At 36.2% G+C, this 70429-nt stretch overlaps 8 protein-coding genes and 1 long non-coding RNA gene across 9 annotated transcripts in view; 5 read left to right on the top strand and 4 right to left on the bottom strand.

The window, feature by feature from the left end:
• Positions 1-7732: 7732 nt before the first annotated feature.
• LOC113709312 (uncharacterized) lies at positions 7733-8505 on the bottom strand. The gene has a single exon (XM_027232053.2). The coding sequence runs from the start codon at positions 8281-8283 to the stop codon at positions 7963-7965; it is 321 nt and encodes a 106-aa protein (XP_027087854.1). The 5' UTR covers positions 8284-8505; the 3' UTR covers positions 7733-7962.
• Positions 8506-12232: 3727 nt separating this feature from the next.
• On the bottom strand, positions 12233-17028 carry LOC113709481 (polyadenylate-binding protein RBP45). The gene is made up of 7 exons (XM_027232254.2): positions 16479-17028; positions 15151-15619; positions 13469-13524; positions 13262-13392; positions 13085-13181; positions 12811-12987; positions 12233-12546 (listed from the first exon to the last, which is right to left on the bottom strand). The coding sequence occupies exons 1-7, from the start codon at positions 16812-16814 to the stop codon at positions 12544-12546; spliced, it is 1269 nt and encodes a 422-aa protein (XP_027088055.1). The 5' UTR covers positions 16815-17028; the 3' UTR covers positions 12233-12543.
• Positions 17029-18172: 1144 nt separating this feature from the next.
• Positions 18173-20991, top strand: LOC113710544 (uncharacterized). Its single transcript, XM_027233607.2, has one exon. The coding sequence runs from the start codon at positions 18823-18825 to the stop codon at positions 20713-20715; it is 1893 nt and encodes a 630-aa protein (XP_027089408.1). The 5' UTR covers positions 18173-18822; the 3' UTR covers positions 20716-20991.
• A 417-nt stretch (positions 20992-21408) lies between these two features.
• LOC113710545 (15.4 kDa class V heat shock protein) lies at positions 21409-22699 on the top strand. The gene is made up of 2 exons (XM_027233608.2): positions 21409-21998; positions 22166-22699. Exons 1-2 carry the CDS (start codon positions 21857-21859, stop codon positions 22435-22437), a joined length of 414 nt encoding a protein of 137 aa, XP_027089409.1. The 5' UTR covers positions 21409-21856; the 3' UTR covers positions 22438-22699.
• Positions 22700-23259: 560 nt separating this feature from the next.
• Positions 23260-40116, bottom strand: LOC113710669 (uncharacterized). Its single transcript, XM_027233791.2, has 20 exons — positions 39186-40116; positions 38203-38671; positions 37987-38072; positions 37731-37844; positions 37421-37609; positions 37059-37124; positions 36785-36835; positions 36106-36228; positions 35872-35988; positions 29763-29870; positions 29525-29660; positions 28460-28597; positions 27586-27762; positions 26891-27489; positions 26009-26186; positions 25708-25922; positions 24609-24798; positions 24078-24303; positions 23829-23984; positions 23260-23755 (listed from the first exon to the last, which is right to left on the bottom strand). The coding sequence occupies exons 1-20, from the start codon at positions 39924-39926 to the stop codon at positions 23653-23655; spliced, it is 4182 nt and encodes a 1393-aa protein (XP_027089592.1). The 5' UTR covers positions 39927-40116; the 3' UTR covers positions 23260-23652.
• A 10965-nt stretch (positions 40117-51081) lies between these two features.
• On the top strand, positions 51082-57942 carry LOC113710642 (tobamovirus multiplication protein 1). The gene is made up of 11 exons (XM_072066554.1): positions 51082-51534; positions 52246-52336; positions 52408-52460; positions 52930-53022; positions 53211-53282; positions 53821-53893; positions 54059-54104; positions 54251-54314; positions 56063-56116; positions 57188-57265; positions 57491-57942. Exons 1-11 carry the CDS (start codon positions 51385-51387, stop codon positions 57581-57583), a joined length of 867 nt encoding a protein of 288 aa, XP_071922655.1. The 5' UTR covers positions 51082-51384; the 3' UTR covers positions 57584-57942.
• Positions 57943-58450: 508 nt separating this feature from the next.
• On the bottom strand, positions 58451-62339 carry LOC113709410 (derlin-2.2). Its single transcript, XM_027232165.2, has 6 exons — positions 61822-62339; positions 61301-61400; positions 60441-60655; positions 60275-60358; positions 59574-59627; positions 58451-58945 (listed from the first exon to the last, which is right to left on the bottom strand). The coding sequence occupies exons 1-6, from the start codon at positions 61918-61920 to the stop codon at positions 58763-58765; spliced, it is 735 nt and encodes a 244-aa protein (XP_027087966.1). The 5' UTR covers positions 61921-62339; the 3' UTR covers positions 58451-58762.
• A 594-nt stretch (positions 62340-62933) lies between these two features.
• On the top strand, positions 62934-64157 carry LOC140014805 (uncharacterized). The gene is made up of 2 exons (XR_011821502.1): positions 62934-63143; positions 63931-64157. It is a non-coding gene; the product is annotated as an uncharacterized lncRNA (long non-coding RNA).
• A 5056-nt stretch (positions 64158-69213) lies between these two features.
• Positions 69214-70429, top strand: part of LOC113709515 (pentatricopeptide repeat-containing protein At1g11630, mitochondrial-like) — a 1526-nt gene continuing 310 nt past the window's right edge. Inside the window, exon 1 of the mRNA XM_027232295.2 lies at positions 69214-70429. This exon is cut by the window's right edge and continues 310 nt beyond it. Within this exon, the coding sequence (XP_027088096.1) occupies positions 69353-70429 (1077 nt within the window). The 5' untranslated portion in view covers positions 69214-69352.

Raw genomic sequence — 70429 nt, 5'->3', positions numbered from 1 at the left:
TGTGTGAAAATTCTTGCATACGTTTGGATTGTCATTTTTTCCGAACAAATTTTTACATTTTTTGCGAATATATTTTTCAAGCATATTTTTATCTCATATGCATCAAATTACTATAGTACATTTAAAAAAAAAAAACTTTAGAAAATAGCAATTAAAGCGGACAGTATGTCAAAAAATTTTCTTTTTCTTCCTTTTGGTCGACAAGGGATGTTGACATAATATGGCTTAAACGAGTAAACCGAGTCACTCCAATTGACACCTAAAAATATCATCTAGCATGAGCTAAACTCATCCAACATGGGGTTAACAACAAGAAGCAAACAATTTTTTGCTTTGTATTACAAGGAATTTCGTGCATTGAGAAGAAGAAATGCATGCATGTGAAAGAATAACATGCTCTCCTTAATTACTCAAAGGTTGCAGGAAATGCTGAATCCAGTTATTGGTTATAGACTGTTCTCAATCATTCCGAACCATCAAAGTGGTGCCTAGGATGCCAATTTCATCTAATCAGTGGAATGCAATGTTCTACGGGGCTATCCTATCTAGGACTTCGATCACAAATCTTAACCATGCCAGTGATTTATCTAAATTAAACCCATAATCAGCCCATGTGATACGTGATTTATAATGTACTGGCCCCTTTCTTCTTGATCTTTCCTTCTCAATCATGTCGGGCTCAGACCCATGGAAAAGATTTGTTAATTTAGGATAAATGTGAACGAGTTGAATGCACAATAAATAATTTGAGTGCAGAAGAGTGCAGACTAATTATTGACCTGTACGGCTGCAGTGCCCACCAGCCACCAGGACAACAGGCGTTGGAAAAGTCCCCCTGTCGGGGAAGGGCGGGCCTGCTTCTTCTTCTAAATTTCTAAAGCAAATGGATCCATCTTGATTTTTGATCCCACCACTTTTCATGTTTCATTCACTTAGCAAGTTAGCATGGGCAAATGATCAAGACCAAGGTTTCTTCCGAGACAGGAAGGCAACCAGATAAAAACCTACGTAATTGGTCTCCCTGCCTTCTCTAATATTGCCTCAGTGGAACGGAAAAATACCTATATCAGAGTAGCATCATCATGTGTGGATGAACAAAACTATTCAAACCAACAACGGGAACCGTTAAAATGGGTGAATTGAGTGGATTTGTGATTCATAACTCATCTATAGTCATTCAATTAAAGCGTCAAAATGGACATATCAAATAATTAAATGAGCCTAATTGGATCGCTCGTTTGGAGGTTAGGTCTGGTTAAAAATGACGTAGATATTGAAAATTATTTATTAGTGAATGAGTTTAGTTTAGAGGTGCAAACGAATAGAATCGGATCAAGTTTTGACCTAATTGAATTGAATCTCAACTTAATTTTATGAAATCGAATTTAAACTTGAACCCGACGAACTCAAAATGTAAAGGTCGAGCTTGAACTCGAGATTAAAAAAATAATTATTTTATTTTTAAAAATGAATAAAATACTAATTTTTTTTAACAAATAATAAAATATTAGAAATATAGATATAATTTTATTATTAAAATAAAAAATAATATATGTATTTATATATATAATCGAACCGACTCGAGAGCTAACAAGTTGAATATCTTTAAACTCAAGTTCGACTTGATCAACTCGAACCCGGCTCGAACTGCTCGCAAGTGACTCGATTTATTTGCAATCCTAGTTTATTCGAGTCATCTGAATTGATATTGACACCTGTAGCAACAACCAGCATATGCTTGTTCACATAAAATTAATTTATGGCAAGAGTTTTATTGTTGACTTCAAGACAAGCAAATATGTGGGCAGACGGTCAAAAAGAACGGCATGCGTGAATTTTTAGTTCTAAGCTGACTGCCATGGAGACTGGACTAACAGCAGCATTGTGGAGGGCCACCATGGAGAATCCTTGAAAAATTTTCAATGCGTGCGTAGAATTTTGTTCGCATTGTCTTTTAAAATTTTGACCAATATATAGTGTATTACTTGTTTGTTTATAGAGCCGGAGCTTTTTTTTCCTTTTATTTTTCGATTTTTGGTTTGTCTTTGGAATTTTTCCGATCATAGAAGCATGAAAATTGTCTCAATCTAGGTATATGTTAACTGTTGCAAGGTTGCCAACAAGTAATTGATTTGAGCTCGAGGATAATTATTGAAATCACCTTTGAGCTTGAGTTAGTATTTACTCCAATTTTTCTCGTTTTGATTATGCAATATTTAATCAAAAGGATGAAAGAAGAAAGGGGTAATTGAGCACCTAACTTGTATTTCAATCGAAAATTTTTATAAATCGACTCGCCTTAAGCGAACTGATAACTAGAAAAATTTGCTCAGACAAGGAGCAAAAACAACAAATTAAATGTGGATAAAGAACAAGAAAAAGAAAAAGGATTCATTCAAATTTCAACGAGTTAAAATAGTCACAGGAAGTGGAAACGCCCCTACGTCGATAGTAGCGTAAATATCATATACAATTTCTGTTGTATGTGATATTAAAGATCCAACACAATCTGTAGTAAGTATCTAGACTGAATGTATCAAAGTATTTTCTTACGGACATTTATTCATTTATCATTAATTGCCAAGTAATTAATGAACCATCAAATCAGAATCGAGGCACAAAGAATTTGCTGAAACGAATTCTGGGACCAACAGCAAAAACAACAAAAACTGGTTAAAGCAACTTTGAAAGGCAAAAAAAGATTCAGTACTCAAATTTCAATGAGTTACAATTGTCACTCGAAAGTAAAACATGCACCCTCTATATGCAAGTTTTCATAGGCCAAAAGTTCCAGCATCTTTTCACGAACAGTGATGCTGAAGATTACAGGAAAATAGATTGAAATTTTTATTTGAACATTGGCTGGAGGCCTACAATGGAGGCCCCTTGACCACGAAACAAGCCTTTGAAAGCTTTTAATTGAGAAATGATTTGCTTGTGCAAACCAACTTCAGCAGCATATACGGTAGAGAAAACGCTCTTTCTTAGCCGTTTGAACCTCCTCCCAATTCTAATCTTCAACTTATTGGTTTTAACCTTCAACCAAGATGGCCTTTTTCTTGGAGAATCTGCTTGTTGGAGGGCCTTGTAAATCAAGAATTGTGCTCTTCTATGCCTTACTTCATCAGGGTCTTCCGTATCCATCTTGGAGTAGGCAAATGGTCTATTCAAGAGACTCATTTTGCTCTGAGGAAAAACCCAAAAATTGGTAGTAGAAGAAACAGAGGAAGAAGATCTAATTAGGTGGAAGTAACTTATGCTACTGCACTATTTATAGTGAAAAGAAAAGGGTTGCAATAGATATAAATTATGCTTAGCGGGGTCCTCAGAGAGGTCATGTGGTCATGAAACAATTCATGTGCACAACTGTGTTTGTTAGAAAATAATTGAATTTTAAAATACACTCAGCAGCTGGCCAAGAATGCACCAACGGTGAAATAAATATTTGCAATTCTTCAAACAAGAACGCTGAATCTGTTTAATTTAGGTGATGTGGATGGAGAAGGTAGTGGTGGACCTTTAGGCAGTGAATATGTATTGAATAATATAAATTAGATAAGCTTTTTTTTTTTATACATTATTGTCAGTATATAATTTTTTTTTATACTAGCAGGTTTAGATTACGCTACATAATATAAATTTAAAATTCAAATTCAAATCATACACATTTGATATACATCTAAAGTTGTTAGCGTAGAAAAATCACAATACTGTCGGCGCTTAAAAAGTTAATCCACATAAATTATGTGGTGTATAAATTTCATAGTCTATTATTACCCCAACTTGACGTTTACATGCATGTATAAGTGAATGATTGTACAAGAAAACGTTAAAAGATAAAAACGTAAGTAAGGCATCCAATGCATACAAGCTGATGATTCTAACTGCTTACTTCCTTTTTTTATTTTGGTTTTGAAAATGATGAAAGTACCAAATATAATTCATGTATAGTAGGTATATAGTAATGTTATATATTAGAGTGCTAATGACCCATTTTCTATTTGCAACTTGAGTTAAGGACCATCTTCCCACAAAACCTAGAAGTTTGACAAAATTTTGCCGTTAATAATGCTAAGCTTGATTTTTGCTAGACTACTAATGGAGTTACTATCAAAAGTACCGTTCATTATATATAAGCTAGTATAAATAAAGATTGACAATAACGTATCACCACACACTCTTACATCTTGATGACTACCAATATTTGGTCTATCACATTGACTGTAATTGATAAACTATTGGGATGGGGACAGTGGAAAGTTTTTAAGGTCTTTTTTTAATGTCAGATTCACAATTATGAATTTTGTGTCTAACAGTCAGGGATGAGAAGGGTGTGAAGCGAGGTAAGAGGGTAAAAAAAATTAGGGAGTTTGTAAGTGATAATTCTTCTAAAGAATGTATCGTAATTAGCACCATAAAATGGACCTAACTAAAACCTTAGAGGTCTCTTCTCAGCATAATATGTTTCATGCTTATTAACTTGTGGTTGACCCCATGCCCGAAACCTTCATATATGTATTTGATAGTTTATGACCAAACAGACGAAATGAAAGACCAGTCAGGAGAATGAGTCTTGCCGTCTCGCCCGCCTGCAATTTAGATTTTAGAAAGGCTATAAATTGTAGGTCAATTATCATGGCCAGTAAGTGATGGTTTACTTTAAAAAGGAAAAAACAGGAAAGTTATAAGTTTTCTTTTCTATAACTGAATTCGGAATTCTCATCCTTAAACTTCTTAGAATACTTTAGTCCCTATATTGTAACATTTATTGTACTTATATCCCTAAAATATAGAACTTGTACATTTTTATTTCTAAAGTATAAAAATTGTTCCAATTTAGTCCCTAAAGTATATATCCACTTAGGCATAAAATCTATCTCACTTCTTGAATGATGTTACTTAAATGGGGCAAATTTATAGTTTAGGGACCTAAGTATCTCATTTTTAAGTTTAAGGACTAAAATGAAAATTTCGATATAGTTAAAAGGTGTAAGTGAAATTAACCCTAATTTGTAGGTCAATTATCAAGGCCACTAGGTCAAAAGTGATTGGTTTACTTTAAAAAGGAAAAAAAAAAAAAGGAAAGGTATGGTTTTCTTTTTTTATATTTAACAGGTAATTATAATGGGAGATGTTAGGGTATCGAAATTTCTAATTTTCTATAGTTCTTTATGAACCAATCTCTCATTTTATATCAATGCTAGAGTATCGAAATTTCCATAGTTCTTTGGGAACCATCAACCATCCCATCATTTTATATCCAATGATGAGTTTCCACATCATTCAACAATAATAGGGGTGTACATTGTAAATAATCTTTCTTGATACAGTCTATGGGTCAAGAAAAAAAAATTCAGTTGAATTTTAACATTAAAACAAAGGGAAAAAAAAGGAAGAAAACTAAAAAAAGCAGTTGAATAGTATTGCAATGCAATGGAATGGGGTAGTTAAGAAATACAATAAAGCCGTCACTGCATGGGGTAATTAAGAAATGTAAAACTGCCACAGGATAGTTCTTGAAAGGGAAATTTGCCAAATTGGTCCCTAACATTTTCACAAAACACTTTTTTAGTCCCTAACATTTAAAATCAGCCAGAATAGTTCCTAACATATAAATTATGAGCCAGTTTGGTCCTAATGCTCGTATTTACTCTTTTTTCCGGCTAAAAATAGTACACCGGCGTAATTTCAAGGGCAAAATCGGAAAAATTCGTTAATCCATAATTGTGCATCCCTCAAACTCTTCCACCACTTCTTCAATTGATTCTCACCCTTTTGTTGAAGCTCTCCAAAGGCTTTGTGGGTTTAAGAAGGTGCAGAGAATTATTTGCCAAATAAGAAGATAAAAATGAGTTCTTTGTTGAAATTGATATCGAATTCAGAGATTTCCAAACTGAAAAGGGTCTTCTTCTCAATAACCATAGCTGCCTGAGAGAACCCATGTTGCTGATTCCTTGGTTAAGAGGAGCAAGGACGGATGATTTTACGAAGTCAGAAGCAGAAGAAGAGATTGGGTCAATGGCTGAATAGAGACGGAGGAATATGGGCTCCGTTCAAGCAAAGATAGCCTGTGGACTTGCCAAAATGCTTCAACAGCTTTCTTACCAAATTTGAGCAATCAATATGAGGGAACTGCAGATATTGGTACAGAGTATTGTGGAAGAAGATGATTATGCATTGGAAGCCGCTGATTGTGACAGATGCAGGCTCTGTCTTGTTTGAAAGAATTGAAGCTGAAGCTTTCTAACCCACAAAGCCTTTTGCTTTAATTTTCCACCTTCTGGACAACTCATGATTGACCCTGTTGTCATAGCCTCTAGCCAGGCTAGTAGATTTCCCATTAATCTTCTGTTCGTGATTGAAACTTTTTCTTGGTGGCTTTGATATTTCTTGAAACTTCTTTTTGGTGTCTTTGATATTTCTGTCTTTTCATTCAATTTTTCTTGTTAATTCTCCATCCTAGTAGCAGTAGGTTGAGAATCAATTGAAGAAGCGGTGGAAGAGTTTGAGGACTGCAAAATTATGGATTAACGAATTTTTCCGATTTTGCCCTTGAAATTACGCCGGTGTTCTATTTTTAGCCGGAAAAAAGAGCAAATACGAGCATTAGGACCAAACTGGCTCATAATTTATATGTTAGGAACTATTCTGGCTGATTTTTAATGTTAGGGACTAAAAAAGTATTTTGTGAAAATGTTAGGGACTAATTTGGCAAATTTCCCTTCTTGAAAAGCATCAATAAGTTGAAGCATTATTGTGTCAACACTGAAATAAACTATAGTATTAGTGTGCCAACAATAATCACTTTCCCCTTTCTAACAATTAATTCAATCAATTAAAGATCATTACCTCCAAGGCTCCATCCTTCATTTGGAATAAAAAAAAATGAGAGCAATTAATTAATATTTGATCCAATCTATTCTCTAAAAGTCGAAGTCCCTTAATTATGAGATTAAATTTTAGATCTCTTATAAGTTAAAATCCCAAAACGCGTATTGACACGTACAAGAAAAATGTGTAATTTGTTTGTGAAAATTTTGGACATATGAATTCTTCAGCCAACCAACTTAATGCGCAAACAATATCTTTATAGTGGAAGACGTTGATTTTGAGATAATTTATAATCATTCATCTCTACTTTTTTTTTTTCTTTTAGTATAACTGGGAAGACTCGAGTTTGAGATTTCTCACATACGCTCCTTCATCCGAATCACCCAACTCATCCCACCTCCCATCTCTAGTTAAATCTTCATGCAGCTGCAGTAAACAATTGGGCTGACTAACTATACAGTTGTAGCCATATACAACCCTCACTATGTACAACTAATTAAAACGGAAGGAGCACTAGATAATCTATCCAATGAACAAGCTTAAAGTGGAAACCTCGAAATGTTTCGAACGTTCTCAATGACGGAACCAGAACATTCACTTTGAGGGGGTGAATGTCATATACATATATAACTTAAGAGTTGGTTCAAAAGATTTTAAAATTGTTTTAAGGGACCAAAACCTTTACTTATAAGGATATAATAACTGAAAACTTTCGAACTACTATTAAGGGAAAAAAACATAAATTTATAGGACTTGGGACGGGAACGTGCCTGATCCAGTTTGCATGCTCCTCCGGGCATACCCTCCGACATGTTGCTCATTAGTATTAGCAATAAGAGTTACATTTTGCGTGTGTGTGGCAAAGGAATTCAAGCTTGTAGCAATTTCAGCTCTACAAGAATAAAGGAAATTTGCTATATATTCAAGTAGTTTGATGTAACTTGTAAGATGTGCATATTCACAAGAGATTGACTAGAGTCGGGGAACAACATTTTTTGGAAGGTTAATCATAAATGCGCTTAACCAAAAAAAAAAGAATCAAGCTGCAGAATTTTATCAGCAACTAACTGCATTTGAACTGTAGAAATTAGAAAGGTGTCCCGTTTAGCACTCTCCAATCGCCGTCCTACATCAATTACAGGGAAGGATGGAAGCCTCTTCACTACGAAGCAAACACTTGAAAGCTTTTAAATGAGAGATAAGTTGCTTATGCAAACCAGCTTCAGCATTAGATATGGTGGACAAAATGCTCTTTCTCAGTCGCTTTAATCTCTTCCCAATTCTAATCTTCAACTTGCTGGTTTTAACCTTCAACCATGATGGCCTTCTTCTTGGCGAATCTGCTCGTTGAAGAGTCTTGTAAATCAAGAATTGAGCTCTTCTACGCCTTACTTCTTCAGGATCTTCCATCTCCAACTTAGAGTAAGAAAACCTTCTGCTCAGAAGACTCATTCCTAGGTTTTGGGGGACGAAAAGCCCAAAAAAAAAAAAACCCAAAAATTAAACTTGAGAGTGGAACAAATATTAGAGGAAGAAGATCTAATTAAGTTGGCAGTGAACTAATGCTGATGCTACATTTATAGTAAGGTCTTTGGAGAGGTCATGTGGTGGTGAAACAATTCATGTGCACCACTGTGTGTATAATTATTACATGATTGGGTTTTAAAATGACAATTATCAACTGGCTAGGAAAACCTGGTGAAAAAATTTAATAAGGTTGTTTAACCTTATCTGTTATATATAGTTGACCTTTAGGTTGTGGTTGATGGACAAAGCGGATAATCTTCTAAAAACAATACTGTAAATTACACGTAACTCATGAAGTTTGTAGCATGTGTGAGACTAAATATGAGAAGAGAAGGTTAACAGACGAAATATAAGATGGGGTTTCCGCTAGTTAATGGTAAAAACTAAAAACACAGGATTATAGCTAGCGTACTCCATCAATGTCCTAAACCACACGGACCAACTAAGCATAGGTATACAAGAACTCTTTGTTGAGCCTTTACTCCAAAGATGTTTAATCCTTTGATCGCAAGAAAGCTCCCCACCACCCGACTTACAACTGATAGTTACTGATATCTTTCTGCAGATGAAGTGTATCATCTATCTTAGTTAGTTACCATTCATAATCTGTTAAGCAACCGACCTCTTTAGGATTGCTGTTAATTTATTAAAAACCTTGTTCATTATGAACAAAACAATGTTAATTGACGATGGAGAAAAGAGGCCATTTCCACATAATAAGGAAATGATGGTTTATATGATGATAAAACTAAGTCCTCCAGCAATCCAAAATCAATCATCAAGCAAATGTGTCCTGATTGCGGCTGCTCCTCAAACTAGTATGAATTCGGGTTTCTACCTTTTTCAATCATATCTGTTCAAATTCAAATTCATGAATTGCATGGTGCACTTCATCTAGCAATCGTAGGAAACCTCAATCCAAATGGTGTTGCTTGACTGCTTCCTTGGCAGGTACCGCTTCTAAAATTCATGCTAAGAATTTGAGGGTTCGGCATAATCTTTACTTTCCCGTTAAGAGATTATCGCGAATAATTAATGCCAAACATAATTTTTTTTTTGAACAAAAGGTTCATAATATGTTTCTTGAGACGTCTAACATGACCTACAAACGAATAATGCCAAACATATAAACCTCACGCCAATCTTACTTCTGGACAGCGACTTACTATTATGGGATTTTCTGTAAGAAAAATGAGAAGGATGAGCTTGTGATGACTTGCGTGTATAGGCCCAAAAGTCAAAGGGATGCTCGGCCAGACAACATTCATATTCATATATATATATATATATTATGGTTAAAAACTCCACCGGCATGAAGGATGATGGTCAGCGGTGCAAAAATAAATAAAATTTGAAAATTGAAACGATTGAGGAAAAATGGAATAAAACAAGGACAAGCCTGCAAATGTCATCCTCCAGCTCCAGGCACTCTCAAGTCTCAAGGCAATTGGCTAATTTATTGCATTTTTTGGCCTCCTCAACTGTCAACTACCAGAGCTGTCGGCTACTATCTCTGGCTATTCCCCCTCTTCACTAGGTTGCTGGCTACTGTTTAGCTCGGTCCTGTGTTCTTTGCATACGTGACAGTCTCCTTGTGAATAGAATTTAGGTTGGCAGGTACAATGATTAACCATCTTCCTTTCAAGTTACACAAACTATCTAACCATTTGACTTTGATCGTAGCCTGTAATCCTCATGTAATTTTGTATCATCAAAAATTAAGCGACTGAAGAAAACGTTTCCTTATGGAAACCGTTTGTATCTCTTAGTCCAATGTTAAACAAATCAAATCACAAAGACTACAAGACTAACTCCCGCCCGTGCATGGGCACATCACAAGAAAGTCTTACACAATACATCAATTAAGGACGAAATTTCAAGAGACTCCAAGTCATCCCCAGTTGAAATAGGACTCATGATTGATTACTCTAATCTGCTATAATGTTACTAGTTAAATAGCTAGTAGTGATTCGGTACATCTAACACGGGCAAGAATATGCATAGGAACCTTCCCAAGTCGTTAGGTCCTAAGATAGAGCAATAATTGAATTCTGGTGTCAACTCTCCTGCCCATTTTTAAGCAAGTACCGAGGAGGAAGTTTTAGCTAGAGAAACAATGCATATTTTTTTATCTACAAAGCTACGAGCTTAATTAAGAACCTGCTTTAAAATTCTTCTACGATTTCAAATGTGCCTGATTAATAAGTTTGCTCGCTCCAAGAATCACGTACCAAAGAAAAGAAAAAAAAAAAAGTTTGCTCCAAGAATCTGTCAAATGAATAACACTTTCGTCCCCTCACCCATTTCCGAAAGTTGTAGATGATCAACCCTAAAAACAATTGAAGGGCTCAATGGAATCCCACATTTACAAATATCTATAAGTGACCACATTTTAATGGTTTAAAGTTTTTATGTTAGAACCCTCCCTCTGATCTGTCTACACGGTTGAGTGAGTGAGCCGTTTGGGCAGCTTATCAACTCTTTGGGATCTAGTGGCAGAGATATAAAAGGATTTAAGGGCATGGCTAGTACGCTAATGTCCTTTAACTTAGGACCCTGCACTGAAATTTTGGACTAATATTAATCCCTGTCTAGATGCAGTGAAGATCCATTTCTTTTCTTTCCCATCTCAAAAATGAGGAACCTGTTTCGACGTGATATCAAATGCCTTGCTGTCTTGATTTATGTGCTTGGCTTCGAATTTAAAAGAGGACCGTTCGCATCTCACTTAGTGGTAGTCAAATGACCAATAATTGTTTGTCCTGACATATTGTTTGTCCATTATACCTAAATATCAAAGTCATTCCATACCAGTAATACTAATAAAACTTTAAGAAATCTAATAAAAATACTACTAAAACTATTACGAGTACCCAATTTATTCACTCCTAATTAACTTTCGGGCAGTCTTAACAATACAAAACGATGGAATGAAGAACCAGCAGGGATTCCTTGTTCTGTATCGATGTGGTTCTTGTATGGTTTTACTGAAAAAGATTGCAATTTGTAATGGATATGTACTAGCATTTTTACAGACCAAGAATATGTTCTTGTATTCTCTTTAATTTCAAAACTGTCTGAAGTGGGTCGTCTTCGGTAGTAGAGGTTCTTCACACAATTGGATGGTGATCTCCTCTCCGTGTATATATGAAAACGGGACCCTTTTGGATTTTCAGTAATGGGTTGCTGTGAAAAGCTTGAAATTCCATTAGCACGAGTGCAGATGACGGTCCTGTACTTCAGGAAGATAGAAACCTCGTATTAAGAACATGAAAAATTGGAAAATTTCTGTGTCCAGACTCTATGGTACTGGAAGCAATTTTGTCTGCTATATCCTTTCCCCGAGTAGTAAGTCCAATTGGACATGAGACCATAGAGGCTGTTCAATAGATGCATCGAAGCATGTTGCATGCGTCCTTCCAAAAAAAAAAAAGCATGTTACGTGTATGGTTTTTCCCACATTGTTTTTCTGTTTCCTTTTTCTTTAAAAGATTTTTTTGTCAAATATTTGCTTCCATACCGGGGATCCTCGTCGTACATTAACAGACAATTGTCACAGTATGTACTCCCATTTTTTTCAAAGCAAACTTTCAATCTTTTACTTTATCACTCCACGAAATAAGAGGAGCGTCTATTATCAACTTTTGTTTGAAATCGTGACCTTCATATTCTTGGTTGAGGGAGTACAAGAAAAGCCTTGGTATAAGTCAAATGAAACAGAGATTTTCACTCTCGATCGAGACTTCGCTTAAACAAGACTCGACCTACTTTGGTTTTATCCAGGTTTGATATATAGTATTTGCCAGTTCAGGGTTCACCGGGGTAATTAATTTCAGAACAGGACAGCAAAATCTATACGGCAATCAAGAGCACATAACTCAAACCAGGCACGGGTCGAAAATAGAGTTAAAAGTTGAACAATAAACCAATCCAAACGTATAAACACATGCATGCAGCTTGCACTACAGAGCCAAATTGTTAGACCAATTTATAAACCGGAAATGGGGAAAAAAAAATGGAGTACACAGCCAAAGGATGCCTCTGGCAGAACACGACTCATATTTAGCCCAGTCTATGATATCCAGCTACACTACACTGCATAACTCCCACAACTGCGCAGCCTCTCTTGTCAAGAAATGGTCCAAATTACCAAGAAGATTTCCATCACCATCTCTTTCCAGCAAATCACTGCAAAATAATTGGCACCGGTCATTTCCTACACCAGATCAAACCAAGAGCCCCCAAAAAAGAAAAAGAAAAAAGAAGAAGCGAGAAACGTATCCCTAAGGGAACCACCACCCGTCTCGGGGCAGGGAGGGATAAAGGTCCCGGGTAAACAGATGCTTCCTTTATGAAAATAGTTGTAGTTTTCTGATGTAAATAAGGGTAAAAGAAAAAGTTCTGCTTTATAGTTCTCATTCTATCTTTTTGAAAAATTAGCAGAAAGAAAACCTGAGGTTGCTGCATCATCTGCGGCTGCTGTTGTGTCTGTGGCGGGTAATTCCCATACCCAGGGTACCCTCCGTAGTACATGTTTGGGTCCTGGGCTGCTGGAGCATACCCATAGGTTTCATATCCAGAAGCATAGCCATAGTAGCCACTATTCCATTGGCTTGCATCCACTTGAGGCTGAATAGTTAAACAGAATATACATGTCGTATTTCAGCATCACAGAACATTGGAATAAAACATGGTAAAAGCAGGCAGCTCATTAAACATGAAGAACCTGTTTGTTTGAAGGACTACGGCCCCATGAAAGTCGAATGTTTTGGCCACCCAGTTGGGTTCCATTCAACAAACGCAGAGCTTCCTCAGCACAGCTTCTGTTGCAATGAATGCAAAGAACATTTAGAACATTGTTTACCGCATCTCTTCTCCATTGGTGATATTTCAAATCATTTACCTATCAGCGAATTGAACAAAACCACATCTCTTTCCTACTGGTATCTTCACATGAAGTAACTGCCCATAGTTCCCAAAAACCTGCCTCAGATGTTCGTCTGTGACGTTGGAGTCCAAGTTCCCAACAAACAACTGCAATTATAATTACTCAATGGTGAGCAAATACTTCTCAGAAAAGCAGATATATCATATCACACAATATACTAACTGTTGTATTAGATGGATCATCCTCATTCGGAGTTCCTTGAGTACCCTGATATGAAGCTGCAAAATTAAAAGCAAATATGAGGGTAACAGGGAAAATAACAAATTCACTTGCCGCCCAGAATATACACGATGACCTGTTTACAACATCAAACTAGACAAAAAAATTGGCAAACAACAAACTGACAAGTAGAAGACCTCTGACAAACAAGCTCCAAGACAATCATATCAGAAGAATGAAGAACACAGATTTGCACATCAAATGACCAGACATCTAGGACACTCATTAATGGGCAATATAAAAAGTACGTGAGATGAAAATGAAATTGCAAATATTATTTGCTCCAGTGCAATGATAGTAATGTAACACGAAGATTAAAGAAAGGGCAAATAGAAAATGGAAAAGAATAATCCAGCTAAGATCTTTTTGGTTTTCTTTTCTAGAATGGAAAAATAGACTGCATAAAGCTTCCACGTCCAGTGTAAAATAACATCATGATGAATAGGTTCTTCCGCCAACAAGTCCAAATATGCAAAACCAAATTGATTCTTAAGAGCTACATAGATCAACAGCAGTGAGGAAGTCTAACTTATAAACAATAACAAAGAAGAGGTTACATACACACAGAAACACTCAACATTTAACTAAATTATCTTCCATTCAGACTTGATAATAAGACACAATTTCAGGATAGTTCGCTTTTCCCCCATTGCAAAGAGAAGTTCATATGGAAGCAAAGCTTATTGCAAGAAAGGGAAAGGTCAAGTGGATAAAAGCAAATTGAACATAAATGGATTGACCGAACCACTACATCCACCTACTCCTCAAAAAGCTATTAACAAGAACAAGACCACGTCAAAAACTGAAAGCATACCGACTAGGCAAAGTTTCAAGACCTGACCCAGTGATTTCTGTGATAGCTCAATGAAGCGCTCTGATGGTGACACAGGTAAATAAAACTAATGGATGGGTATTAGGAGTAAACTAAACAAAACCAAATTGAACTGCAGTAAGGAATTTGTAGAGGGAGATTAATACTTGGCTTTCATAAATAAGAAAATGACAGTACTAAAATATGAAAAGTGGCTGGAAATTAAAGGAAAGTAACTTGGCTGAACGGTAAGTAAGCAAACTGAATTGAAGAAGAGAATCGAAAAATTGTAGTAAAGTAACTCCAAGAGGAACCGAAATAAAGACAAAATTAACGACATCAATATAAAACTGACCTACGCCAGACCACGCACTAAAAGGGTTATCATTCGGCTGAAATTAGCTCCAGGCCCCTAAATGATAGAGCCTCCTGACACCCTGCTTTGAGACAACCGGAGTTTTATAAGATTTTGCAAGTTCCAATTTTACATCCGAATATGTTTAAAGTACGCGAAGGAAATGAGGTTTTAAACTGGCGATTATCTTCAAGAATTCAAGCGCTAAGTGAAAGAAAGGAATCTCAACAGCAGACTTAATCAAGTGAGATCAAAAGAAAGCAACATCTCCAAGTAACTAAAATCCAGCCCCAGTCAACAAAAAACTCAATAAGCAAAGCCAATCATACAGAATGAGACCTGCAAAATTCCTCCAAGTATAAAGCAGTATCAAACCATAAATCTCAAATCAACATCCATTCACTAATTGTTCTGGCAAAAATGTAGCCATCAGAATTACGAGATGAAAGTTAAACATACCTTTTGTCTGGCCACCCATAGTTTTCTTGTTAGCAGCTGGACCAATTCTCATGGGCCTTGTTGAACAAAACTTTCCATTCATCTCAGTCATAGCATGCAATTGTTCACTTTCATCTCCAAACCTTACAAATCCATAACCCTTTGTACGCCCTGTAATCCTATCAGTTACAACTTTTGCACCCTTGATTGAATTATAGTGGGCCCTGAATGTCTCTTGAAGCATATAATCAGTAACGTCAGCTGCCAAGTCCCCAACGAAAATTGTGTAATCAGGAGAATCATCTGAACGCTTTTCACCTGCACCCATAGATGCCCAGTTCAATCTAAAGTGTTGCTCGACATTTGGCATCAAGGTTCCATTATATGCCTGTAGGTTCCGCTCCGCACCAGCATGACTCACAAACTCAATGAATCCGTAACCCTCTGACTGACCCGTTTGCTTGTTGCGAATAACTTTAGCTGACAAAACCTGAGTATCAAACAGCAATTATTAAAGGCACATTCCCACGAAAGGAAATAAACATGGCAGGAATAGCAGCTAGATGCAAGAATCAAAAACAAAGAACAAATCCAACACTGTGTTGCAAAGCTTCTAAGTTTTTCAAAAGTATCTGTAACTCAGCGAGAATGTCACTTTTCACTAGCAAAACATGACCGAGTAGATAATATGCATCAAAAGAAGCACTTCAAACAATGGTCCTCAGCAAAAACGCACAAGGAAAAAAGAAAAGCACCAACTTTTCATGCAAAAAGTAGATTAATTCAAAAAAATAATAAATATTTTCATTTTTCAGCTTGAAACCTTAAAAAAAAAACGACATCATGAATTCCACATTGCACCTAAGCTTCGTAAATCATATTCACATTATACAACCCTACCAACAACGAAAATTCCACCCACGATCATTATTCACAAAAAAAAAACTCCTATCTCCATGGCACGTCGCCGCATGAAAAGGAAACCCAATTCCCTTTACAAGCTAACCACATTATGTAACATGTATAAACACATCCAGAATCATCCTTACAACTCAGACTGAAGGCCCTCCTTGTTAACCCCCTTCAAACATATAAATAAACAAGCTAAAGTACAAATATATTCTGGATGCCCAATTTTAAAGATAACCATTTGCTTTTCAAGTGAAAATTTCGGATACACCTATAGATAGCTCAATCCAAAATTTACCCTTTCCATTCATAGCCAAAAACAAATCTTCTAAATTCCCCTATGAAACCCTATTCATTAATGGCGATGAAACAAGATATAAGAAAGTAAATCATAAATTATATGTCAAAAGAAAAAAAAAGAAAACTTTATATATACAGACCTCGCCGGTCTGGGAGAAGCAAGTGAGAAGGTACTGCTCGTCCATCCAGTACTGCAGATCTCCGATCCAGAGGCTGCGGATCCCGTCGGAAGCATTGGGATCGGCACCAACCGCGGCAGCAGAGGCGGCGTACTGCTGCGGTGGCTGCTGCTGCTGAGGCGGAGGCTGCTGATAATAATAAGCAGGCAGCTGCTGCTGCTGTGGCGGCGGGACCTGATACTGCGGCTGCGGAGGTTGCTGCTGCGGGGCCATCCACTGCTGCGGAGGTGGTGGTTGTTGTTGGTATTGTTGCTGCTGCTGTGGTGGCGGAACCATAGTGGCGGCCGGTTGCATCATGGTTAATTTCTAGGAAAGGAAGGAAAAAGCCCTAGATTTGAGATGGATTTGGTAAAAAGAGAGAGGAGAAGTGATTAGGGCCAAAAAGGGGAGGAAACCCTAGCGGTAGCGGGGGAATATAATGTACCTGGGAAGGGTAGGGGGGAGGACTTGTGGTGTAAAATAAATAAGCCAGGAGGATGAGAGGGGAAAGATATTTAGGACGCGTGGATTTGGGTCCATCCGATGAATGGCCAGATGATTTCTACTCGGATTAGGAGACTGAATGCCCATAGCCATACTCCGCCCTGTTTTGGGTCGGTATCTCTACGGTAAGAATTTTTTTGAGGTTTTGTTAAAAAAATATATTATAGTAATTTGATGTATGTTAAAAAAAAAATTATAAAATATGTTCACAGAAAATATAAAATTTTTTACTTGAAAAATTGCAACCCATAAGATTTATTTGCACGGACAAAGATAGAGAAAAATAAAATCATTTTTTTAAATTTGTTTTCCCTCTTATCCTTCAAGTTAATGGCAGACAATCTTATTACTAGAGGTATATGTCCGTTTGGATACCATAATTCGAAAAAAATTCAAATATTAATCTGCTTGCATTATAAAAATAATTTTGAACTATTTTTTCATTTCATATACATTATGTCACAAAATAATTCAAATAATCTCTTATCCAAGGTTTTCGAATGGTAGCGTGTTTGAATTGGAGATTATTTGGAAAAATCTTTTGGATTAATAGCTTAACACTTTGAATGATGTCACACGTGTATAGCAATTTGCATAATATGATATGTGTCAAATAAAAATAGTTAGAATGATTTGAAAAAAAATAATTGAAACACATTTTCATGATACAAAAAAAAAATTTGGCAAAAGTTATAAGACTAGCTATCGAGGCACACTCAATGCAAGTGCAACTTGTCAAAAAAATATTTTGTGTAACATGCAATAAAAAAAGTGTATTATACAAAAATATGTACAATTGGAAGTGAAAAAACCATTGGTAAGGGAGAAACGAGAAAATTGGAAAGGATAGTTTTTGTTGAATAGGATTCATGTGTCAATTTTTTTTTTTTTTTTTTTTATCAAAGGACAAATTCCTTATATAGATTCATGTGTCAGCTGACAATAGAAATAAGAGTTAATGGATTATATAGATAAAAATAAATTTGAAAATATACAAAGTTAACACCAAGTTAATTACTTACATAGGCTTTATTATTGTAATATCTATAAAATGCCGTTTACAGTTGTTCTTTCTGTGCAACAAGCTATCCGGATTGAGTAACTGCTTATTCCTTGGCCACCTGATTTGTAGAGATTGGATTCGTGTTACCCAAAACTCCCATTCAGAGAAAAATAGAAAACCCCGGCGTATAAAAACTGGACTGAAAAAAATGTAGACTACCCAAAAACTGGGCCAAAAGAGAACCAAAAACTGCAAGAGACCCAAAACTAGAGCCCATTTGAGATTTTCAAATTTGACCCAAAATGTTGAAACTCCAGACTCCATGTTGACTACCTAGATGTTCTTTGAATCACTTCAGACTTTCACTCTTCAGCTTTGAATAGTTCGGTTCAGGCAGCAAAATGGAAATGCAGAGCAGAGGCATGGAGCTGGTACGAACACGAACTCAAGGTCTTTATCAACAACTATTTATTCAGCAGTACATACTATTTACAAATTGAATTGCGCATACACGAGATTAGCTTTTGATCCATGCTTTTATCAGTGGCTTAATTCAAGAAATCGTGTGATCCCTCATTCAGAAATGCTTCAATAGCTTTCATTATAGTTGAAGTGAGTAAAGATCACTTCTTTCTTGTATGTAATTTGTGGGTTGGCTGTTTCGAGGCAAAATATCATTGAAAGGGGTAGTCTTGAACCAGTTGGAAATTCTGATAGAACTGATATGCCCGAGTTAAATTGCTAGACTTGGAGGTCTAAATTGTTTGTGGGTTTTCAAGAAGTTTGGTCGATCGGTTCTGCGGGTGTGGGGAAGTTACTATGGATGTGCATTTGAAGAATTTGTTTACTAGATATCAAGAACAATTTGGGTGTGGCCCAGGACTTGGTCCTGGATCAGGAACATGTTTGTTGAAGGTGGATGGCATTACTCCACCTTTTATTAAGTCTCTGTACAGAACCGCCGCTGCTTTGTACAGGACTGATCCATGGAAGTGGTTGCGCCCAGAGCATTTGTTTGGTATAAAGGTGGGGAAGGATTCAGACTGGTCTAGCAGAAAACAGCCATTTCCTTGTGTTCAGTTTATTGGTGGGAATGGTGGGGATATAGGGATTTACATGTTCAGGGCTCATGATGATGCAAAAAAAATGACTGCTTCTAGGGAGACTATTCGAGTTCCAAACACTGAGCTTTTGAGGGTGACTTATGAGCTGGAGTCAATCATGTTCCCTTCAAATAAGAGAATGATAAAGTCATTAGCTTTGGAGGTCTCGGGGACTGATCGATTTCCGGTTATTGACGTTGTTCGCTGCACGTCATCTGTTGAACTTCAGTTCAGAAATCCTACTCTTGAAGAGCTTAAGTTTGCGTATGCTGTTTTAAGAGCCATTCCTTTAGTGCATCCTCTCCTTAGGCAAGATTATGATGCAGCACCAAAGTGGTCTCGAATGATGTACTTTGAATCATTTATTGAAACAGTTGATGTCCAATGGCCCCTGGAAATGGCAAGAGGGAATGATCTTGTTGCTGTTACAGTTTCACACCCTCCTGGCCACAGGTATGAGGAACAGAATAGCTCAACGGCCAGCTCAACTCCTACCAAGCTCTCAGAACCATCTAAGGAGGAGACTTTAGTTGATATGGACTCAGTGGGCAGCTTCAGACTGTGCATGATGTGTGAGAAAGAGATTAGTGGTGAGCAATCAATTTGTTGTGGCCGCTGTGGTGCAATAGTGTATTGTAGTTCTCTCTGCCAGCATCAAGACTGGAATGTTGCACATAAGGATACATGCGCTCTGTGCAAGGCCATGATGGAAAGAGAAGAAGAGCTGGCCATGACAATTTTTATGTTCAATTGTTCAGCGGAACAACCATGTAAATGGCTTGAATCGTTGGGTGTACACCAGAAAGGCATGTGGAAAAGAAAGTGTAATTGCTTTTCCCGCTGGTTCTATGGCTTACTTCCTATTGAAGGTGACCTTCGTGATTCATGGGGTGACCTGGACGACGATCAATATCCTCATGATTCACCCATTGATGATTATACAAGGGACGGTTTGTCAAGCGTAATCCTCCTTTCTGGTTGGTCTGAGTATTACAACCTTCGGTCTTTGCCCTTGTCAAGCCCTGTTGCTGACATTCTCTCTCATCCATTGACAGTATACTACGCATTAACTGCTCTTAGTGTCAGTTCCAAAAACCTTTTACTGAAAGGCAAAGAGGTGATTGTTCACTACCTTGGACCTAAAGGGGAGTTGGATTGGATGCCAGCGTTTGCGGAGATCGGTCATCTGCTCAATGGTCTGGGCAGTATACAGATGTTTATGATTGGCCCTGAAGTACCAACAAATTTATCTGGGACAACATCTGGAGTAAGCAGCAGAGTCAGGATCAATTTTGTAAGAGGTATTTATCAAGAGGAAGTTGCTTACCTTCCTAGTCCGCAAGTTATCTTGGCTTTAAATTGTGAGTTGGAGACCAATGCAAGTTGGGTTGGAGCACTTGACTTGATAAATTTGAGGGAACATCCAGCCTTCTTCTCTTGTCAGTCTGAGATTTCAAGCTCAAGTGCCAAACAAGTTCTTCGTAGTGCAGGCTTGCATATTAGCTATCCTATGACACCAAATCCTTTCAGGTCTCCAGTTAGGAATTATGGGCCTTCTAGCAATTTTCCATCCTATAGCAATGGTTTTCTGCTAGGAGTAAATACCTGATCCACAATTTATCAGAGAGTACTAACCTGGAATTATGGTTTTGCTGTCATGCCGCAACTTAATAAATTCTTGTGGAAGAGAAACACTGATGAGTAATCTAATCACGTTTAGGACATGTACTGATTTGTTGTTATAATTTTTCTATTTTTGGCTGTTTTTGCTTGGCCGCAGCTGCTGTATTTAATCAACGTTGCAGCCAATTATTCATCTCAGCAAGATCTTGTCCTTTGTGTAGTTAATATGTTGTTGAAGCTCGAAACACCAGTAGTTCTTGGAGCTGATTGCTTCTAATAATGTCCTTATCGTGGTCATGCCGAAAGCGCTTTTAGATTTCACTTTTACTCATCATCATCATCACTCAGCTTTCACTGGCTAAAATTTTCAAGATATGTACTGTACCTTTAAATGATTCAATACCCTGCAAACAGGCAGACACAAAGAACAGATATTCTTTCTTTACAAACAAACATTAAAAACCAAAAAGAAATTTTTTTTTTTCACAAACATCAAAACTCATCAAAATATATAATTCCCAGTAATTTTGGAAATTCTGGTGCAGCCAATTTCACCAAGCTACAATAGTAGTATGCTTAGCAGTTAGCAGCACATCATTTAGATGCTTGGCAACTTGTAGTCGTCTTTTTTGACCAATCCAGTCTTGCACATCTGAGAACTCCTTTTCGGCACCGCAACCACTTGCTCAAGTAGCCATTACAGAATGCAAGCACCAATGCAGCAGAGCACCATAAACTGTATCGGAGCATCATCTGATATTTCTTGGCTAAAGATTTTTTGGTCCCACGAACGTAAACCACTTGCCTATCTTTTTCAATGGATCTTATAGAGGGGGATGGAGACGCCCCTTAGAAACCTTTATCAGTTGTCTAGTCATAGCTAGTGCAGAATCCCGCAATCGGTTAGTACACCTCACATGGGCTTTCCAATTTCCCAAGATACATGTTTTTCAGGAGCCAATCATTTTCTACTTCCACCTTTAAAGTTTGAAGCTCGCCACCCCTTTTGCCTATAAATGGCTAAGGCAAACCTCATTTCCAACCCCTGAATCAACCAACAGCATCCGAAGTCATCAGAGATACCAACTTTTCTAATTTTCTCTCATCCCTTTTCAAAGAAAACGATTATGGAGTACTCAACATTTGATCCTTCAACCTGGAATTCTAACTTAACAGAGTCTCTTCTCTATCCCTATCACTTTATCCCTGAAAATTATGTCCACTGGACTGAAACTCCAGAGTCTCACATTTACTCAGCTGATCTTCCAGGTAACGATCTAGAGATACTTTACTACTACTAAAATATCTCAGACTCTTTGGCCTAGAACCTTTGTTCTAGTTTTCTTTAGTTATTGCATAAAAAGTTTTTCTTTTTTTTTTGTTTGGTCGAAACTGATTTTCATTTTCTTGAATGGATGATGATATATGAGATACAGGGGTTAAGAAAGAGCAGATAAGAGTGGAAGTTGAAGACTCCAGATACCTGATTATAAGAACTGAGGCTGCTACCGGTGAATCAACTGAGCCAGCCAAGAATTTCATAAGGAAATTCCGGCTGCCAGAAAGGGTTGACATCAGCGGAATATCAGCTGGCTATGAGAATGGAGTCTTGACAGTTGAAGTACCAAAATCTTTTGTGAGGAGGGGATTCTTTATTGAACCATCTGATATGCCTGAAAGAATGCATGTTCTTGCAAGGGCAGCTTAAATTTGGATGCATGATTAGCTTCCCAGTTATTAGGTTGAGGGATGCTTAGATTGATTTGAAGATTGTGGTCCATGAATTTTTATGCAGACCAATTTTATGAAATCTATTAGAGCATAAATGGGGTCTTATGTTTTAGCACAGAGTCCATATTATTTGGTTCATGAAACCTGGAAAAGGTTCTGTAATGTTTATATTGGTTACTCAAGCACATACTCGGGTGCTTTGCTATGCTTATTTCAATAAAGATTCATCTTTTCCACCATTTGCAATCTCAATCTTGTGCAGATTTTGGACAACTTAAAAGGCCAAAAAAAAAAAAAAAAAAAGATGAAAAACAACTCTAAGGTCTCAAACTTGGAAGATTTCATGACTTGGATTGCAGTTTTATACTTTTATTGACGTGTAGCAAGTATAACAATGCAGCTGTTACAAGCAAAGTTGCTCATCCAAATTTTCAGAGACTACTTTAATGTTGTGTTATTTTTTTCTTGGAACCAGTCAGACAGACGTGGGAACTTGGCGTCCCTTTTATTTTCTTGTCAGGGAGTGTTTGATTGGTGGATTGGAAGTGGGAAAGATTTGATCAAGTGCCAGGTTGCATCACCAAACAAACCCTTAGTCAGACAGGTTGATATTTTTGGGACCTAGGAATCTGAATCTGAAAAGTTAAATTTTGCGGCCGGCAACGTAATTGGACCAGACTACCACGCTAACCAATGCTGGGTGATGGGTCTACTTTAGTAGTAACTGCGTAACTTGTCATGTAGTTTGGTACAGACGCAGACTCCGTACAAAAGTATCTGCTACATTCACATCAGTTGGTTCAAGGTAAGAATCAAGTATTGTATTGTAAGATAAGCTTCATCTTTTTGCCAATTTCTACTACTAATATGCTACTTACCTCTGTTACAATCACATCTTTAGTAATAGCAAACGCTTTAAAATGTTGAATACACCATATTGTCCTCGACCAAAGATGGTCAAGAACAAGAAGCTTGGAATTCATAGCAGAAGGGTATTTTTTTTGGGTCCCCGGGGGGGTGGGGGGGTGAGGGAGGGGGTTGTTGGGGTGAGGTAAAATCACACACACATATGCATTACATACATGGCAGTTCCCATGGCATACCATAATGAATCAACTGTCACCAAACCATTTCACAAGAGCAGGACATAAGTATGTACACATGTATGACAAAAACATGCTCTGCCAAACGATCATTGACAAAAGGTCTTTCCATTTCTGATCAATGCAATGAGCTCAACGGCTTCTCTTAATCTTCTATCAATCTGTTCTCTGGATACCAAGTCCCGGTTGCTCCTGTATGTATGCAAAGATCATTAACAATGCTATTGTATAACAAAGAAAGAGCATTATTTCTCCAGCAACTTACCTCTTCTCGTTTCCAGCCTTCTTTGCAAGGTCTTCCACAAGGCTGTGTAATCGTTTCAAAAGAGCTGGTTGCTTGTCCACAGCCTCTACTCCTTTTCTGGTTACACATATCTTCTTAAGTAGGTCAGACGCAATAAAGTACCCCTCCTCTTTGTTACTGAAAAAGACATTGTAAAAAGAGAAAGTTAAAAATATGATGAATATATACATAGCCAGAACCACGAACAAATTTGCTCACAATAGTACAAACCGTATAAACTCCCATAAAATTGTCTTGACACATCCATCATTCTCGATAAGCACTTCTGTCAAGTGAGGGTAGCGAGCCAGGTTTCTAAGAGTAGACAGTGCATGCTTCAGAACTTCTTGATCTGGTATGCTCCTGCTGACAGAGCCAATTAGCTTCAGCAAAGTACCGATAGCTCCTGCAGCAACAAGTTCTTCACAACATCTCTGTGAATGTTCTGTAGCCATATCTGCAAAATACAAAATTGATCTCAATTCTAAAAGATTCAATCTTCATTTCACATCGCTACCTATTGTCAAACAAATGCGAACCAGCAAAGCCTTAAAAACCAATAAGACACACTTCGATAAAAATAAATTCACCATAGCAGATATGATTTCTGACCATAAATGATTCAATGAGTCACTAAAAGCAACAACTCAGGAGAATGCTTATCATCATTAACAAAGTAGATTCTAAGAGTTAGTGAGTAAAAAGCCAAATCTACAAATTAGTGAGTAAAAAGCCAAATATGCTTTGATGTTGAATGTTTACCAAGCGTTGCACATGTATGGAGAATGCCGCTAATACTTCTCTTACTCAGGAGCTCAGAAAGAGCTGCAACAAGTCTGTTTATTAGGCGCATGCTATCATCTATATTGGCAGCAGATTTCTGCACTCTCAAACGTAAATCTAGTAGCTGCCCTCTGGAAGCTTTTCTTGCAAGGTAACCTTTCCAGTATGACTGTTAAAACAGAAACAATCAAGAAAATGTTAGGATGCTGTTAATAAATCTTATTTTGAAAACCTTAGTTAATATGATTAAGTAGTTTGTAGCGTGCCAACAATCTCAAATTCCAAAGCCAAAGGGAAGCTTTGATAGAAATGCCAATGTGTGACAAGGGAAGAAACGCATTGCATGAGCATTCAAAACATAGGGAATGTGTTTGGGGGATAATCAACTTATATTCTTCTTTTGATCCCAATACACAATTGACAAGAAACATCATCTAAAATGGGGTAATTAAATGTTTGCATACAGCATATCCTTAGTGGAAGATGCACACAAACTTCTAATAATTTTAGTAGTTAGGGGAGTCAACTAATTTTATTGCTCTTATGAAGCTGGCCATTTAATCCAGATTCTGGTGGAGGAAATAAAAGCATCCTGCATCTTTGTTCACTTTTTGTGCTTCTATTACAATAGCCTACAACGTCAACTGTCATTTCAGCTAATATTTTCACAAATCTTATGCGGTAAAATATCTGGTCCCTAGAACTGCTCAGAATGGATCTTCTGTTTGGATGTTAAAAGCTGCAGATGGTGAAATATTTGAAGATATCATACAGTCCAAAAAGGCTTAGTCCGATGTTTAAAATGAAATTTTAAACAAAGCTACTCAAAAAGAGTAAGTGATGCAGCTAAGGGAAATGAGTGACATTGAACTTCATTTGGGTGGGCAATGAATCAATAGCAACACTGCACATATGATGTAGATGGTTTTGCCAAGTAAAGCAAAGTAAGGGAAAACATGCTTGCTCTATATGTAATGAACAATCAGTAGGAAAACTCTAATGAATAATTTTGCAATCCAATGTCGATTACAGGTGATCTTAAAGGAGCATGCCAATGCACACGATGAATATGACTCACTTGGATGACAACAATTCGTTGCCTGTCTCTTGCGAGTCTTTGACGGGCAATCCACGCCCGATAATAGGACTGGATAATAATTGCAGACTCAGTTCTCAGCTTCTTGAATAAAACATCCTTCCACCACCTCTGTAACTTCAGAACTGATAGTGTAATTATTTTCAGTTCAAAGTTTCTGATGCCATTGTTTGAGACCTTCCGGCAAAAAGAAGCACCTATACCACAATGCTGATCTAACTGCAGTTCTTAAAGGAACTTTGAATTTGAAAGAGATTTTTCAATCATATCAAAAGAGAAATACCAAGAATCCTTTTCCTTGTCACGTGTCCCCTGACAAACCGTTGGATATCTACAGCAGCAACTCTGGTACAGAAGTATGCCTTCTGTTGTTTCGTACACCGAAAGGCATTTTGAATCTTTATAGCAGCCTCTTTCTCGAATAACAGCTCCTTCCTCGTTAACCACCCACGGAAATGGCTCTGAAGTCATATAAATCATTGCTTTATAAAAGGTGAAGAGTTGATCGATGGTCAGAATTTTGACCTTTACCCAAGATGCATCAATTATTCTGTAAGGCCTAGATCATTGCTCTAGATATTTCTCAAAACATCTCCCATTGACTTTTCATTGAGAAATAAAATATAATTTGTATATGTAAGAGTACTTAAGTACTTGCTACACATTCTAGAAAATTCAGGCGAAATTTCTCCCATAATGATGATAAATACTCAAATGCCTAAAATCACAATAATCATGTATTCTTACAAGTTATTCAGGCGCAATTTAGACAGTTTTATTATGTTCTTGCACTTAAAATATCCTTTCTAGACCAGCAAAGAAGAAATTTTCATGAAAAAGTGATTGTTTTCTGTAAGCAACGATTCAGGTTTCTCAGTTTGATTGAAAAAATGGTAAAAAGAAAGTAAATAAGATGTTGAATTCTCTACAGCTGCCTTTTTTTTTTTTTGTAGCTATCATTAATTTACCCAAACAATAGTTGCCAATAACCAACAACTTCTGAAACTAGTTTCAAACAGTTTTGTAGCAAATCAAACCAGTAATTAGTACAAAGGGATGACAACATATAGTTAATTGTAGTGTATTGGTTAGGTAACTAAAGTGTAAACAAAGAGGAGATCACTATACATCAACAAACTCCAGAAACATAAGAAGGATAACTTACTTGGATTATCAAGGCATGAGATCTCAGCATATATGCTCTTCTTCGTGCAATCCATCCTTGAACATGAGACTGGATAGTTGTTGCTGCCCTACACTTCTTTCTGTAGTGCTGGAGTTCCCTCGAACATCTCAAGCATTGGAAAATGCTTTGAACTTTTAGTACGGCGCTTTTTTGCTCTAAAAAATGTTTTCTCATCATCAACCTACGAAAGCAGCTTTGGATTTTAATTGCAGCCAAGTGCTGCTTTCTGAGAGAATTGCCAACAATGAAATTTCTCCAAGCTTTTTGGATAGTAAATGCAGCATGTGTATGAAGATTGCACAATTCCTTTTCTTGGAAATGGGTGAGAGCTTCGTCTTGAATACTACTACGCTTGCAGAAATACACAGATCTAGCTTTCCATCCACGAAAACATTTCTGGATAACAATGGCCACATTTGACAAATTGTGACACAGCATATTTTGAGCACGGCTTCTTGAAATCCAGGCTCGTATAGCATGCTGGATGACTACAATTGATCTCTTCAACTGGACAAAGCTATGCCGGTCAACCATAAAGGTCATGTACATATCACAATTGTTAGAACTCATCCTCGTAGCTGTATAACATGGTTAAACATATCAATGAAAACTATAACCAACAAAAAGAAACACACAATATAAGAAAAATGAAATTGCTCAAGAAGAGTGCATACAAAGGAATGATTTATGACGGTTTAGTTCACCAAATTGCTTGATTGGCAATCTTGATTTTATGCTCAGCCAAGCACGTATAGCAGTTTGCAACAGGCAGGCTGCTTTTTTAATTTTCATATATCTGCGAAATTGCACTGATCGTCTGAAATGAGACTGTATTATTTTTGCTGCATTTTCTGGAACAATCACAAAAAAAAGTATCAACATTACATTCCTAATAAACTAGTTTCCAGGACAAACTACATTCTGCCATGTTCATATTCCTCATTTTTCAGCACAGAGGGAAAAAGATTGACTGAATTTATAAAGAACAAACTCTTCTCAAACTATTAGATTTTGGCACCTTTATTTACATTTTACAGAATCCACCCAACTTGAGTGCCAAAGTATTAGATTGGCGAAGTAGACTTGCACAAGTAAAGGTGGACACACCAAAGAACTAGAAAATGAAAAATAAAATAAAAAGTTGGAAACTTGGGCAGTTTAGACGTTCGAGAATTTGCAGCTCCCAAAAGAGAGGTGTGATCAATCTCTCTACACCCAGATACAGGAAAATAAAAGTCTAAACAACTCATTATTAGAAAAAAAAAAGTGCATTACTTCACCATTCATTTTGTTTAGCAACTACTGACTTTTACATCATATAGAATACTGGAGACAGGGTGTATTGCTCCACTGGTACATTCGACTGTCTTCAAAGTTATGCAGCTCAATTTGAAAAGGGAAATTTTTTGATATAATCCTCAGACCAGACTACACACTTTAAATCATTTCCAGCAAGAAGAAAGGTACAGAAAATGAAAACAAATAAATAAATTCCAGGAATAGGTACCGCATAAATAAATATTTAAAAAAAACAAAGGTTATCATCACCTCTTCTGATAATGCTATCCCTTCTGCTAGTCAAGTACCACAGTGGACTTATGGTAGCTGTCTTTAAATTGCATTTGTTGTTCCTCTGAGCCATTTCTTGCCACCAAGCCATTATGGCCTTGAAATTCCTCGAAGCATCTGCATAAAAGAGATGTGAAACATGAGAATTTAGAAAACCAAGCCAATGATTGATAATGATGCTATGCACAATAACAAGATGATAGTAGATATAGAATAACATTGAAAATTATGCCACCACTATCCCATAAAAAATTCATGTTTCTTAGTTATACAATTTGTCTACATAAAGGCTATGAGATAATTAGGTCGGCCATGAATTAATGAAAGAAAGGTAGTACAAACGTTGCTATTCTGACTTGATTAATGTAGCATTGTAAAACAAATGATGAGGCATCTGCTTTTCCAACATGGAGACTGATATAAGTAATCTGACAGAGGAAGTAACACAAAAGAGGAAGCCTAAATGCAAAACATATTGCAAGATTAGGCTAGTTTGAATGCATCTGCAGCATCATTGGCAGGAAAAAAATTTCATAATGCATTTCAATGACACATAGACAGGTTCAAGACTGGAAAGAGTGGCTTCTCTTGGTGTAGTCGAGTGTTGAAAGTCTACTATATAATGATCATATCAAGTCTGGATAAAATAACACTCCAAATCACCATTCAATGTCAAAATAGTAATGGAGAACCAGTCTTAAAGAATAATTCATTCATCATCTTGTCTTTTCTCTGTTTTAATACTATTAACTGCATCTATGCATAAAGGCCTATTTAGTATCTTGAAACACAGAAAGGAGAATGGCAATCAAATCTTTCAGATCTCCATAAGAAGCAAATTAATAATCAAGTTGCAAAACAAAGTTAATTATTCAGGGAAAACTAGTAACACATGTCAGAGTAATGTAAATTCAGTCTTGTTGATGCCACTGCATATGTATGAAGCAAAATTAAGCCAGAGCGTATTACCTACTTAAGTGGACTACAGGCATACAAGAAATATGGGCACGTAAAAACTATACAAGTATATAGACTTTAAGAGACCTTCACCATGGCTGAACAGATTCTCTTTTGCATTTGAAACAGCTGGAGAATGCAGAAACCAATACTTTGTACTTGAGCATTTCCTTTCTGGAGTTTGACAGTAAAAACCCAGCAACTTATGAAAATTTAGCTGATCCTGGTCAAAAGACGGGAATGACAAATCTCAAATCTGTGAGAAAAACAATCTCAAAGTTTAGATAGCATTGAACATCATGTTTCAAAAGAATAAAAAAGGTACCTTGTTTCTTTTCACAAGCAGTTGAAATGACAGAAACACCAACAGAATAACTACACTACGATCGTTACATGCACCATTATGTTCAAGTATGTCGCTGACTTGCAAAACCTGAGAGAGTGAAATTTGAATGTCATTGGTGCAAGCATTCAGCATGCTTCTTTAATATGACCATTCTTTTATGCACCAGGAGTGACTTTTCAATTGACTGGGCCTTTCTCATGCGCAAAATGATCGGTACACAATCTTTAAGTGATTAAGTGACATTAATTAGCCCACTTATGCGGGTTGAATAACACTGACTATGCACAACAGATATGCTCCCTATAAATATGTGTGTGTGTGTGTGTATATATATGTATGTATGTATGTATGTATGTATCTGTGTATGCATGCATGCATGCATGTATGTATGTGTTGAATATATCTAGATATGTGTGATATATTATACATCAATTATAGGGATTAGATAGCCTGATTATTAGCCTGATTATCCTAGTTTAATTATAGGAAGTAGATAGCTAATTATTCTAGCTTGATTTTAGGATCTAGATTATTTCAATCTTGTATATATATGTCAGTTGTACTACTCACATAAGAGGGTGAAGGAATGTCATCCCAAAATATCTTCCTCTCTTGCTTCTTCTCTTTCATGGTATCAGAGCAAGTGAGAAAGAGAAATTCGTTTTCTAATCATCCCACCCGGTGATTTTACCCGGTGATTTTCTTTAACCCAATATCATTATGTCTACATCCGATACATCTATAACATCTACATCTAAATCCACAACTCCTCTCATGGCCAATCCATCTATTACTGGTTGTACTATTATTACTACCGAAAAACTAAAAGGCAGTAACTACTCTACTTGGGCTGCTGACGTTGAGCTATGGTTTATGGGACAAGGATATAAAGATCATCTTACTACTAAACCTGATGATACTATGACTGATCCATCCAAGTGGGAGCGAATCGATGCTCAATTGTGTAGCATGCTTTGGCAGACCATTGATTCTTCACTAAAGCAAATTTTCCGTCCACATAAGACTTGCTTTAGTGTTTGGGAGCAGGCCAAAGCATTATACACTAATGATATATCTCGTGTTTATGCCGTTTGTTCTGATTTGATGAGTCTCATTGCACCTCGAAAACTTGATATGCCTATGAGTTCTTACTTAGGCAGAATTCAAGGGGTCCTTTCCGATTTCAATGAGTTGCTACCCCCTGCTGCAACTCAGCAGGAACAACTCTCTCAGCGAGGTACATTTTTTATGCTTTTGGCTCTCTTTGGATTACCTGCAGAATATTCTACCATTCGTGATCAGATTCTTGCTAGCCCCACAATTCCTACTTTGTCTCAAGCTTTTTCACGGCTGTTACGGCTCCCGGATGAATCAAAATCATCTTCGGAGACTATCGTTGTTGATTCATCAGCTTTGGCATCTCAATCCAGCCAAAGAGGAGGTCGTGGACGTGGCCGTGGTCGAGGTGGTTATAATGGTAACAAAAATCGACCCTATTGTGACTATTGTAAAAAGGTTGGCCACACAGAAGATCGGTGTTGGCTCTTGCATGGACGTCCTCCCCAACAAGTGGCGAATATTGTTCAATCCGAACCTTGCGCCAGTTCAGAACCAACTCTCAAGCCCGAGTATGAAGATTTTGTGAAATGGTTTACAGCCAAACAGTCTTCCACACCTACTGCCTCAGTTGTACACACTAGTAATGTTAGTGCATGTGTCTCTCAATCTCCATCTCTTGGCCCATGGGTTTTAGATTCTGCTGCCACAGATCATATTTCTGGTAATCCACAACTTTTCTCTTCACTCCACAGTTCTACTTCTCTACCCAATATTACTCTTGCTGATGGCTCACAAACCCAAGCTAAAGGGATTGGCAAGGCTAACCCTCTACCTTCTGTGCCTCTCGATTCTGTTCTTTTTATACCCAATTGTCCTTTTAGTTTAGTATCTGTTCGTCGTTTGTGTCGTTCTCTTAACTGCTTAGTTACATTTGATGAGGAATCTGTAATTTTACAGGATCGAGGTACGAGGCGGACGATTGGCACAGGGCGTGAGTCTCAGGGACTTTACCATCTGTCTTTACCAACACCAGTATCTTGTTCTGCCGTAGATGATTCTCTGCTAATCCATAGTCGTTTGGGTCATCCAAGTTTAAATAAGTTTCGAAAAATGGTGCCATCTATTACTATGTCTTCCTTAGAGTGTGCATCATGTCAGCTTGGAAAACACACTCGTAGTCATTTTCCGAAAAGGGCTAATAGTAGAGCTGAATCTCTATTTTCTTTGGTCCATACTGATATTTGGGGACCGAGTCGTGTTATTTCTACTTTAGGTTTTCAGTATTTTGTCACTTTCATTGATGATTATTCTCGTTGTACTTGGGTGTTTCTTATGAAGAATAGATCTGAAGTGTTTTCTATTTTTCAAAGTTTTGTCTCTGAAATTCAAACACAATTTGGTGTTTCCATAAAAATCTTACGTAGTGATAATGCACATGAGTATTTCTCCACCTCTTTCAAGTCCTTTATGGAGTCTAAAGGGATCATTCATCAATCATCATGTTCTCACACCTCACAACAAAATGGGATTGCTGAAAGGAAGAATAGACATTTGGTTGAAACAGCACGTACTTTACTTCTTCATGCAAATGTTCCGTTACGTTTTTGGGGGGATGCCATTCTCACTGCATGTTATTTGATTAATCGCATGCCATCATCTGTCCTTAAGGATCAAGTTCCTTACTCTTTTGTATATCCTAATGCTCCACTATTTTCTATTTCCCCTCGTACATTTGGCTGTACATGTTTTGTACATGATTTCACTCCTGGAAAAGATAAGCTGTCTTCACGTGCTGTCAAATGTGTATTTTTGGGGTACTCTCGAACACAAAAAGGGTACAAATGTTTTTCTCCTGATCTTAGACGATACATCATCTCTGCAGATGTTACGTTCTTTGAGTCTACTCCTTTCTTTCAGCTTAACAAGTCTGAGCATTCTACAATCACGGAGGATATTCCTGTTTCTACTTATTTTGTTCCTCTTACTCATGACACTGACATTAGTCAGCCTCCTAAAGAGTCCTTACCTTCACCCGCATCACCACCATTGCTCACTTACCAGAGACGCAATGTAAGGAATTGTCCTACTACAGTTCCAGATAATGGTGTTGGAGAATCTACTGATGTCCCTGATGCCTCACGAACTATTCCAAGTTCGTCACCTACCACGATCTCCTCTCCAGCCAGCCCACCCATTGCTGTCCGCAAAGGTATTCGTTCTACTCGCAATCAATGTCCCAACTATACTTGTCTCAATTATCAGCGCGTGTCTTCATCCTATTATGCCTTTTTGTCCTCTTTGTCGTCCATGTCTGTTCCTAAAACTATAGGTGAGGCTATGTCCCACTCTGGGTGGCGTCAGGCAATGATAGATGAAATGGCTGCTCTTCACTCCAATTCCACTTGGGAGCTGGTCTCACTCCCACCTGGTAAATCAACTGTTGGTTGTCGTTGGATTTATACTGTTAAAGTTGGTCCGGATGGTCAAATTGATCGTCTTAAAGCTCGTCTAGTAGCTAAGGGTTATACTCAAATTTTTGGTCTGGATTATACTAACACCTTTTCTCCAGTGGCCAAGATGTCTTCTGTTCGTCTCATCTTATCTCTTTCTGCTGTTCATCATTGGCCTTTGCACCAATTAGACATCAAGAATGCATTCCTTCATGGTGCATTGCAGGAGGAAGTTTATATGGATCAACCACCTGGTTTTGTTATTCAGGGGAAGTCTAGTGGAATGGTTTGTCGACTAAAACGTGCACTCTATGGTCTCAAACAATCTCCTCGGGCCTGGTTTGGACGCTTTCGTGATGTTGTCCAAAAATATGGCATGATCCGTAGTGAGGCTGATCATTCAGTGTTTTATCGTCATTCTCCATCAAAAGGTAGCATTTATCTTGTCGTTTATGTCGATGATATTATTATCACTGGACAGGATCATGATGGAATTGCTCAGTTAAAGAACCACCTTTTTGGCCATTTCCAGACGAAAGATTTGGGCAAGCTTCGTTATTTCTTGGGTATCGAAGTTGCCCAATCCAAAGAAGGTGTTGTTATTTGCCAACGAAAATATGCATTGGACATTTTGGAGGAGGTAGGCATGTCAAATGCTAAGCCTGTCGAAACTCCAATGGATCCCAATATTAAATTATTTCCAGGACAGGGGGAGCCACTTAAGGATCCTGGAAAGTATCGTAGGCTTGTGGGACGGTTGAACTATCTTACAGTAACACGTCCTGACATATCTTTTTCTGTCTCAGTGATCAGTCAGTTTTTAGATTCCCCGTGTGATATTCATTGGAATGCAGCTCTCCGCATTCTCAAATATATCAAAGGAGCACCTGGCCAAGGATTGTTGTATACTGATAAAGGAAACATGCAAGTAATTGGTTACACTGATGCAGATTGGGCAGGATCACCTATTGATCGTCGTTCTACCACAGGCTATTGTATTCTGGTTGGTGGCAACTTAATATCTTGGAAAAGTAAAAAACAAGATGTGGTTGCTAGATCCAGTGCTGAGGCTGAGTATCGAGCCATGGCTATGGCTACATGTGAGCTAATATGGCTTAAACAATTGCTCAATGAGTTGAATTTGGGGACTAGTGACCCAATGAAGTTGATTTGTGATAATCAAGCTGCACTCCACATTGCCTCCAATCCAGTTTTTCATGAGAGGACTAAGCACATTGAAGTTGATTGCCATTTTATTAGAGAAAAATTGATCTCCAAAGTTATTGAGACGGGTTTCGTTAATTCAAGTGATCAACTTGCAGATTTTCTTACCAAGTCCCTAAGAGGTTCTCGTATAAAATATATATGTGGCAAGCTTGGTGCATATGATTTGTATGCTCCAGCTTGAGGGGGAGTGTTGAATATATCTAGATATGTGTGATATATTATACATCAATTATAGGGATTAGATAGCCTGATTATTAGCCTGATTATCCTAGTTTAATTATAGGAAGTAGATAGCTAATTATTCTAGCTTGATTTTAGGATCTAGATTATTTCAATCTTGTATATATATGTCAGTTGTACTACTCACATAAGAGGGTGAAGGAATGTCATCCCAAAATATCTTCCTCTCTTGCTTCTTCTCTTTCAGTATGTTTGTACGTAAAATAAAGGTTAACCTGCCAAACATATTATTCATAAACTACAAGCAAATCTATTTGTATTATATCAGGAAAACCATGACTATTGCAATCAAACTTCCCATTTTCCAAAGCATCTAAAGAATAATTTAGAAGTTTCATCAATGATTCTCCTACCTTTTTATTTATCACAATTTAAATTCCTTTAGAATATGAAAACAGAATATACATGAGGGCCAGGACACGAAATTGAACATTCAAGTTCTTGATGATAATGTTATGCTTCATTTGGAAAGCAACATGTGAATAAACTAGCCTTACATTCTTTAACAATTACTGTATGATGAAACTAGTAATCAGCTCTAGTATTAGAATATTGAAGTCTTCAAACTATTTTAAATGATTCAGAAATGATGGAATAGGAAATATATTTTTCCTGGGAAAGAGGGATATTGGAAAGTAGACGGATGGAAGAACCATCAGGTAAAGTATGAGTATCTTAAAAACTGGAGACAAATCTCTAAAAGACCCTTTCCATTTTGTTTTCTGAATGACATGAATTTTTTTTTGGACTTTGTCATATGGGGGCTGACTATTTTGAAAATAAGCTCACTTAGGGGGTCTCACATACATTCATCTTTATGTCAGTTACAAATTGGAGAACTTCAAGGACAAAAGTCCGCTAAAAATAGGGCAAAATAAAAGCATATTTGCGGATTTACCCATGGAAGGTTTCTTATTGGTGACACCAACCTCTATTACTACATGAAACTGTGCACTGTATTTATGCACAAAATGTCTAAAAGAGTTCCTGCCAATAAATCAATTTGCTGCTTTGGCATACTTAGGCAGACAATGAATCAAAAACTTCTTTTGGAAGTTGGTGAATACGATAGAATGGATTCATTTACTGACAATTATCTGAAGTACTTTTACCTCAGGAAAATTGCCCAATAGTGATGTCAATTTCTGAGACAATATGAAGTTGTGCACTGCATCTGTGTATTCATTTGCCGACACTAGAGAGACTGTTTCATTTGTTCTACCCAGATCCTGTCACCATATGTTTCAGCATGTTGAAGCAGCAGCACCAACAACAACAACAAAGGAGAGAAGGTAATGTTTGAAAACTGTAAACTAAGTGTAAGGATGAAAAACTATGATGAAAACCTTAGAGGATAAGGCAGAATGGTGTTGTTTGCGGAAATAATAATCCAACAAGCACCACATGGCTCTTCCATCAACCAGTGAAGAGAAATTTTCAACCGTCAAATCATAGCTATCACCTATTGCCTGGAAGAATAAGAAAAAAATTTTCAATTATTAAAATAGGCAAGTCCATAGGTTCAGAAAATGTTCTCCTACCTAAATGCATTTCAAATTTGACATGATAACAGCACAAACACATACAAAAACCAGACAAGATCACTTGCTCATTTTCCGAAAGCATTGCTGTAAAGTTTGACTCTAGTAAGGTAGATTTCAACAAAAACAGGTTACACTGAAGAGATACTGGTGCAAACTTAACACCAACAAAAGGAAATAACTCAGATCTGAGCTGGCAATCTTAGCATCAGCAGCATACAAACTCTAAAGTTTATTGCTGAAAGAACAATCAGAATTAGTTTACGCAATCTCAAAGAGCAGGTATCAGACACTTAAACAATATAGTACTGTATAGCAAAGCATGAGGTGCTCTATATGATTTCTTCTGTGAAATAAATCAATGACAATCACCTGCTCAAATAATGTTTAAGCATCTTGGTAAAAAATTTCAACAACTCATTAGAGCTGCATCCGTTGTCCTAAGGAAATTACAACAGTTCATTTATTTAGATAGCAACAATACCTGGATCCAGTTAAGAAGCATGTCCAATGTAGAGCAAGTGTTTGAATGTTCCTGAAGGCGTAAAAAGTGTCATTGATTAATGCAATGGATAAAAAAGCATATAGGAAATTTTAAGTAGATATTTAATACTATATAACAAACTTAATACAAGACTCAATCCCTATTTGATATTGGACAGTTTCCTCAACACTAAACTACCTTCCATAAAAAGCTAGTAAATTAATTTATTCTGTGCCTAACAGAGTTGAGAACAATTATCCAGATTGAAGCATACCGTAACAACTCCTCTTATTTTGGATATCTCCACGGCTAAAAGCTTTTTGTTGATTAGAAGGGGCAACTGCAGATTCAGATACAAATTAATGCAAATAGAAGCTAACAAAGTTAATCAAAAGTATACCTAATCTTAAAGAGAGGCATTATTGCTCTAATGGGAAAGAAACAACGAAACAGAATTCATATATTAAAGTAGGTTACAGATAATACATAACATCCGTTTATCTGGAGAAGAAAATATTGTACAGAAAAGTCAACCAAATGGACAACGCACTGACAAATTTAATGGTAGGAGGGCAAGAAAACTGGACGTTCCTTGACCTAGACTATTTGACCTCATATAAAAGGTGAAAAACAGACCTGCAAGTGAACAAACATGTTCCACAGCAAAGAAAGTACAAGCTCCTTTTCTCTGTTAACAATATCTGCATCGGTAATCAACATTCCGTCTTCATCGCAAAGTGGCACTCCAGCTTGTTTCAAGTATTGGAGAGCAATGCCACAGTTGGATAGACTCTTTTTGTGAGTATCTGATGGGACTACTAATTTCTGTCCATAGAAAAGAAAATGTCAAAACGGATTGTCAAAATTCTCAATAGCCAAAAAAAAAAATAGAGAGTGAAAAAGTAAGATTAGAAGAAAAATTAATATCAATCAGTATTAGTCTAACCAATAGAATGGAAGAATCGTGTTGCAATAGCTGAATGGCTCGGCAAAGCCGGATACCATCTTGAAGATCTTCAAATAAATCCTTCACTCTAAAGCTATACTCAATCAAAGAACTCTGCATCACGAAAAACATTGTTTCAGCAAAATGCTTAGATAATGTGCACTGAATATGTTTAGTTGCTTTTAAATTGAGCTAATCTAAGTACTGAGTTAATGCAACCTAAATACTGAGTTAATGCAAAGTTCAAGCTGCTTACCTGTTGGTAAGTCACTTTATACCCTACAATCATTAGATGTGCAAGAAGATTACCTTCTCCATGCATCACATCCGTTGATAAAAAATCTAAGTTTGTCCAAGAGAAATCAAAGTCAATCCAAATGTGAGTTTAAAGAACCCCAAGGAACTTTGGTGGGGTTTTTTTGGTTGTTGGGGGGGGGGGGGGGGGGGGGGGGGGAGGGACAAGGGAGATTACCAGTAATCAGATGACGGCTTGACTTAATATTGGATTTCAATGAGAACAATAGGGGAGAACCCCCATCCAATCCATCTATGCCATATTTAGTGGGTAGGCTGCTATGAGATTTGGCTCTGTCAAGTACGAGCACAAGCAACAAAAATCGCTTCAAAATAACATTTCCGAGCTTCTCAAAGTAACCCGGCCTATATAGGCCATCAACCATTTTGTTATAAGCAAAGGTCTTAGCAAGCTCAGCATGTGACAGGAACTGCTTCTCAATTACCATCCTCAAGAACGCCATTTCTTCCTCAGAATTAACCTCTGCATTTGGCAAAAGCGAGTCACCTCCTAAAATAATGTGTAGTCCTATTCGCAACCATACTGGGTTGTAACTCATAAGGATTCCCATGGATCTCTCTTTCATCCCAAAATCTGTCACTATCGGGCAGTTGGCCCTTATCTTCAATCGCCCCTCATCAATATTCTGAAAGATAATGAGCAATAAAGCAAAAAGGTAAAGAAGTTTAACATCACTGAGTAAAAAGGCAGCAGCTTTAAATAGCCTAACCCCATAACTTAAAACTCTAATATTCAAAAGCTTGCTGTCCCGTAAGAAGAAGTATTCATGATTCATTAAGCAACGTTGTAGGAAAACTCGAAATTGAAAAGTAAGCAAATTTAGAAGGAGAATGACACGTATGATTGCAACTGAATAGATAAAAAACCAAACAAACATAGACATCAGCAAAACTTAACCTACACAATTAGAATGCAAAATGCTCGCACCGACTTCAGAAATTACTAAATTCAGAACACTCCACAAGCATTGCTTTCTTAAACACTGGTTAAAAAAATGATGCCATTAGTTACTGAAATGAAACTTACAAGATATAAAACAATTATACATTAGCTTCTCTAGAAACATTAACAACTTTGCCAGCCAAGGAAAAAAAATCAATAATTCCAAAAAGAAATGCAAAATAAGTGCAAGTTTAGACCTTTGCTACTTGAGTCATCATATCAAATATCTCATTACAGCTTTCCAAGCTCAAGTAAGCCCTCATTCTCTCCTTTAAGTCATTAAAACTGCAAACCTCCCTCAACGAACCCTGCAGTGCCGAAAACGTCAAATCTGGACACCCAGAGACCCTCTCTCCATTCCCCGAACCTTCTCTCCACGTTAGATCCTTTTGCCTCTTCGGCCCACGCCAAGGCCCGTCAATGCCAACCTTAACCCCATTGCCCGGCCCGGTCTCTCTTTTCCCCTTGGTCAAACCCTCCTTCTTCTCTGCCACCCCAGAATCCCCACCAATGGGGTCAAATTCTCCAGTAAACGTCGACACGTCGCATCCACAAGATTTTGGGTTCTCAAAGAGAAAGTTCAACCAAACCGAAAGCGATTTTGCCAGTGATTTCAAAGACTTCTCTTTACTAATCTCATTTCTCCTGGCTGACTTGGATTGCTCGAGTTCAAAAGCTTTCAATCTACGGGCAACCTTTAACTTGGCCGTGGTAACCGATGTCTTCCTCCGAGACGAAGAGGAAACAGGGGTAGCAGCTTTCTGGACCGTGAAAAATTTAGGATTGGATTCAGGATACGGAGAAAAAGGGAAATTAGGAGTTTTTGAGACATTTTTAGGGGTCCTGTAATTTGAAATGTCTTTGAGGAGTGAAGAAGAAGAGGATGGTAAAGGCGAAGGGCATGAAGTCGATTGTTGTTTATGATTTCTAGATTCCATTTTCTTTTTTTAATCTAATTTTTGGGTAGATTTCTGCGTGGTTGTGTTGAGTCTGTAATGGGTTTTCAGAAATTTCTGAGAAATTTACGAAGTATGGAAGAATGAGAAGCAAGAATCTATGGATGGATAGGTAGAAGGCGAAGAAGATGAATAGCATTTGCAGGAGGAGGGTTTTTTGACCGTTTCGGTTTTTGAATTTGAATCTGAAGAATGGCGCTTCTTCTTTTGACGGGACCGCTGTAATTAGTAAAAGGGTGCGGAGTGATCACCTCGCTTTTCTACTTTTCGCGAGTTGTGGCCCGTTTGGGCTTATGGCCCGAGCCTCTTTTTTTTTTTTTTTTTTGTTAGCGCTCATCTTTTGGCTAATAAAAAATGGATTAATCTTTCCTACACTGACAGTGTATACACTATCAGCGTTGGATGATTGACAACTATGCATAATTTGAATTTGAAATTCAACTTTTGCACACATGTCATGAATCTAACGATGATAGTGTATACACCGTCAGTGTAGGAAAGATTTACTCTTAAAAAATAGGGTGTCAATAAAAACTAGTAGATTTTCAAATGGGTGTGGCAAAATTTCACTGCTGGATATTCAATTAATCATTCTCAACCCCATTATTAAATGATGATACTCCAAGATTTCAAAATCGCTTTTACAAATATTTTGGTGTTAGTTGTCACAATTCATCAGAATTAGGCCTTTTTTTTTGCACCTTTATTATCAAAATACCTCCAAATACATTAAACATTTTCAGGTGCCTGCACTTCTTCAAGCACTCAAAATTCAGCATAACAGTGTTGCATTAGGCTTCACCTCATCATGGAATATTCTGCTGTATATCTCATTGTGCTGCTCATCCTCCTTCTTTGCCTTTTCTAGACAAGAAAGATCTTCAAAAAGGCTCCCACCAAGTTCAATCATCAATGGGATTGCTAACTATTGGAGGGCATAGCCTTGGCCTTCTGAAAGCCATGAGAACCAACGAGGATGAAAATAAAGTGGTAGGGTGGATGCGGAGATACCAATGCACCTGAAGAAGCATTGGGAAGGAAAGCCAGGGATTGCGTTATGTGATAGCTATGCATGTTAATGGAAACATGAAAACCTGATCATCCTCATTTTGGATTAATCTGGCTATGAAATTTAAGTAGTAACACCAATACGAACTATGAACTGTCACTTGCACAGACGATTATACACAGACTAGCGATGACTGCTTGAGTTAGCGTGCTCCAATGAGGTAGTTGTGTCTGCATCTACTCAAAGCATATGACGATTGTATCAAGCCACCTTAGTTCTTGATATCTGATACCCTGCTAAAAGACTCGTTCCTGTTCTAATAGGAATATTCACTAAGAGGAAACTGAAGCTAGCTTAACCACCTTAAATCTTTGGAAGAATGAAAATTTATATGATTGTTACAAATAACTGATCTGGAGGGAACTTCGATCCATCAGAAGTCAAATACAAAATACTAGTGTCATAGGAAAAAAGATGACATAAAAACAGTGATCGGCATCTGTTGCTCTGACCATATATAAAATAAAATTTTATGCTAACTGTTGCAATTTCTAATAAGTTGTTATTGAATCATGAGAAAATGAGTCTATAACTAGAGGATCTACTACGTAATATTTCCCTTCTATAAAGACGAAAGACAGTAACAACAATAATCAATTGAAAATTAGTAACTAGTACCATTGATAGCATCTTGGCCTGCAGCAAGCAAGTCTTCTCTAATTAATTGAAAAGTTGCTTTCCATCAGTGATATCTATCTCAATTGTCTATAATAGGTAATATATATTAAGTGTTGGAAAAGGGATACCAGTACAGGCACACAATATCAGAGTTAGCACAGGACAAATTTTTCTTTCCCCAAATACCAGTTAAAACAAGAACAAATCAAATCACCAAGTAATAATGCCAGCAGCGATAACAAAATGCAAGAAAAATAGAAGGCACAGGACACCAAGATTTTCACGTGGAAAATCCAATTGAAAAAAATCACGGGACCTAGTCCAGTCAAAATCTCCACTATCACAATAATGGGAATACACATGTCTATCCGAAATATTCGGACGACAATAATATCATCACCACCAACCAAGTGAAATTGCTATAAAATCACTTCTAAAAACTACAACTGTCAAAGAAGTAAGTTTGGAAAGGTATTACCAAACGAAGAGGAAATCTAAAATCTGAACCGATAGATGAGTAGAGCTTGACAAGAGGATCGCGTGTGTAAAATTTCGTCTCAATCGGGTTTCAAATCACCCTTCAATTAAGACCTTAAAGTTTCTCTCTCTCTAGTTATTTCTCTCTCTTCGTGTCTCTCAAAAGTGGCGGTTGGCTCTTTTTCTCGCACGAACATCGAAGCCAGAATGCAACGTGCGACTGCTCCCTTTTCTTTTATTTTTAAGTCAACCTTGACTTAAACCTAAATTGTTTGGTTTTGTGGTTTGGCCCACAAACCCAACAATCTCCCCCTCCAGCTCATTTGGGAGGGCTCCACCAAACCTGGTTCTTATCTGCAAAACAAGAGTTTCTTCTTAGGTAATGCCTTGGTCAACATGTCAGCACCATTATCATCTATATGCACCTTCTCAAGTGTCAACAGTTTGGAATCCAGTACTTCCCGAATCCAATGATATCTCACATCAATGTGTTTGGATCGAGAGTGAAATGTAGAGCTCTTACACAAATGAATAGTGCTCTGACTGTCACAGTAAAAACTATACTTGTCTTGTTTCATACCCAACTCCTGAAGGAATTTCTGCAACCAAAGAGTCTCCTTGCATGCTTTAGTGGTTGCAATATACTCCACCTCTGTACTAGAAAGGGCGATACATTTCTGTAACTTACTTTGCCATAACACTGCTCCCCCTGCAAAGATCATCAAGTACCCAGATGTGAACTTCCTATTATCAAGATCACCTGTCATATCTGCATTAGTGTATCCATCTAGCATAGTTTTACCATTACCGAAACATAGACATAATCCAGAAGTTCCCTTGAGATACATGATAATCTATTTGACAGCATTCCAATGTTCCTTATCAGGATTAGAGAGATACCGACTGACTACTCCAACTGCATGAGCAATATCTGGCCTGGTGCAAACCATAACATACATCAAACTACCAACAGCCGAAGCATAAGGAACCTTTTTCATGTCTTCTTTATCTTTCTCACTTGTAGGACACTGTTTGATATTCAATTTAAAGTGACCTGCAAGTGGAGTTGAGACTTCCTTAGCATTGCTCATGTTAAACCTGTTGAGCACTTTCTCAATATATTTTTCTTGAGACAACCAGAGCTTCTCATTTTGCCTGTCACGTGAGATTTTCATCCCCAGTATCTGTCTAGCCGGGCCTAAATCCTTCATTGTAAAGGATTTACTTAACTCCTTTTTTAACCTGTCAATTTTTATAGTATCACGGCCAACAATCAAGATGTCATCAACATATAGCAAGAGAATAACAAAATCACCATCTGAAAAATTTTTCACATAAACACAGTGATCAGATGTAGTCCTGTGGTACTCATGGTCTGTCATGAAGGAGTCAAATTTCTTATACCACTGTCTCGGTGCTTGTTTCAATCCATACAAACTCTTCTTGAGACGGCATACAAGATTTTTCTTACCACTTTCTTTGAACCCCTCCGGTTGCTTCATTTAGATCTCCTCTTCCAAATCACCATACAGGAAGGTTGTATTCACATCAAGTTATTCGATCTCTACATTCAAACTAGCTGCAATACCAAGAACAACTCGAATTGATGACATTTTTACCACAGGAGAGAAGATTTCTTCAAAATCTACACTCTTCTTTTGACTAAATCTCTTCACAACTAATATTGCTTTGTACTTTGGTTGTGAGCTGTGCTCCTGAGCCTTCAATCTGTAGACCCATTTATTTTTCAGAGTTCTCTTACTCTTAAAAAGTTTCACTAAGTCATAAGTATGATTCTCATGCAGGGATACCATCTCCTCTTGCATGGCTTGCAACCACTCTTCTTTGTTCTTATGCTCCAAAGCCTCACTGTAAGATTCTGGCTCTCCACCATCTGTTAACAACAAATATTCATGAGGATTATATCTGCTAGAAGGTCTCCTCTCTCTGGTAGATCTTTTAATCTCATCTTATGGTGGCGGTGGTGGAGTAGGTGGTGCTTCATGCTCAGGTTCACCAGTAGTAGAATTATCACCATTATTAACATCCTCTCTCTGCTCTATCTCAACTCCCTCTTGATTAAAATCAACAGGTACTGGAATTGAATCTGGATCTGAATTTGAACTAGCAGGAATATCATCTGAAAATTTTGAATTATCACATTTATCAATGTCTTCAATGGTTTGATCTTCAAAGAAGACAACATCTTTACTCCTGATTACTTTCTTTTCGATATGATCATACAACCTATAACCAAAATCTTCATGTCCATAACCCAAGAAAATGCATTGTTTTGATTTTACATCAAGTTTTGACCTCTCATCTTTGGGAATATGAACAAATGTCCGGCAACCAAAAACTCTCAAATATTTAAAGGACACATCTTTTCCCGTCCATACCCTCTCTGGGATATCACCATCTAGAAGAACTGATAAAAAAAGATTTATCAAATCAACTGCAATCCTCATTGCCTTACCCCAAAAAGGTTTTGGCAGTTTAGCATTATAGAGTATACATCTGACTCGCTTAGGGATGGATCTGTTCATCATCTCTGCTACTCCATTCTCTTGAGGAGTTTTTGGTACAGTTTTCTCCAATCTGATTCCATGGGACTTGCAATATATTTCAAATGGTCCTCTGTACTCAACACCATTATCAGCATGAATACACTTTAACTGTTTGCCAGTCTCTTTTTCAACTTTGCTGTGAAAATTTTAAACACATCCAAAACCTGATCTTTGGATTTCAAAGCAAAACACCAAAACTTTCTAGCAAAGTCATCAATAAAAGTTACAAAATAAATAGCACCACCAAAAGACTTATCTTTCATATAGCAAACATCAGTGTGCACCAATTCTAACGGATTCAATTTTCTAGATGGAAGAAAATTTTGAATGTAACTCTGTGTTGTTTCCCATAAATGCGGTCAACATAAGATTTAAGTACATTATCTCTAACTTCAGGTAGGAGCTGTTTGCAAACAAATGTCTGAATCCCTTTTTCACCCATGTGCCCAAGTCGCCTATGCCACAGGTCAATTGATGAATCACGAACTGCATTGACTTCTCCCTTCCCCAACTTGGCTTGCATCAAGTAGAGGGTACTCTGTTTCTTTCCTCTAACAACAACGAAATTTCCTTTGTTGAGTTTTCATTTGCCTCCACCTTGCAAGTTATGATAACCTTCATCGTCAAGTTTTCCTGTAAAAATAAGATTAAGATGAATATCAGGGACATGTCGAGCATTTTTTAATATCAGCTGGCACCTAATATCTGTATCCAAATATATGTCTCCCATGCCAATAACTTTGCATGAGATCTCATTTTTCATCTTAACATATCAAAAATCTCCTTCGGTGTAAGTTGAGAAGAAATGCCTGTGAGGAATAATATGGTAGGATGCACCCGAATCAACTACCCAATCACTGTCATAATAAATAATATTCACCTGACCATCATCACAGAATACAAATATATCATCACGAGCTGCTGCAACTGCTGTAGTCTCTTCGTCATCTTTTTCCTTCGCCTAACCCTTTTTCTCAGTTTGTTTCCGTTTTAGGATTCTGCACTACTTCATATAATGTCCATTCTTTTTACAATAATAGCATGCAATATTTTTTCGCGACTCAGACCTGCCTCTGGATTTGTCATTTCTGTTGCGGGATCTTCTACTTTTACTTCTCCCTTTTCTTTCTTTCTTTTGTCACCAGGGTCTGGGACTCATAGACAATTCATTGTTCTTTCATCCTGAACTCTTTATTTATCACGGCATCTTTTGCAATAGCCATGGTCAACACACCATTTGGAGCTAAATTGCTAACGGAGACCACCATAGTTTTCCAACTATCCAGTAGTGAACAGAATAATAATAAAGCCTGCACTTCATCATCCAATTTCAAATTTAACGTAGTTGTCTGGTTTATCAATCCCTGAAAATTACTTAGGTGTTCAGTCATATTTTCTCCATCCTTATATCTCATCCGAGTAATCTGCTTCAGACAACTAGTTTTGTTCAAATCGGTCTTCTTTTCATACATACTCTCAAACTTTTTTCATAATACATCAGCTCTGGTGTCATTAGCAAAATGTTGAAAAATAGTTTGACCAATCCATTTTCTAATATTACCAACAATTTTTCTGTGCATAACAGTCCATTTTTCATCACTCATATCACTTGGTCTGCCTTTATCCCCTAGAACAGGTTCAAACAAATCTCTACAATACAAGTAGTATTCCATTCTGGGTTTCCAAATTGAATAATTAGTGGCATTTAATTTTATCATGCAACCACTATCCGAATCATCCATTTTTAACCAGTACAAATGAACAGCCTAATCTAGCTCTGATACCACTTGTTGGGAAAGGGGTACCAGTACAGGCAAACAATATCAGAGTTAATCCAAGACAAATTTCTCTTTCCCCAAGTACCAGTTAAAATAGGAACAAATCAAATTACCAAATAATAATGCCAGCAGTGATAATAAAATGCAAGAAAAATAGAATGCACAGGACACCAAGATTTTTAAGTGAAAAACTCAATTGGAAAAAATCACGGGATCTAGTCCAATCAAAATCTCCACTATCACAATAATGGGAATACACAGGTCTATCCAAAATATTCGGACGACAATAATATCACCACCACCAACCAAGTGAAATTGCTACAAAATCACTCCCAAAAATTACAACTGTCAAAGAAGTGAGTTTGAAAAGGTGTTACCAAACGAAAAGAAAATCTAAAATCTGAACCGGTAGATGAGTAGAGCTTGACAAAAGGATCGCGTGTGTAAAATTTCGTCTCAATCGGGTTTCAAATCACCCTCCAATCAAAATCTTGAAGTTTCTCTCTCTCTAGCTATTTCTCTCTCTTCATGTCTCTCAAAAGTGGCGGTTGGCTTTTTTTCTCGCACGAAGACCGAAGCCAGAATGCAACGTGCGACTGCTCCCTTTTCTTTTGTTTTTAAGTCAACTTTGACTTAAACCTAAATTATTTGGTTTTGTGGTTTGACCCACAAATGGACTAGCCCACAAACCCAACATTAAGCTCCCTCCAGTTTTCGGGTATCAAAAGCATATGAGTTTCTTTCCTCCACTCCATCAAGGAATCTGCTGTCTATTTCATTTTTTCTGTTACTCTTACCACTTTTCCTTCTCCATAAGAAATGAATAATGTCAACCTAATCAAAAGTACAAATTGATATCCTTAAAGATGGCAAGCTGGCCTGCAGGCTAATGACCTCCTCCAATTGGTTGAAGAGCTGCTTTCAGCAGTAAAATCCATCTCCCTTCCCTACAATAGGTTCTGTACAATAAGCTCCCTGCAGTTTTCCAAGCATTCAAAAGCATAGGAATTGCTTTCCTTCACTCCGTCATGGAATGTGCTATCTATTTTTCTGTTACTCCTACCACTATTCCTTCAAAAGACATTTATAGTATTGACCTAATGAACTTTAAAATCTAATATTCTTGAAGATGGCATCTTGGCCTGCAACGAATAGACCCCCTCCAATTGGTTTGAGAAGTAGCTTTACATAAGTGAAATCCATCTCCTTTGCATACTACAGCTTCTGTGTAATAAGCTCCCTGCAATTTTTCAAGTATGTATTCATACTATAGGACTCGGGGCACGGACGGTTGCAGGTGCAACCGTCCAGGGCAATTTTGGCCATTATCAACTGCGCGTAACTTTCTTTGTACATCGTGTAACTTTTTTTCCACAAGATGTATTTTCACAACAGATAGTGGTGGACCCCACACTTGGCGCGGAAATCGAGTTACATGGTGTAATCTCAGCCGTTCAAAATTTTGAGGGCAAATCTTGGCCCTTAACCGTGCAGGGACGGTCATCAGTATATGTACTGACCATACTATAGGTTCTGACCATAAAACAAATATGTACTGCAACATGCAGGTAATGCCACTCATGAAGACTTTTGACTTTTGATATTATATGCTCCATGATATATGGCATAGAGTATGAGTATGCAAAATCAAAAAATTCCGATTTACCAATTGAATTTAGAATTTTCGAAATCGATAATTCGGAATTCGACACTGAAATCGAAATTTTCAATTCGAATTCGAAATCGGAAATAGAAATAGAAATTTCTGATTTCAATTTCGTTTTATAATATATATATTATTATATATATTTATATAATAATAATTTTTATAATATATGTAATATAAAATTTATATTATATAACAATACATCTAATACAAAAGGAAAAAAAAAGGAATAAAGGTTTCCAAATTCGGTGAATTTGGAATTTACCGAATTCCGAATTTAATTCGGAATCGAATTCGAATTCGGAACTGATGAATCCAAAATCAAATTCGGTCGGTACTTCTGCTGCCAAATTTTCAAAATATTTTGAATTCAAACTTTCGAATTACCGAATTTGAATTCGTTACACACCCCTAGCATAGAGCGCGGGAGAAGAAGAGATTTACTTGTAAAGCTCTTTGAGAAAGTTATGGAAGGAATGTTAACAGTACCAATAGATTTGCCATTCACTCCCTTCCATAGCAGCCTCCAGGCCAGTGCAAAAGCTAAAGCCATTATCGTGGAACTCATGCATGAGAGGAGGGAGGAATTGGAAAAGCACTGTGCTTCCTCTAGTCGGAATTTTATTACTTTCTTATTTAGCATCCGCGATGAGAAAAACTTGCCTGTTATGTCTGATGGGGAAATTATCGACAGTGCTTTCATTGTAATGATTACTGGACATGAGACAAGCTCGATTCTGTTAACATTCTTGGTCACACTTTTAGCTAAAGTTGCATCTGTTTGCGCAAAAGTTGCTCAAGGTATGTACCAATGACTTCCACTGGTCCCTCCTGGCTCCTATTCTGATATCCTGGCTCAAGGTATGGAATTTTCACGCGTGGAAACTCTTGCAATGATACATTACCTTAGCTGGTAACTGGTTTTAACTGGAATATCACATCTAAGGACGATTCTTTCTACAGAGATCTAATGCCTGTCTTCAAAGACGGGCTACAAATAAAAATTGAGGACAATTTGTCTGTCATGTAATTTCAAGAAATGCAGGTCCATGGACTCACCATCATGCATTTGAAATTTCTAGTGTCCATGTTACCTATCCTATTCCAATAGACCATGCATCCATAAGACAGTACAGGAACAGGATTTAAGATTGTATAAGCCAAAAAACAGTTTACCGGCATCTGAACTGTAGCTCATAACGTGTACTGAGATCAGTTTTATGTATTTTCGTGCAAAAATGATCTTCAATATTTGACATTCTCCAATCATTAAGGTGCAGCTTTTCTGAAGTACAAGAAAATTGGACAAAAGTCACAAAACTAGAACCAAAGTCACTGCCCTCTATCCCACAACTATGCTCTGTATAGGCCTTAATTATGACTTTTACGATTCTTGGTGCATGAATGGTGCGGATTCTGGACGGAGGAATGTGAATTTCATTGAATCATCCGTTTCATAAATTCCAACTTTGTTCCACTTTTGATCAAAATGATGACACGACAAAGATCAATGGCAGTTAGGCAAATGCTAGACATGCAATGAAATCACTTGGAAACTACGTATGGTGGCATATGCAGACTTGTCCTTGTGTCTTTTTTTGCATGGACCTCTTCCTTTTCACTCTCTCTTCACTTTGGAAATAAAAAGAAAGAAATGATTCAAAATTTAAAAATTTCATTTTCAAGAAAGATTGGCTCCTAACTTTTGAAACGGACCCAAAACTCTCAATTGAGGGTACAAAGTTGTCTAGCACAGAATATTCGAATGGTGTGAATGTGATACATCAACTAACCTAATAAATCCATTTGATCACCTCGCTAATCCATCTATTACTACTAATCTAGTACCTGTGAATTGATAAGGTATTATTGTTCATGATAACAAAAAATTGCCCAAAAGAATGAAGAAAGCTGTGTCAGATTAAATGAATTGGAGTCCTTTTTTTTTATCGCAACGATAACATTTGTATAATCTATTCTAATTTAATTTAAAAGAAGAGGAAGTCGATGGAATTTTTTTTTTTTCCAAAAAAGTCATAATTAATTAAGTGACAAGTAAAAAGCAAGGATTGAAATGTCTTGAAGGTGCCAACTGTCGCGGAGGCTTTTGGCAAATGAATTGGAATCGGTTGGGTCACAAAAGTACGTGTCATCAACTAGACAGCTGCCACCAAAACGCAGAAAGACATGGTGGACGCTTAGGTGTGTGACTGAAAAACGACTGCTTAAGTCGTAGCCCATGACTCAACCCCCATCCGTAATCATAGACCGGCAGGTGCTACCATACTAGTACCACTTAAATAAGTTAAATAAACTCAGCCCTCGCAATTATTTATACAAAATATATCTTTTTTAACTTGAATACAAAATGTATTAATTTTTTTTAATCAATTCCAACAAACATATTCTAATGAAAATTATTTATGTTAATGTCTAAAGTGTCTGGTAGTTCTTTGAAACTATGCAAATTTATAGTTAAAATCGTTCTTTTCTTACAATTGAAATTTAACCTTGTGTTTGGATTGCATTTACCATGATTTTTCATGGAAAAATTACTGTAGCGATTTGATGTATGTGAGGGAAAAAGGTAATAGGGAAATGTGATCACGGAAAACAACGTAATTTTCCAACGAAAAGTTGCAATCCAAACACCGCCTAAGATTTGTTCGGAATGTTCCGTCTCCTTCAAACACGTTGCAATGTCAACATTTAATCCTTACAATAATTAATACATATTTCTAGTTGCATTAAAGACAAAAATAATTATGTAAAATTTTGGATAACTGTATTATACACTGTCAGTGTATCATTTTTTTATGCCAACAAATTTAGATTATATCTCATAATATGAATTTAAATTATATATATGTGACATATATGATATGTTCTAAAATTATTAATATAAAAAGATCATTACTCTATCAATGCATAAAAAGTTAATCCATCACTAAAATTTTAGTGTAGAAACAACTGTAGTAGCAGAGAGTATGATTGTCCCTTCGACCGCACACATGGGACAACTTCACTTCATATTTTAAATGCCTTTTCCATCGCTTTCCCTTCTTCTGGGGCTGGATTACACCCAAGAAGCAAGTAGCACTAGTAGACTAGTACTAAACTTTTTAGTTGCGGGGAAAAACGATTCTTTACGTCTCTTTTCATTCATTAATCGGCTATTATTTCAGACACGAGGGACTGTGTGTATTTTTTCTTTTTGGGTTGAGTTGAGTTTGACTTGCTTCCACACGTTGGGAAAAAGCTGAAAATGACGAGAATGCCACTCAGCTTTCCGGCGACCCACTTCGGCCGGCCGACGGCCAACTGGTGGCACAAGATCAACGAATCCGTTGAATGGCAAGATGGGATCTTTTACACTCTCTGTGCTGCCTACGCCCTTGTCTCCTCTGTTGCCCTTGTATGGTTTATCCGCAACCATGATACTCTTCATTTCTATGCATTTTTTAATTCATTGGGGGTCAAAATTTTCTGGAATTTTCGAGTTAATTTCTTATTTTAGTGAGTCTTGAAGTTTCACATTAGTTTTCGTGGGATGGATTGAAGAAAATTTGGAGCTTTGTTTATTTCGAGCTGGGTAGCTCAGCAGAGCAGTTAAAAGTGTTGAAATTATGCTTGTAAAAAAGTGATCTTTTTTATTTTTCTTTTTTAGGTTGCAAGTTTAGTTAGTTTAGAACTTACTTTTTGTATCTTCTTCCCGCTTACAACCCTTTTGAGGAGAGGTTCATTGTTTCAAGAGAAAAGAACTAGTAATTTCTAGTATATCTTAGTAGTAATTAATAACTCAACTTATTTAAGTCGCTGCAATACTAATGATGGACAAAAAAAAAAAAAGGAATCACAGTGAAATGAAGTTTTGCTTTGCATGTATCATTATTCTCAACTCCTGTTCTCTGTCTGAAGCTTACTGGTTGTATTGTCTTGATTGCATGTTCACAATTTTATCTATGTTAAGGTGTATAATCATTAAACCATGTTAGGTTAAAGCTATAGAAATGTAAAATCTGGTTTAGACATTTTGGGAATGATGTGTTGATGTCTTGGTCTAGACATTTTAAAGCTGCTGAGTTGTTTTGTACGTTTTCTTTGACACTGTAGTGTTTGCTTGCAGATACAACTAATAAGGATAGAACTTAGAGTCCCTGAATATGGCTGGACGACTCAGAAGGTTTTCCATCTCATGAACTTCATTGTCAATGGAGGTAATTAGAAGGTTGTTTCAACTTAGTTTTGATGTCTATTAAAGGTTAACATGTTTCTTTTTATTTTTCAGTGCGTGCTATCGTCTTTGGGTTTCACAAAAAAATATTTCTTTTGCATCCTAAGGTGAGTTGGTATCCTTGTTAGAAATATTGCCAGCACACTTATGCATTAGTTGCTTGTAAAACTCTTGGTGTTTCTTTTTTTTGCTGAATCATTATACTTGCTACGTTTAACTCTAGTCCTATGGTCTTCCTTTCACTTCTTTCCTCCAATTGATTGGTAAGAGTTTAAGAATTTCTTCTGATCATTCACTTTGAGGCAATTCTTGAATGAGAGCTTGTGACAACTAATTAAACCTGCTCGCTGTCCTGATTTATATGCCATAATTACTAAGTCGTGATGCTAGCGCACCATTTATTTTGGAATATTCTATAAAAGCAATTCTCCTTTATATTATTCTTTTATGTGTCCTTGACATGTTGCCTTCAAGTAGTTTAAGAAGATGAAAATATGTAAACGGAAACATACTGGCTTCTGCAATAGGTACCCTTTTTTATTGCTTAATGCTCATCACCATCTGATCTTGGACCAGGTTCTGACTTTTGTACTCTTGGATCTTCCTGGGCTACTCTTTTTCTCAACATATACACTTCTTGTCCTATTTTGGGCCGAGATTTATCACCAGGCATGTGAAGACTTATGCAATCACTTGATAATTACAAATTATGACTCTCGATTCTCTCTCTCTCTCTCTCTCTCTATATATATATATATAATATATATATATATATATATATATATATATATATATATATATATATATATATATATATATTGGCATTTTTTCACTTGTTTGTCCTTTTAAATGTGCAGGCCAGAAGTTTGTCAACTGATAAGCTCAGGATTTATTATATCTCCATCAACTGTGGAATATACTTCTTACAGGTTTATTGCATTTATTTTTTCTGTTATTCTCCACGCTTGAAGTCCACATGTACTTTTCCTTTAATGAATTCCCCATTTGTACTCTTTTGTTAATTTTATTCTGGTGGTTGTTAGCTAGGTATAAGAGCATAAAAAAGTATGTTGATTGGTTCTGTTTAAAGTTTATCCTTTCAGCTAATTGTTGTACTTGTATGACATGTATATCTTTTTATTGTTGGATGTCCATTTACAACATAGTCATAGTACCTTCGCAGACATGCTTGGAATCATGAATCTCAGTTTTGAATACTTATCTGGACATTGGTAATGTGCAAAGTAGTAATGGTTTACCTGCTTGCTTCTTCCAACCTAGTATATCAGTAGAGCATTGTACTCTTGCTTTCTGGCTGCATGAGTATGATCTGGAACAGGACATTCATTGACATCAAACCATTTTAGACTTTATGTTTACGCACTTGTTGTCTTAAACTTGCTATAGGCATGTTTATGTAGCCATTTTGGTTCTTTAAAATTCAATACTAAAATGCTTTCAAATCAGGTTTGTATCTGGGCTTACCTCTGGATTCATGATAATAGCGTAGTTGAATTCATTGGGAAGATATTTATTGCAGGTAAGTTTCATGCTGTCCAATCTTATTCTGATAACCATTTATTGTATATGCTCAGAAAACATCATTTTTGTACCTGACTAAATAAATGAAGACATCATGTTTGTTATTCGTTAGATATTGCTTCTCCTGCCTTGCCATTTGCTAATGTCTCTCCATTTTTGGCAGTGGTGTCATTTATAGCAGCACTTGGTTTCCTATTCTATGGAGGAAGGTAAACAGTCTTAACATCTACTCTGCTGTGTTTATCTTAGATGATATGTTCTTCTAGTTTGCACACTGCAGAGATAATTTGTCTCATCATTTTTGTTTAATTTCTCAAACTTTTTACCTGTTGAATTTGTCATTCTACTCAACCAGGTTATTTTTCATGCTAAGACGCTTTCCTATAGAATCAAAAGGGAGAAGAAAGAAACTTCATGAGGTTTGCACTTTATCTTCCATAATGTACAGGATCCACATTATACGATGGTTTAGTAATCTAGTGTTTTGTCCCCTTTTTTTTAATTCATTTTGTTTTTCCTGCTATTGGTAGTTGCATGAGTGTACGAGTTTAAAATACAAAAACACACCAAATACTAATTGAATAAGATGATAACTAAATCTATCATGGTCATGTCAGTTGCATTTGCATCATCTGGATCCAGTGGCATGCTTCCAGGCTTAGATATTGCCTGGAAGTGTAGATTAATTTGGTATTCTGTGAATTGTTTACTTTTTCCTGACTTTGACATTGAGAGACATTTGAAATTGAATACGTTTCAAGAAGCGGTAAAGTGTGATCCAGAGAAAATGTTTCAGTAAATACTACCGTATCTCCAATTATTAAGTTGAGGGTAGTGATATTCACCTGCCCTTTGAATGGTATGCAAGTCAAATGACAAGCATGTCTTGTATTCTAAATGCTCAGTAAGGTGTGCAAGATGCTAAAAAGGGCATGTGGGTATCATTTCCCTAATTTAAATAGTAAGTTTAAGAAACAACCCAAACAAGGAACTGCTAAAACATCAAGAACAGCAATATAGTTTGAGTTCTTGCAGTCTTTAGCTAATAAGAGGTGTATTTATGGTGCCTGTATATCTATGAAATGGATCCAGTCCTTGTAACTTCTTTACTGTCCTTTAAAAGAGATTTCAAAGACCACATTTTTTTTCCTCGATGAGCTGCAAAACCTATCCTTTTGGAATTAATGTTAATGCTACTATTCACAAAAGGTTGTGCATTGTTCTTTTAACCTTTTAGAGTTTGTCTTTTTTCTGGGTAATGTTAGTGAGCTATTCTCACTCATGTAGGATCAGGGCCCTAAACCTGATCCTTATCCTATGAGAATTGGCCTATCCAGGAAATTATTGCATTAAATTGGTTTGAAAAGGGCTGGATTCACATGAAAGCGCTTCTTTGAAAAGGTTCTTAACATGATGCTTGTGATTCCTGGGTATGCTGACTAACATATATCACCATAAGATATGTGGAAATGCATGTTTACAGAGTAGCTTTAGAACCGCAAGAAGTTTTTTTCCATAGGAACTGCAGACGTGTGTCTTTTTGCTTTGACTACTAATTATGATAGTCTGTTCAAGACAGAAAAAAGTATTGTACCATAGGCTGGCATCTTCTTGACTTGAAAATAAGCTTTACATTCATGTGCAATGGCAAAGCATGGGCCTGCACTTGTTCACAATGGCAAAAGAGTAACTTGTGGCTCTGATGTGTTCCAAGATATTACACTGTACATTGGCTCTGTATATGGTGGGAAAGCATGCTATTTAAGAGCCTGCGTGTAGCTTGACCCTGTTTATGAATGAAATACTTGGTTCATGACATTTTACAACTTGACTAACTTGAACATGACTCCCTATAGGTATCTTGCAGACAAAAGGAAAAATAACTTCATTTACAACAATTTTTTATCTGCATATGATATCTTTTTGGAGCTGCATTCCCGTGAAGGGAAACAGAGATCTATGCTGGTCAGCCAACTAGCAATAATTGATCTACAGTAAACATTTTTGTGGCACTCCATTAATGCTGTTAGAGTAAGCTGCATGTGGTTAATTGCTCCAATGATGTGTCTGTAAAGAGCCTGTGAAATTCTTAACATATTCCAGTTTCAAGGTACCCTGTTTCTATATATAAGATGCTTTTGTTGCCTGACACTTTTCCCAATTGTAGGTTGGATCTGTGACGGCCATATGCTTCACTTGTTTCCTTATAAGGTGTCTCGTGGTAAGCTTTAATCTGCTCATGGGCTGCTTTCTGCAATATATTGAGTTCTACATTTTAGTAATTGTTTATTCATATGCATATCTATTTTGTTCTTATTGCTCTTATTTTATTTTTCTTGGTTGTAGATTATAAATCAGTGTCCTACTTTTATGTTGGTAGACTAGTGTTTTAACTGAAAACTTCCACCTTTTTCTTTTTTGATTTCAAAGTCTATGATTTTTCTTTGCCACCATTGATGTTGGCAAGAGCACATTTTACAAATTTTGGGAGTTAACATTACATTATTTATGCCAGTTGATCGACCAAAGGAGGAGTACTTGCTTGTGCAAGTAATCTAGAAGTTATCACTCTGTTTATTTAACCCATTAAATACCTAATTCAATATGTTGGAACAATCTTAATCTTTACTTTGATGTATCTTCTATTTACGTATTCACCATTTGATCCTTTGCCTTTTTTTTTTTTAATTCAGTATTCAATTGTCAGTACCTTTTTTTTTTTTAACATATAACTTCTGTAAGCATTAGTACCATTGTCGAGTCTATCTTAATGAAATTTTCTTTGGATGTTATTTATATGCATTGTTTGAAAGAAATAGTAGCCTAAACTGTATTTGACCAAAATGTGCATGCGGATTCACACAAAATCTTGAAGGAAGAATTTCTGTACTTAGACCACGTGAATGTTTCCCTGGAGCTGGCCTTTACTAGTAAATAGAATTATGGAAGATGACCTAATTAAGTGCAAAAGAGATTGCTTGATGTCTATGTATAGGAAGACAAGGGTTGTTTTTTCATTTGTAAAGTGTAGACAAAGCTTCTTGAGAGGTACTTAGACTCTCCTCAGGGTTGGATCTCTTCCTTAAGTTCCACAGTGACTAGAAATTAACCCTTTGTAGAATTAAAATGAAACTGAGAACCAAAAAAAGAAACATGCTTTACTCGAGTTTAGAGTACATCTGATAGTTGGATATCATTATCTGCTGTGTTACTTCTTGCTGGTTTTGGGCATTTCTGCTGATTTGCAGTTTATTTTAAACTCCTTTCAGCCATATCACTGATCTCTATGCAGGTTGTGCTATCTGCTTTTGATGCTGATGCATCACTGGACGTGTTGAATCATCCTGTGTTGAATCTGATATATTACATGGTACGGTGTATTTCAACAATTTGCTTTGCAGATATGTATGTTTGTGTGCAACTGGGTGCATACATGTGTATATGAATGCATAGTATATATCTGTATGTGTAATTCAGTATTTGGCCATGTTGAGTGTTTATGTCGGTGCACTTGAAATTTTTATTCCTGTACTCAGTCCCTGCTTCTTCTTCTTAATTTTGCTTCCCTTCCCTTTGCTTTTGTTGGTAAAAACAGTTGGTTGAGATTCTTCCTTCGGCTCTTGTGCTCTACATCCTGAGGAAGCTACCTCCCAAAAGAATATCAGCCCAATATCATCCCATCCGTTAGCGAGGTTGGAATTTGTGGTAATTCATCATATCCTTTGCTGTGGCTGTGAATTAAAAGCTAGCTTTGTCTGAACAAGAACAGTGGAGCCAGAAATATATCCATAGCTGTTGTTAAGATAGTGGTTTGGGTAATTGATGTCAATGAATTCTTTTTCAACGCCTGGTTGAAGGCAACTATTTTGATTGAGTTCCATAGGGTGGTTCCTTCATTAGTTTTTGGAGATTAGGAAATTGTACTCGAGTGACATCGTATGCGTTTAGTTGGGTTGGCTGGTCAAATTAATTTCTTGTAATATTGACGCTGAGGATGCTTTCTCTTGTTCCAAAGTAATACAACATATTGCCTCCAGAATCTCTCAACTTTTGTAGTCTTCCCCCAAGACAGATTAGACTGTATTTTCTGTATGTTATACTGTACTGTTCTTGCAGAGTTGGTCAATTTGTTTCTTATTCCTGGTCGGATTTATGTCCTTATAGTAGTACAGTTCTTTGAGTGGCTTCATGCCACTTGCTTTACTGGGAAAGAAATTGCGAAGGATCACAACCTCCCTCTGCTAGCAAGAGCTTCAAGGAGTAGAAAACAAATTTCTGAAGCATCTCTCTCTCTCTCTCTGTTTTTTTTTTTTTTTTTAATTTTTCGTGATGAACCATGCATTCAATTGATGTCTGAAGGACTAAAATGTGTGGCCGTAATCTGTCAGCATCAAAATTTTGGAGAGAACGTTAACGTTATTTAGGTGGCTCTTCTTGAAGCAGGAGGGCGTGCAAGTACAAGATATTGCGACACTGAGCTGCTGAGTCTAAAGCACAACGATTTCATGTTTATGTACATGTGAAACAAAAACAAAATGCATTCCCTAAGCACCTCTTCTTGAAAACTGATATATTTCATATCTAATATATATAGTTATTTTGATTTGCAATAGACACATGAAAAGTGCCCTGTACTAGTATGAGATGACCCTTTCCAGGTCTAAATTACAAAAAGCGTCTTCAAACCCACTCTATGCCAAGCAGCGACACCAGCAAACAATTTTAAGGAATGAAGACAAAAAGACTTGACAAAAGAGAAACACCATAGTCACTGACAACAGGATAGATGACTACTGCAATGGGCCGCTCCACAAAATCTCCTGGCAGATTATCAACAGTACCATTGCCCAGTCTCCCAGCTATCTGATCAATTTGGTGGAACTTGATCTACTGGAGGCGGAGCAAATCTGACATTTGCAGGTCTTGCCATCACTACTGGTTCCTCAGCAAACAAAGACTTGATAAAAGCTGGTGTCTTCAGGGGACGCCGGCCAGTCATTCGTGGATACACGTCTTCCAGAAAATAGTAGGCATGACCTGCTATCATTCCCTGAAGCACAAATCAAACAATCAGCACATTAGTACAGCTTCAAACACAGAACAGGAACCAGTTGTATATCTGAAGGGTGTGTCAAAAGCAGAATCAATGAACTGAAGCTTTAAAACATGTTACTTGTTACCCATGCTAACTAAGCCTTATTCATGGATCCTTGACAATCGTGACCGACAATGGATGATTGCATCACCCCTAAAAGAATATATTATCCATGGGAAGTAATATGAGATTGAATACTAAAGATAACACCTGCGTCCAGCATTATTATTTTCTTAACAGTTGCGCAAAATCCCCCTATATAAACAATTTTTAAAAGTTTGTTACATGTAAGAACCATAAATCTACAATAATGCATTCAAATTTGGTCATGCTAACTATAGGAATAGTACACAATCAGCAAAACCACCGCAGCATACTAAAATGGCTTACATGATCACCTAAGATACAAATCCCAAAAGAATAAGCTAAACATAAAGCTTCCTCATTCATGATTCCAAAACAATAAAGAAAAACATTTTTGACTTGCCAAATGATAAATACATTTAAGATTTTTTTTCCTCTCTCTTACACAAAGTAAAGTTTGATATTCAAAAGGTGACACAACAAAAAAAGAAACACTCACCAGGAGATCCACCCAAGCACTAGCACCAACAAGCACTGAAAAGCCCAAAAGAACCTGCAAGAGAAAGGACAGTAAATGGAATCAAATCAGAAATAGGACTGCAAAGAAAAACTAGAAAAACATAAAGAAGATGAATTAAATGAACAGTAATAAGCCTCGACCAAGTACTCTCTCAAAAGCACTTTAGAGGTATAATATGTTAAATCCATAAGATTACCATTTAGAAAGTGCACATGTATCAAGTGAACAAGAAAATTTACTAAAGGGTTTCATGGATATTAAAAGTTGTCAAAACTTCAGGGGATGCTTGTGCTTGCGAAGTCAAGTAACAGAAATGTCAATCCAACTTCACAAGTCTGTTAGCTACCATATTAAATGGTTACTCATTGAAGCAACAACTGTTTCATTTATAACATCCTAATGTTCTAGAATATCCATCAGAATGCAAGTCTTAACATGAGATTCAAGAGGATAAGTTAGTTCAACCTTAACTTTTTTCTAATGATTAAAAAATGAAAACCCAATGAATGCAAAAATCTTCTAAGACGAAGTCTAAGATACTAAAATACATTTGCCGAATACTAGTCGTGTTTCTACTGGTAAACTAAGGACCTAGAGAGAGAGAGAGAGACCACTTGGAAAAGGCAACAGCATATAAATTTGGATGTCCATGCTAAGCGATATTTATAAGAATCACTAACCCATGGAAGGTAAGCAGCTGTGAAAGTAAAGAGACCCAAGAAGCTCATGTGGATGAATGGATTTTGCTTGCTCCAAACATAAACCTATAAAACAGCCAGAAAAATTAGTTTAAACAAAAATGTGAAACTTAAGGACAAACTCTGGAGCTAAAAGTTGTAAACTAACCATCATAAATGTCAGTGAATTGCTGAGGAAGATGATCCTTGCAAATGATTCTGAGACATAAGGTATCATCCCACCTATAAGAACTATTCCAGTTAAAACAGTGGCTCCAAACAACAGCATGTAAAAGAAATCTGCTGTCCTTCCCCTGAAAGAGTTTTCCTCAAGAAGCTTGCAGTAGCGAGCCAGAAAAAACATGTGAAACAGAAAGTCCAAGTCTGCAAAAATCAGAATGACATATATTTATAAACGTGAGGAACTAAAATTGATCACATTTACTCCCAAAAAAAAAAAAACTCGCATTCTAATCAACTGCAATGCTATAAGTCAATCCTATACATCAAGGCTCAACCTAAAAAAATGCAGACACTTCAAATCTCACTCGTAAATTTCTCAAAAAGAAAATGCAAATGCAGATGTAAGAACTTAAGATTCAACTTTAAAATCTGATTGCCTCCTGTAACAGGGCCTGTCTGTGTTTTAAAATACATCCTATGTCATACAGCTTAGGAAAAGCCAAAAGCTCCAATGTAATAAAGAAGCAAATACAGGCAAAAGGCCTTCAGACTAAATTGACACGATTAATAGAAAACAACCAAAAATATGGTCCGCAAAATGCAAATGTTACAACCCTTTTCCATTCTATAAGTTACAGACTGCCCTGTACTTCTCATAAAAGAAATTACATGCTGCCCTGCACATCTCATCCAGCAATCAACACTAAACACCCTCGAGTTTCAAAAGCAAAACTGACTTGACTTTTTGACTCATCGTAGCATACAGCACCTCAGCACTGATCATTGGCAGAAACAATTAAGATATTCACCAAAATGAGGTACACATCTACTTTGACAGTTAATTACCCATTTTACGGAAGTACAGGAAATTGGTAATGAGGCGCCAGAACTGATAATGCTTCACCACCAGCTTGGGATTCAAGTACAAGTTATACGGAGATATTATCTGCAACAACCACACAAAAGAAAGCCTCAAGATTGCAATCAAAACCCCAAGAAGATTATGTAAAAAAAATGAAAGTTCAAAAAAGAAGCAATCAGACTCCAAATTTGATCAAATTGTGGCAATCAGTCCAAATCCGTATCAATAATTCACACCCACTTATCATACATCACCCTAAAAAGACCTAATTTAAACTTGTGATATGCACAACCAGAGTGTAAAACTGTACAAGTACAGTGTAAGAAAACAAAACCCTAACTCAACAACTCCAATAACCCAATTTCCCAACAATTAACGAAACCCACAAAAATCCCAAATCCAAAAGTCCCTTTCCCCAAGACCCACCAATTCCACCCAAAAAAAAAACAACCACAAAAACCAATAAAATCAACCAATACATGAGATGGAAAAAAAAAGCACATACTTCGAGGGAACAACCGATGGTGGTGACAATTGCAGCTGTGAGGTAAGAGCGGGTAATGATGGGCATCTGCTTATACCATTCTTCCACTGCTTGCGCCATTTTTCCCTTCAATTTTTCCCCCCAAAATCAACAAATCCTACCTTTTTTGCTTCCCCTTTTACACCTATATGTATGTATAGACAGAAATTCTACTGGGATTTCTTGAATTCAAGCTCAACCAGGCGATACAATCACCAACCCGTAATCCTACCAATATATGTTTACGTATGGGAACAAATTTAATTGGAATGATGAAAATGCCCAAATTCGCTGGGACTTTTTTGTGCTAATCTTCTTGAGTTGGGCGGCAGGGTACCACTCGCGGATATGTTAGGTGAAATTCACGGACCAATGGATGATTTCGGTGATTGGCACTGACCAATTAAGTGTTAAGTGGTGATGTATGAGACCGGAGCGTGTATGAAAATTTGAATTTTGGATTTTTGGATTTTTTTAAATTTTTGGTTTAGTAGTGGGGAGAGAGTTTGTTTGGATTATATGTGTATTTACGTGTGAAATCAATCTGGGTTTCCGAAAAAAAAAAAAAGAGAAATCAATCTGGGAATTTATGGATTGCAGTTGTGGCGCCAGGAGGCACGGGCAATAAGTACCCTCCAAAATACTAGTATAAATATGGTGCAGAAAACTTAGGAAAAGTATGACGGTAACGAAACTGTTTTTACCTAATATAACACATAAAAATATTTTTAGCGACCATTTGATTACCTGTTATACTGGTCATCTAAATAAAGGACAATGCTATAGTGCCTATAGTTATGGTAACGATATTAGGGAAACCTGCTATTATAGGTTTCTATTACCTTTAGTGACAGATCAAAATTTTTAGCGACTTTTTTAAATATTATATTAAAATAATTAATATTAAATTTAGTAAGTTTTTAATTAAAACTAGTAAGTATATGCCTAAAAGATAAGTTTCAGTCAGAAATAGAAATTTACACTTTGAGTAATTTAATTTACTTATTATTTGACAAAATTTACTTTTTTTTAAATTAAACTTACTAATACTAAAAGTAAAAATTTTACATATTTAAGTAAAAAATCACCGATTTCTGAAAATGGTTTTGGGTTATCACATCTCTCTAAAGTTGTTTGCCTTCTTTTTATTTTCTCCTCACCTCACGATATGATGGATTAGAAATTTTTTCCTGGCAAAATTTTCCTAGCAAGATTATGACAGTTCTGATCGAGAATCGCTGGATGGATTCGAGAACGAAGATTCTGACTCCCACTGGATGCCGTTTAAAGGCCTTTCCAGCAAGGTATAGTTGCAAACAAAATGATTTATGTTTTTGTTATTCCACTGAAAATTGAATATTCTTCTACATATTCGTTGTTCCTTTTTGTTTTTGTTTTGATTTTATCGTAGTTTTAGATGACAATGAAGGAGAGGCTTTTGCTGGTGAATTGAAAATTGTACCCTTCGTATTTTGTGCATCTTCTGTTCCTTCTTATTTAAGTTTTATACATCTTCTGGCAATGACTCCCACTGGAAGCCGTTTAAAGGCCCTTCCAGCAAGGTATAGTTGCAAACAAAATGATGGTAGTAGTATGTCGTCGTTTATGTGAAAAGTGGTTAATTTGGGAATGCATATAAGGTGTTTGGTGAAATGTCCAAAAGAAATTTGTATGATACGATTGATGCTTGTACGAGGTTAGAAAGTACTGAACAACTTGATTAAAACCACAGTTGACGAATTTCAGTTATGCCGGCCAACTTGTACTAGGAAACAAAAATGTCAAATGCACTTCATCATTTATTGGTAAGAATTGATACTTTAATTTTACAATAAGTTTGGTTAAACTATAAAGGAGGTAAATGTAATTAAACCCCAAAAGTATTAACCGCTCCTTCTTTTTATTCTTTTATTTTTTTATTTTTTAATAACTCAGTTTCAGTCTTGTGCTCTGCAACTTTTTGCTTGCATGATTTAGATCAGAAAGAATAAATCCAAATAATCAAATGTTATGGAGTTCTCTTTACATGGTGATTACTTATGAAGCTTATTTACTAGTTGGAAATGTTATTTGCTCTTCTTGAAACTGCAGTTTCTATGATTCGAAGTGGCTTCAATCTTTTCTCTGCCTGTACCTGTTCCAAAATGGAATGGTTTTTTAAAGTTATGTTCTTGTAGTTAAATCACATGTCTTACATATTTTTATTGCTTGAATGGCTATGCTGTAATGCGTTTGTAAGAATCCATTCTGTACATAAAGAAGCAACGTTGTACAGGATGAAGGCTTCATCAATTAAGCTTTGCCTTTGATCAATTTAATATCTGGTATATGTGTGAGAATAAATTAGTATACAATAAATTAGAGCGTGAACTATATTTGGGAACTTTGGAATTTCCCTGGTTTGAAAAACCAGCCAAACAATGTATTTCAACTGATCATAATTCCAAATCCATTCAACTGAATGATTTATTGAATTCAAATCCACCGACCCAAACAAAGTAATTTATTTGTCAAATGCAACAAGCATTTTAACTTCGAACCATGCAGTGTTTTCATTAGGCATACAAAAGTTTGATTTTATGCATAATTTAAGAGGACAAGTTGATTGCACTAATTTGTTCGGTAATTTCTATTTCTTCAAGACTAAAAGAAAAAATCAGATGATAAAACTATTAAATAAATTATTTAAACCTATGGATGCATCCTTCAACTATGAACCAAATTTCCACTTTGATTTTTGAATTTCAAGATAGGACCCTTTAATTCCTAAAGTATAAATTTGGTCCCATCTTAGTTCCTAAGATATACAATCTGTCTTACTTTAGAAAGTACAAAATTTCTTCTACCTACGTATAAAACTTGTCTCACTACCGTCAGTCAACGAATTTCCTCGAAAGGGGTAAATTTTATATGTAGAGACTAAAGTGTCTTATTTTAAGTTTAGAAATTAGAGTAGCAATCTAAGTATGGTTGAAAGTACAAAGTGCTATTAGCCGTATGAAACAAAAAGAAATAGGCAAACAATTAGATGTACATGAGTACTACTTTTACTCCTAATGTGCCCTTAGATTCCAATTGTAGGGTGATCAGTTATGGTATCCATAGCGTTGCTTCTTTTTCGGCCAAATCCTGATTTCGTTTTGCTTCTCCCGATCGTCGAGCCTGATCGATTCGAGTCTTTTTCCTACCTCCTGCCCTCACACCCTTTTAGTGGAGTGAAAACCACCCTTTTAATTTTTTACTAAATACAAATACTGCCATGTGTAGGAAAAGAAATTTGACTTTGTTTTACTTTGATTAGAAAAACTTGTGGTAATAATAACGAAATAGTGACAGGGGATGCAAATTTCAAATCAACAACCAACGTACACTTAATTACGGTAATTTTTTAGTTGATCAGACTAATATATGCCATAAAATAGTAAGATTTGATCATTTATAAATTGACAATTTTAGCAGTTTATATACCATTCACCTATAAAAATTATGATTATTATAAAATGGCATTTTATAGTAATTTACATACTATTTGCCAATTAAAAGAAAGTTTGATAAAAAATGTGCATATAAATCCATATTGTAAATGATACAAAATATATTTGAAACTCACGAAACTTAATATATGGGTAAATTTACTATAATTTTCAAAGATTATGCTACATTAGTACAACTTTAACTTTTATACTTGTGACCTAGAAAATAAATTTATTAAAACACATAACATTTATAAATGATACATACATTTATTAAAATGCTTAAAACACGTAACATTTACGAATGATACATACAATCATATATTATACATTTACGTTACCAACAATTACTAACTATAATATTAAGTTTCAATCATTAATAAAAAAATCTTAGCATTATTTTAAATAAACTTCCTAATACTTGTTTCATATAAGTTTCTTTAAATAAAAGAGTAAATTTATGCCACAAACTAGTTAGTTTGACGATTAACCAAATTTACTATTCTATGAACAATATTTACTATTAATCTATAAAAACTTACTATTACTTGAACTAAACTTACTCTCAAAAAACTAAGTTTTAGATATAGAGTAGTAATTTACTTCAAAAAAAAAAGTAAGTTCCATATTTATTCAAATTTACTTTTTGAGACATAATCTATTGTATAATTTAAATTAAATTTAGTTCACGTATAAAATGGTCCTAAAATAATTAGTACACTATGATACAATGTTATTTTAACAACAAAATTTTTTTTACTAAAAGTCTGAAATATCCATGACATACGTATGAGGGATATTTTACCATATTTGTATCTCACATCTAATCATGAAAGTTAATTTGAGAAAAAATATTTTTGACAATAGAATTATTTTGAATTTAGTCAACAAGTTGAGATTTTTTAAACAATAAAAGTGAAATATTTTGGGAACTCAGTTGTTTATTTTCCCATAATTAAAAATTGCTATATTTTAGCAATTGTTACCATTGACTTTTCATTCTGTAGACTAATTTTTATCAATGCAAAATTAGTTTTATTAACAATAATTGAAGTTCCATTGATCCGAGGATTGGCATTTTATTGCTATTATTTTATATGTAAATATTTAACCTAAGTAATAAAATAAATAATAGCTACTTAAAAAAAAGAAATTGAAATGGAATTAAATTTATTTAGTATTTTATTGCTAACAACTTTGACCCCATTTAATGGTTAAAGAAAAAATAAAAGAGACGTAGAGATTGTGATTGGTTCCTTAGTGTGAAAAAGGAAAGTTCTTCTAAACTAATGTTGTGTGAAATTCTGGATGCATATGAAATTAGAAATGTGATAACTTTGCAATTCATTCTCATTCATGATGAATAAATTGCAATTTTTTTCGTTCAGCATGAAAACATTCTTATTTTGTCATATTGATGGCTTTTGCTTTTAAGATTATCTACATGTCGGTGGTTAGTATTATTGACAAGGTTAGAGGTTATGGAAAATGTTACTAATTTTAGGAGAAATTATGAATTGTAAAAATGGTTTAATAATTTTCTATTAAGCATAACTACTGCATACAAAAGGAAAATATATTTGATTTTATTTTGTTTTGATTAAAAGAACTTGTACTAGTAATAAAGGAAATTTCAATTCAACAATCAACGTGCACATGATTACAATAATTTTTTAGTCATTTAGACTAATATATGTCATAAAGTAGTCAGATTTAGTCGTTTGTGAATTCATAATTTTAATAGTTTACATAAAATTCATCTATAAAAAATTATGATTATTATAAAATGACATTTTATAATAATTTATATACCATATGCGAATAAAAAAATAGTTTGATAGACAAATCCATAATGTAAATGATACAAAGTATGTTTGAAAGTCACAGAACTTAACATATGGGTAATTTTACTATAATTTTCAAAGATTATGCTATGTCAATACAACTTTAATTTTTATACTTGTGACCCAAAAAATAAATTTATTAAGATTTTACCATTTTATTAAATTCATAGGCATTAATATATGAAAAATTGTGTACCATTTTATTATATTCATAGGTGTCAATATATGGAAATTGTGATGTATAGATAAGGGCAATTCTATATATAACTCGAAAGATTTGTTGTTACTGTCATCCAAACTTTCTAACCTTTAACAAATTCATAAATAAATCAAATTTATAATATGACAAATTATTCTTACATATGTTATAAGGTCATATGCAAAAAAAAAAAAAGTTTTCATAATAAAAAAATCTTAGCATTATTTCAAATAAACTTCCTAATACTTGTTTCATATAAGTTTCTTTAAGTAAAATACTAAATTTATGCCACAAACTAGTAAGTTTTGATGATTAACCAAATTTACTATTCTATGAATAATATTTACTATTAATCTATAAAAACTTACTATTACTTGAACTAAACTTACTCTCCAAAAACTAAGTTTTAGATATAGAGTAGTAATTTACTTCAAAAAAAAAAGTAAGTTCCATATTTATTCAAATTTACTTTTTGAGTCATAAAAGTTACTAATTTATTGAGTTAACTTACTACTTTTAATATAAAACTTACTAACCAAAATTTTAGGTACTATTTTATTTAGATGACCAGTACAACAGGTAATCAAATGGTCGCTAAAAGTGTTTTTACCTGTTATATCAGGTAAAAACAGTTTCGTTATCACAACGATTGTTACTTCAGACTTTTCCTTAAATTGAATGCCCAGATGGCAACACAAGGAACTTAGTATTGCATCTTTTTGAATTCTATCTAATCTAGGTGAGTTACTTGGAATTTATCTGTGGGTTTGTTAAAATCTGCAGTATTACCAATGATTTCGTGGTAGGCAAGAAGTATTGTGGTGCAATAAGCAAAGAAAAGAAAATTGGTTTTTAGAATCTGAAAGTGAACTTCTAGAACCAGATTTACAAGATAGCATAGCACATTGTAGCAAGGTTCATTTTAGGTGAGTTGTCCAGAATTTTGTCCTTTGCTGAAAATTATAGGACTTTTATTTAATGACATTGCTCTTTGTCATTTTTGGCATTTTAGGTTATTTGATTCAAAATAGTTGTTGCTTGTTTTTGTTTTTCCCCCCTAAGGGAGAGTATATAGTTATTCCTGTGGCATTGGATAGTGAAAACTTTTAAATACTAAAAGACCAAAAGGCTTCATCTTATTAATCTTCAAATGGTAAAGACGGTGTAATTTGCTAAAAGAGTGTGATGGGATCATGGGACCATCGTAATAGAGTGATGGATCATAATCCCTAAAGAGGGATATTTCTTACTTAATTTCAAATGAGGGCAGTGGTATTCAGAGTGAGCATGGATACACATCTATGGTGAGTGTGAACATTTTTAGTATTACATTCACACTTGTGGAGTTTTAAGCATGCAATCGATTAATCTTGAGTTTTTTTTTTTTTTTACATATGATTTTTCCACCCCTCCTCGCTCCCAGCTGCAGGATTCGAACTCTGAATCTAACAGTGAAAAACTCTTATAGCTTTCCCCCTATTTTGAGTGAATGTGTTTTAGAACACTTTGTTTAGAAATTAAGTAGAAATTATCGTAATGTGAGAGTATCTTTGAACGATTACTATTTTATTGTATTATAAAAAAATTTTCTATAACAATTTTTTGCTTTATAGCTGTGTTGATATTAAAAATGTGGTTAATTTGTTATAGAAAAAATAAAAAGGCGATTAACTTTAAAAAAGAGTTAGTCTTGACGCTATATTATCACGATTGAATTCGGTGATATGTCAATAAAATTTGTTAAAATTTTGCACATATAACATATTTAAAATCGTTTCATAAACATTTTTTTTTACAAAGTTTCACAACAGAAATGGCAAATACACACAAAATTGCAAATATGAGCAAAGGCTGGGGTTTCATTGCAAATTTGCAATGGACGCGATTCTTTGACAAGCTTTCAGAATCTCTCCACAGTCCCCAGCATAAACCCTGAATCTCCAATCCCGCATAAAAACAAGACAATCCTCTGAATTCCTAGAGCCCTAGATCCCACAATGGCCCTTCGCCTTAAGCTCCGATCAATCTTGCTGCTTCAAAACCGCCGCCGTTTCTCAACCTCAATCCTAAATCCCAACTCAAATACCCCACTGACCGGCAAGGAAAAGTCTCGGGCCGCGCTCTCTCTCCTTCGGGCCGAGAAGAACCCAGAACGAATACTCGACATTTGCCGCGCTGCTTCGCTGACTCCGGAATCCCATCTCGACCGCGTCGCCTACTCCAAAGCCATTTCCAAGCTTAGGGACTTAAATTACTTCAATGGGATTCGGTCTTTTGTCGAGGAGTCCATGGCCCGGCCCGATATGAAGTCCGAGCGATATATTTCCCATTTTGTTGTTCTGTATGGGCAGGCTGGCATGGTTGCTGATGCACGCAAGACGTTTGAGGAAATGCACGAGATGGGTCTCGATAGAACGGTAAAAACACTTAATGCTTTGCTGTTTTCTTGCGTTTTAGCCAAGGACTACAAGGAAATGAAGCGGATTTATATGGAATATCCAAAAATTTATGGGATTGTCCCGAATTTAGATACTTACAATAATGTGATCAAAGGGTTTTGTGAGTCTGGTGAGTCGAGTTCTTGTTACTCGATATTGGCTGAAATGGGTAGGAAAGGGGTTAAGCCGAATGGGACAACGTTTGGGACGATGATTGCTGGATTTTATGAGGAGGAGAAATTTGAGGATGTCGGTAAAGTGTTGAAGATGATGAAAGAAGAGCATAGCATAACTCCTGGGACTAGTATTTATAACATTAGGATTCAGAAGCTGTGCAAGTTAAAGAGGAGTAGGGAGGCAAAAGCATTGTTTGAGAGTATATTGTCGAGAGGCTATAAGCCGAATAAAGTAACTTATTATCACTTAATTCACGGGTTCTGTAAGGAGGGAGATTTGGAGGAGGCAAAAGGGTTGTTTGAGAGGATGGTGAAGAGTGGGATTAAACCCGAAGGCGAATGCTATTTCACTCTGGTTTACTTCCTGTGTACAGGTGAGGACTTTGAGGCTGCACTAAAGATCTGTAAAGAGTGTCTTGCAAAGGGTTGGGTTCCAAATTTCACGACTATGAAGTTGCTT

Source organism: Coffea arabica, chromosome 9e (genome assembly GCF_036785885.1).
Source record: "Coffea arabica cultivar ET-39 chromosome 9e, Coffea Arabica ET-39 HiFi, whole genome shotgun sequence".
NCBI classification, from domain to species: Eukaryota; Viridiplantae; Streptophyta; class Magnoliopsida; order Gentianales; family Rubiaceae; genus Coffea; species Coffea arabica.
Note: the sequence above shows the minus strand (reverse complement) of the source record. Positions and strands in the feature narration are given on the sequence as shown.

Bases quoted from the DNA above. Each gene is read 5' to 3' on its own strand.
- LOC113709312 (XM_027232053.2), bottom strand. From the start codon at position 8,283: ATGAGTCTTCTGAGCAGAAGGTTTTCTTACTCTAAGTTGGAGATGGAA.
- LOC113709481 (XM_027232254.2), bottom strand. From the start codon at position 16,814: ATGATGCAACCGGCCGCCACTATGGTTCCGCCACCACAGCAGCAGCAA. The intron at 15,620-16,478 runs GTCTGTATATAT...TTTGATACTCAG, and splicing joins GCTTCTCCCAGACCGGCGAG to GTTTTGTCAGCTAAAGTTAT. The intron at 13,393-13,468 runs GTTAGTATATTG...TTATAATTGCAG, and splicing joins ATGATCCATCTAATACAACA to TTGTTTGTTGGGAACTTGGA.
- LOC113710544 (XM_027233607.2), top strand. From the start codon at position 18,823: ATGGATGTGCATTTGAAGAATTTGTTTACTAGATATCAAGAACAATTT.
- LOC113710545 (XM_027233608.2), top strand. From the start codon at position 21,857: ATGGAGTACTCAACATTTGATCCTTCAACCTGGAATTCTAACTTAACA. The intron at 21,999-22,165 runs GTAACGATCTAG...TATGAGATACAG, and splicing joins TTACTCAGCTGATCTTCCAG to GGGTTAAGAAAGAGCAGATA.
- LOC113710669 (XM_027233791.2), bottom strand. From the start codon at position 39,926: ATGGAATCTAGAAATCATAAACAACAATCGACTTCATGCCCTTCGCCT. The intron at 35,989-36,105 runs GTTTTCATCATA...ATATGGTGACAG, and splicing joins ATTCTGCCTTATCCTCTAAG to GATCTGGGTAGAACAAATGA. The intron at 23,985-24,077 runs GTTTGTACTATT...TGTCTTTTTCAG, and splicing joins ATTTTATGGGAGTTTATACG to TAACAAAGAGGAGGGGTACT.
- LOC113710642 (XM_072066554.1), top strand. From the start codon at position 51,385: ATGACGAGAATGCCACTCAGCTTTCCGGCGACCCACTTCGGCCGGCCG. The intron at 51,535-52,245 runs GTATGGTTTATC...GTTTGCTTGCAG, and splicing joins TTGTCTCCTCTGTTGCCCTT to ATACAACTAATAAGGATAGA. The intron at 54,315-56,062 runs GTTTGCACTTTA...TCCCAATTGTAG, and splicing joins GAAGAAAGAAACTTCATGAG to GTTGGATCTGTGACGGCCAT.
- LOC113709410 (XM_027232165.2), bottom strand. From the start codon at position 61,920: ATGGCGCAAGCAGTGGAAGAATGGTATAAGCAGATGCCCATCATTACC. The intron at 60,656-61,300 runs GTAATTAACTGT...TGATTTTTGCAG, and splicing joins CCTGTACTTCCGTAAAATGG to ACTTGGACTTTCTGTTTCAC. The intron at 59,628-60,274 runs GTTAGTGATTCT...TTTCTCTTGCAG, and splicing joins CAGCTGCTTACCTTCCATGG to GTTCTTTTGGGCTTTTCAGT.